Source organism: Hyla sarda, chromosome 2, assembly GCF_029499605.1.
Source record: "Hyla sarda isolate aHylSar1 chromosome 2, aHylSar1.hap1, whole genome shotgun sequence".
Classification (NCBI taxonomy): Eukaryota; Metazoa; Chordata; class Amphibia; order Anura; family Hylidae; genus Hyla; species Hyla sarda.
The window spans coordinates 57,559,844-57,631,932 of NC_079190.1; the positions used below are offsets into that span (position 1 = coordinate 57,559,844).

The 72,089-nt window shown below is 43.6% G+C and overlaps 1 protein-coding gene across 1 annotated transcript; it reads right to left on the bottom strand.

The window, feature by feature from the left end:
- Positions 1-6,345: 6,345 nt before the first annotated feature.
- HSPH1 (heat shock protein family H (Hsp110) member 1) lies at positions 6,346-42,674 on the bottom strand. The gene is made up of 18 exons (XM_056561869.1): positions 42,372-42,674; positions 30,282-30,339; positions 28,945-29,085; positions 28,723-28,845; positions 28,232-28,331; positions 27,132-27,265; positions 26,717-26,961; positions 25,823-26,051; positions 24,391-24,497; positions 22,734-22,867; positions 21,792-21,991; positions 21,125-21,238; positions 19,042-19,176; positions 18,235-18,360; positions 18,018-18,125; positions 15,603-15,722; positions 7,463-7,624; positions 6,346-7,334 (listed from the first exon to the last, which is right to left on the bottom strand). The coding sequence occupies exons 1-18, from the start codon at positions 42,476-42,478 to the stop codon at positions 7,140-7,142; spliced, it is 2,538 nt and encodes an 845-aa protein (XP_056417844.1). The 5' UTR covers positions 42,479-42,674; the 3' UTR covers positions 6,346-7,139.
- Between the last annotated feature and the right edge of the window lie 29,415 nt (positions 42,675-72,089).

Genomic DNA, 72,089 nt, shown 5'->3' on the forward strand with positions numbered 1-72,089 from the left:
TTTTCTTGTAAGCTGTTCGGGATGCAATGATTTCACCGCGGCGATCCCGAACAGCTCCCTGAGCTAACCGGCATGGTATTACTTTCACTTTAGTCTAAAGGGTTAATAGCGCGCGGCGCTGCGCACTATTAGCTACTGGTCCCGGCCATTGTTAGATGCGGCGTTATAGAACGGGAGCGGACTCATGACTTAGCGGTACGTCATGGGTCCTTAAGAGGTTAAAGGTGTACTCCCATGGAAATTTTTTTATTTTAATTTTTTTATTTTAATTAACTGGTGCCAGAAAGTTAAAACAGATTTGTAAATCACTTCTATTAAAAAGTCTTAATCCTTCCAGTACTTTTTAGGGGCTGTATGCTAGAGAGAAATTCAAAATAAGAAATGCATTTCCTCTGATGTCATGACCACAGTGCTCTATGCTGACCTCTGCTGTCCATTTTAGAACTGGCCAGAGCAGTATATGTTTGCTATGGGGATTTTTCTCCTGCTCTGGCCAGTTCTAAAATGGACAGCAGAGGTCAGCATAGAGCACTGTGGTCATGACATCAGAGGAAATGCATTTCTTTTTTGGATTTCTCTTTAGTATACAGACCCTAAAAAGTATTGGAAGGATTAAGATTTTTTTTTTTTATAGAAGTGATTTACAAATCTGTTTCACTTTCTGGCACCAGTTGATTTAAAAAAAAAAATAATAAAGTTTTCCACGGGAGTACCCCTTTAACCCCTTAAGGACCGAGCCCTTTTTCACCTTAACCGGAGCGTTTTTTGCAATTCTGACCACTGTCACTTTAAACATTTATAACTCTGGAATGCTTTTAGTTATCATTCTGATTCAGAGATTGTTTTTTCGTGACATATTCTACTTTAACTTAGTGGTAAAATTTTTTGGTAACTTGCATCCTTTCTTGGTGAAAAATCACCAAATTTGATGAAAAAAATGAAAATTTTGCATTTTTCTAACTTTGAAGCTCTCTGCTTGTAAGGAAAATGGATATTCAAAATATTTTTTTTTGGGTTCACATATACAATATGTCTACTTTATGTTTGCATCATAAAATTTATGAGTTTTTACTTTTGGAAGACACCAGAGGGCTTCAAAGTTCAACAGCAATTTTGAAATTTTTCACAAAATTTTCAAACTCGCTATTTTTCATGGACCAGTTCAGGTTTGAAGTGGATTTGAAGGGTCTTCATATTAGAAATACCCCATAAATGACCCCATTATAAAAACTACACCCCTCCAAAGTATTCAAAATGACATTCAGTAAGTGTATTAACCCTTTAGGCGTTTCACAGGAATAGTAGCAAAGTGAAGGAGAAAATTCAAAATCTTCATTTTTTACACTCGCATGTTCTTGTAGACCCAATTTTTGAATTTTTGCAAGGGGTAAAAAGGAGAAAATTTTTACTTGTATTTGAAACCCAATTTCTCTCGAGTAAGCACATACCTCATATGTCTATGTTAATTGTTCAGCGGGCGCAGTAGAGGGCTCAGAAGGGAAGGAGCGACAAATGGTTTTTGGGGGGCATGTCACCTTTAGGAAGCCCCTATGGTGCCAGGACAGCAAAAAAAAACACATGGCATACCATTTTGGAAACTAGACCCCTCGGGGAACGTAACAAGGGGTAAAGTGAACCTTAATACCCCACAGGTGTTTCACGACTTTTGCATATGTAAAAAAAAATCACTTTTTTTTACCTAAAATGCTTGGTTTCCCAAAAATTTTACATTTTTAAAAAGTGTAATAGCAGAAAATACCCCCCCCAAAATTTGAAACCCAATTTCTCCCGATTCAGAAAACACCCCATATGGGGGTGAAAAGTGCTCTGCTGGAGCACTACAGGTCTCAGAAGAGAAGGAGTCACATTTGGCTTTTTGAAAGCAAATTTTGCTCTGGGGGCATGCCGCATTTAGGAAGCCCCTATGGTGCCAGAACAGCAAAAAAAAAACACATGGCATACCATTTTGGAAACTAGACCCCTCGGGGAACATAAGGGGTTAAGTGAACCTTTATACCCCACAGGTGTTTCATGACTTTTGTATATGTAAAAAAAATTATTATTTTTTTCCTAAAATGCTTGTTTTCCCAAAAATTTGACATTTTTAAAAAGGGTAATAGCAGAAAATACCCCACAAAATTTGAAGCCCAATTTCTCCCGATTCAGAAAACACCCCATATGGGGGTGAAAAGTGCTTTGCTGGCGCACTACAGGTCTCAGAAGAGAAGGAGTCACATTTGGCTTTTTGAAAGCAAATTTTGCTCTGGGGGCACGCCGCATTTAGGAAGCCCCTATGGTGCCAGAACAGCAAAAAAAAAAAAAAAAACATGGCATACCATTTTGGAAATTAGACCCCTCGGGGAACGTAACAAGGGGTTAAGTGAACCTTTATACCCCACAGGTGTTTCACGACTTTTGCATATGTAAAAAAAAATCACTTTTTTTTACCTAAAATGCTTGTTTTCCCAAAAATTTTACATTTTTAAAAAGGGTAATAGCAGAAAATACCCCACAAAATTTGAAGCCCAATTTCTCCCGAGTACGGCGATACCCAATATGTGGCCCTAAACTGTTGCCTTGAAATACGACAGGGCTCCAAAGTGAGAGTGCCATGCGCATTTGAGGCCTAAATTAGGGATTGCATAGGGGTGGACATAGGGGTATTCTACGCCAGTGATTCCCAAACAGGGGGCCTCCAGCTGTTGTAAAACTCCCAGCATGCCTGGACAGTCAGTGGCTATCTGGCAATACTGGGAGTAGTTGTTTTGCAACCGCTGGAGGCTCCGTTTTGGAAACAGTGACGTACCAGACGTTTTTCATTTTTATTGGGGAGGGGGGCTGTGTAGGTGTATGTGTATATGTAGTGTTTTTTACTTTTTATTTTATTGTGTGTTAGTGTAGTGTTTTTAGGGTACAGTCGCACGGGCGGGGGGTTCACAGTAGTTTCTCGCTGGCAGCTTGAGCTGCAGCAGAAAATTTGCCGCAGCTCAAACTTGCAGCCGGATACTTACTGTAATCCTCCGCCCATGTGAGTGTACCCTGTACGTTCACATTGTGGGGGGGAAACATCCAGCTGTTGCAAAGCTACAACTCCCAGCATGTACGTTCTATCAGTGCATGCTGGGAGTTGTAGTTTTGCAACAGCTGGAGACACACAGGTTGTGAAACAACGAGTTTGGTAACAAACTCAGCGTTTTGCAACCAGTGTGCCTTCAGCTGTTGCAAAAGCTACAACCCCACAGCATGTACGGACAGCGGAAGGGCATGCTGGGTCTTGTAGTTGTGCAACAGCCGGAGGCATACATTGGCTGGGGATTGTAGTTATGCAACAGCTGGAGACACACTGGTTTACTACTTAACTCAGTGTGCCTTCAGCTGTTGCAAAACTACAACTCTCAGCAGTCACCGACAGCCAACGGGCATGCTGGGAGTTGTAGTTATGCAACCACCAGATGCACCACAACTCCCAGCATGCACTTTAGCTGTTTGTGCAAGCTGGGAGTTGTAGTTACACAACAGCTGAAGGTACACTTTTCCATAGAAAGAATGTGCCTCCAGCTGTTGCAAAACTACAAGTCCCAGCATGCCCATAAGGGCATGCTGGGAGTTGTGGTGGTCTGCCTCCTGCTGTTGCATAACTACAGCTCCCAGCATGCCCTTTTTGCATGCTGGGAGCTGTTGCTAAGCAACAGCAGGAGGCTGTCACTCACCTCCAACGATCCACACTGCAGGACTGTCCCTCGCCGCCGCCGTCGCTCCTGGGGCCCCGATCCCAACAAGGACGCCGGGGATCGGGGTCCCCAGCACCCGGGGTCTTCTGCCCGCACCCGCTCACGTCCTCCGGAAGAGGGGCGGAGCGGGTGCGGGAGTGACACCCGCAGCAGGCGCCCTGATTGGTCGGCCGGTAATCCGGCCGACGAATCAGGGCGATCGTGAGGTGGCACCAGTGCCACCTCACTCCTGCAGGCTCTGGCTGTTCGGGGCCGTCTCTGACGGCCCCGATCAGCCAGTAATTCCGGGTCATCGGGTCACTGGAGACCCGATTGACCCGGAATCCGCCGCAGATCGCTGGACTGAATTGTCCAGCCATCTGCGGCAATCGCCGGCATGGGGGGACATAATGACCCCCCTGGGCGATATGCCGGGATGCCTGCTGAACGATTTCAGCAGGCATCCAGCTCCGGCTCCCCTCCAGCTAGCGGTGGGGGCCGGAAATGCTCAGGGCGTATGGATACGCCCTCGGTCCTTAAGGACTTGGAAACGGGGGCGTATGGATACGCCCTATGTCCTTAAGGGGTTAAACATCCTTTTCTCCTCTTCAACATGAATACTACACTTTCCAGCAGCCATTGCAGCTCTGTTCTCACTGTGTCCAGCTCCTCACAGCCCCCACCCTCCTGCTCTGTAAGGATAGAGAGATACAGTGTCTGATGATGAGGCAGCACACAGCTCCCAGTTAAAGGGAACATGACTCATCAGTGCAGGGCAGAAACCACATGGTCTGTGTGTCTCAGGAAGGTAGGGGCTGCTTTTATAGAGGGACTTTGACACAGAGCATGGCTGGATGACATATTTTCCTAATTCCCTGCATGCAAGTGACAACTGGAAGAGGGAAAACTACTTAGACACTAGAATAGGTTAGTGAGAGGGAAAGGATATGGGATTACTTCCGCCGAGTACCCCTTTGACTGCCCGGGCATGCTGGGAGTGGTAGTTTTGCAACATCTGATGACACCCTGGTTGGGAAACATTGCAGTAAAAGTAATGCAGCTACAATAGACAGTCTACAGCCTCTTCTGTGCTTAAATCTGGCCATACATGTTAAGAGCCTGATGCTGCCTGAACCACAGGCAGCAGAAAGCATCAATAAAGAAGCTTATCACAATGATCTAAGATTCCCTTTGTATGGCTGCACTGTTTCAGAGTATAATCATAGTCCAATATACGGCGGAGATGTGGCTCTGAGCCATGTGGGTTGGTCCAGCACCCATGATTGACAGATTATAATATAAAATCTATAGATTTGTGGGACAGGGGCCACCCCATGACTCAGAGCCCAGTTCTTGGCTTAAGTTACAAATATGGTAACGTTATAACAGGTCACAAGCATTGGCAGGAAAGCATTTGCCAGACTTTTTTGGTGGCTATCTGCCAAAAAAAAAAAAAAAAAAAAAAAAAAAAAAAAAAAAAAAAACGACACCCCAACATCTGATGTTGAGAGATGTGAGGCCAACAAATGTATAAGAAATGTACAAAAGGGGGAGATCTATCAACATTTTTAGATGTGTGCAGCCACTTCACAGCCTTTTTTATTTGCTGTGTCTATGGCTAATGTGCGCCTTTTTTATTTAATTGCTGTGTTTTTGGTTAACGTGTGCCAAATTTATCAAAACGGCGCACAGACTTAAAATTTTTGCGCAAATGAAAATTTTCCTAAGAACGTGCTGTAGCTTCTGATATCGGCGATCTGGCCATACCTCCTGATATAGAAACAGATCTATTGGACGATGTAAAGAACGTTAGGAAAAAATATCGCCCTCTTATACCAGTTTTTTGGCATGCAAAAAGTAGCCAATTTTTGCACCACCCAAAAAAAGGTTTTATGCCACATATAAAAAAAAAAAAAAGCTTGATCTTCCTATAAACAACATTACTCTTATCCATGCGCTGTGTCTAGTGAATATATTTCCTAATGACGTGAAGAGGGTTGGGCTGTAATACCAGACGCAGGCCATAGACAAGAATGATGCAGTGAACGCCTGTAATAAAATCAGACTGACAAGGGGGGGGGGGAATGTTGTAACAAATTGAGGAATATTGTGGCATTAAATTCCAAACCATTTATTTTATTTTAATTTTTTTACTCAAATTTCCTTTAAAAAAAAAAAAAAAAAAAGGGCACGTGTTATACAGTAAATAAAAAGGAGTGGGCGGGGTGTTCTGGTTAGAAAACATCATACTGCTCATTAAATGATCATAGAACTTTATTAACCAAGTTCTCTGAAGGCTTCACAACAATAACAATACTATCAAGCACATCTTTCACTTTGCAGAGCTTTCTAAAATAGCCAAAAAATATTATTTGAAAATGCACTTAAAGGGGTACTCCGGTGGAAATTTTTTATTTTTAAATCAACTGGTGCCAGAAAGTTAAGATTTGTAAATTATTTCTATTAAAAAAAAAAATCTTAATCCTTCCAGTACTTATTAGCTGCTGAGCACTAGAGGAAATTCTTTTTGGAACACAGAGCTCTCTGCTGACATCATAAGCACAGTGCTCTCTGCTGACATCTGTCCATTTTAAGAACTGTCCAGAGTAGGAGAAAATCCCCATAGCAAACATATGCTGCTCTGGACAGTTCCTAAAATGGACAAAGATTTCAGCAGAGAGCACTGTGGTCATGATGTCAGCAGAGAGCTCTGTGTTCCAAAAAGAAAATAATTTACTCTGTAGTATTCAGCAGCTTATAAATACTGGAAGATTAAGATTTTTTAATAGAAGTAATTTACAAAATTTGTTTTACTTTCTGCCACCAGTTGAAAAAAAAAAAATTAGAATATATCTATGTTTTCCACCTAAGTACCCCTTTAAATCTCTGCAGTGCTTTAAAGAAAATCCTGCATTTTGCTTTAAACCTTAAAAAAAAAAATAAAAAAAATATTGGGAGTTTAAGAGTTTGTTGTAATGAATCAAAAGGCCATTCCCAGAAGACTGGCTCGATCTGTTCTTGGCATGCAGGAAAAGTAAACAGAACGACAATGTGCTCCCTCCAATCTTGCTCCACCAAACACTGCCTTCACTCAGTGCTTTGTAAAGTTCACCTGCTCATAAGCCCAATATGAAGTTCACAATTCCACAGGAATTTTTTTTTTTTTCTTCTTTTTTCCCTCCAAGTTAACAAGACATCTCTTAATCTAGTCATGTGCAGTAGAATATATAGTGAAAGAAAACTAATACATAACAATAAAAATTCAACATCTTTTATAAATAGTCCCTTAGACAGTGCTTGGTCATGGAGTACGGAAATAGGGGGGGAAAAAAAAAAAAAAAGTTTCAGGAGGTTACACGTGTTAAGGACGAAGAACCAGGAACAGATTCCAGCAAGTCCCTGGAACAGGAGATTTGGGGACAGAGCCCTTTAATCCAAGTCCATCTCAATAGTCTCCTTCTCATTTGGATGGCAGTCTCCGTTCTGCTGAGAAGTAGGTACAGAGTTTTTCTCATCTTTGAGGTCTCCATTGTGTTTCATACCATTTACTGGATTTTCAGGTTCTGGTGATTGAATCTTGGGTTTTGGTTGTGTTACTATGCGGTGGCAGCTGCTGTCCAATGCCTAAATAGAAGAAAACCACATATAGATTGCCATTTGTCCACATAAGACCCTGCCATGTAAGGGTCCACCTTATGTAACAGATCCCAAATATTGTAATCACTTAGTAATGTTATCAATGAAATACTTACAGACAGCTGCGCTTTAATCTCGTGGGCATATATAGCTGGGTTCTGATCTAATCGCTGCTTAGCTTGAAGATTCATGGCATTGTTCATCCATTCCATGGTTTCCTTGGTACATTTCTCTACTTTCTCCATGTCAGTAGCACTGATATGCTGATATGCCTCACTCTGAATACCAAGAAAAACAACAAATAGAAGCATGTAAGAATAGCCTAATAATAATTTTATTACTTTATATAGCGCTCACAGATTCTGCAGGGCTGTACACTAAAAAGTGGTCCCTGTCCCTATTGGGGCTCAAAATTTAAACCTATCAATGTTTTTTTTTTTTTTTTTTTTTTTTTGAAGTGTGGGAGGAAACCTGAGCACCTGGAGGACACCTACCCAAACACAAAGAGAACATACAAACTCTTTGCAGATGTTGTCCTTAGTGGGATTTGAACCCAGGAGCCCAGTGCTAACCACTAAGCCACCGTGCTGCACTCAGTGAATAAAAGCCAAGGTTTTAAAACGATTCCTAGATTTTTTATTTTTTTTTACCCCTCCACAACCAGGCCAATTTTCATTTTTGCGTTTCCCTCCTTGTCTTTTAAGAGTCATAACTTATTTTTCCAACTACAGAGCCATATACAGAGCTTATTTTATTTTAACACTTCATTTTACCTCAATATAAACAGAGAAACAAATAAATTTGTGGGATGAAACTTAAAAAAAAAAAAAAAAAAAGCTATTTTGCACAGTGCACTTTATAGTAAAACTGACATTAAGGTGGGAACATTTATCAAAACCTGTGCAGAGGAAAAAGGAGATTTTTGTTTACTAACCGTAAAATCTCTCTCGGAGGATCCATTGGGGGACACAGACTGTGGGTGTATGCTGCTGTCTCTAGGAGGTGTGACACTATGGTAATAAAAAAGTCGGCTCCTCCCAGCAGGATATACCCGCCTTCAGGCTCTGAGCTAATCAGTTTAAGTTCCAGAGCAATAGGAGGAGACCAACAGGTCAAAGAAAAACCCAAAACTGTCCGAGAACCAGAAGAAAAAAAAATAACTGAACACACCCTCGGACAGAGAACCAAAGGAAATCCCAAAAAGGGCGGGAGCTGTGTCCCCCAATGAATCCTCCGAGAAAGAGATTTTATGGTAAGTGTTAAAAAATCTCCTTTTCTCTATCGGCTCCATTGGGGGACACAGACCATGGGACGTACCAAAGCCGTCCCTTGGGTGGGCAGATAAGCAGTCAGGCAGACGGCCGATCCACTGCCGCCTGCAACACTTAACGACCCAGACTAGCATCAGCCGATGCGCAAGTATGCACTCGGTAAAACCTCGAGAAAGTGTATAAAGACGACCAGGTAGCCGCCCTGCAAATCTGCAAGGCCGAGGCTCTATTCTGGAGAGCCCAGGATGCCCCAACAGAACGAGTAGAATCTTCCCCTTACAGCGATAGGCTTCCGAAATGGTGGCCTTGGAAGCAGGTTGTCCCTTGGGACGACCTTCCGTAAGGACAAAAAGGAATCACACTGACAAAACAAAGAAGTGATGGAGAGATAAGACCGAATAGCCCGAACTACATCCAGCTTGCGTAGTAAGTGGTCCTTAGGATGAGAAGGAGCTGGACAAAAGGACGGGAGGACAATGTACTCATTGAGATGAAAGGCTGAGACCACCTTAGGCAAAAAGGAAGGATCTGGCCGGAAAACATCCTTGTCCTGGTGGATCACCAGAAACGGAGAACGGCAGGAAAGAGCTGCCAATTCAGACACCCTCCAGATGGAGGTGATAGCAACAAGAAACGCCTCTTTCCAAGAAAGGAGGTAGAGAGACACCTCTCTAAGGGGCCCAAAGGGTGCACCCTGGAGGGCACTCGGAACCAAATTCAAGTTCCAAGGAGGAGAGGGTGACCGATAAGGAGGAACAGCTTGCGCCACTCCTTGAAGGAAGGTCCGGACATGAGAATTAGAAGCCAGGGGCCGCTGGAAAAAAATAGCAAAGGCCGAAACCTGACCTTTAAGTGAACTGAGAGACAACCCCAGTTCCAACCCGACTGTAAAAAGGAGAGAAGACGGGGAACCGAGAAGGGAGAAGTCCTGAGCTTCACACCAACGAAAATAAGACCGCCAAGTACGGTGGTAAATTCTTGCGGAGGAGGGCTTACGAGCCCTGAGCATGGTGTGAATGACTTGGGGAGAGAACCCGCGGGCCCCCAAAACCGCGGTCTCAACCGCCACGCCGTCAAATGCAGCGACTGTAAATTGGGGTGGCAAAGAGGACCCTGAGACAGCAGGTCTGGACGGAGCGGAAGGCGCAGTGGAGCGTCGTCCAGAAGCCCGACTACGTCGGCATACCACGACCTTCGGGGCCAATCTGGAGCTACCAGAATGGAGAGGACGTCCTCTGCTTTGAGCTTTCTCAGCACCCTGGGAAGGAGAGGAAGGGGAGCAAACAGATAAGGTAGGGCAAACCCCACCCAAGAAATCACTAGGGCTTTCACGGCCAGAGCCAGGGTCCAGATTGTGTCGGGACGCGAAGAGGTCCACGTCCAGAATGCCCCAGAGTTGCGCGAAGACCTCTGGATGTAGAGACCACTCGCCGGGTCGGATGAGGACCGACTGAGGAAGTCCGCTTCCCAGTTGAGCACTCCCGGAATGTGAATCGCCGAAACCTTGCTTTCCGCCCAGGTGAGAATCTTGCTCACCTCTGCCATGGCTGCGAGTAGCCATGGCTACGAGTGCCGCCCTGTCGATTTATGTACGCCAAGGCCGCGGCGTTGTCGGACTGAACGCGGACAGGACGGGACTCCCAATGAAGAAGACAAAAGAAGAAGAATCGCCCGTAATTCCCATATGTTTATCGGAAGAAGGGTCTCCCGGGGAGACCAGAGTCCCTGAACCGTCCAATCCCTGAACACGCCGCCCCAGCCCGACAGGCTGGCATCCGTTGTAACAGTTTGCCAGTGAAGGGGAAGAAATGACCGCCCTTGGAGAAGAAGGGGGGAGCGGAGCCACCAGAGCAGAGACTGACGGACCTCGCGAGGGAGAACAATCTGTTCCATCGAGAGAGAATCGCCAGTTGAAGGGGGCGGTAATGAAACTGGGCAAAGGGTACGGCCTCCATAGTTGCCACCATCCGACCCAGGACTTCCATACAAGTGCGGACGGGGACTGAGACCTCGGTCCGAAGGGAGCGGACCCCCGACCAAAGCGCCAGACGTTTGTCCGACGGGAGACAAATTCGGGCAGAGGCTGTGTCGAAACGAAGTCCCCGGAAGGTTAAAGACTGGGTAGGACGAAGGACTGACTTGTCCTGGTTGACCATCCACCCGAAGCGATCCAGAGTGTGGAGGGTGACGTCCAGATTCTCCAGAGTCTGGGCTCTGGTAGGAGCCTTGATGAGAAGGTCGTCCAGATAGGGTATCACCGAGATTCCCCTCAACCGTAACATTTTCCAGGCCATTTCCGATGATGGCCTGGAAATATTGGCACATGGAGGTAGGCATCCTTGATGTCCACCGATGAAAGGAACTCCCTTACCGAACGGAGAGATTCCATTCGGAAGTGGCGGATAAGAAGGTGACGGTTGAGACGCTTGAGGTCTAGGATTGGTCGCACAGAACAGTCCTTCTTGGGGACCACAAAGAGATTTGAATAGAAACGATAACCCCCTGGAGAAGCAGAGACTGGAGAGCCGCTCGAAATTGCTTCGCCAGAGGAGAAGACCGGGGGGGCCCGGGATCGAAAAAAGCGATCCGTCGGTAAGGGAGGCGAATTCGATTCGGTAACCATTGGATACCACGTCCCTGTCCCAAGAGTCCTGAATGTGTGAGGTCCAGATGTCTCGAAAAAGCAAGAGACGACCTCCCACCTGAGAAGAAACCGCAGGTGGGGGCCTCACTTCATGCGGAAATGGGTTTGCGGTTGCCTGATTTGGGCGCAAAACGGCCAGACCGGTTGGAGTCCGACTTCCAAGACGGGCGTGCCCGGAACGAGGGAGCCTTCTTGTCCCGCGAGGGCGCCTGCCCGGACCCTTTGCTGGAGCCAGAGGTCCGAAAGGACCGAAAGGAAAAGGACTTCCTTTGGGACGTAGGGCGAGCCTTATTTTGAGGTAACAAGGAACTCTTACCTCCCATTGCCTCAGAGATGATCTCATCAAGGCGTTTGCCAAAAAGACGGCCACCCGTAAAGGGAAGCTTAGTGAGACATTTTGGAAGCGGCATCCGCATTCAAAGCTTTAAGCCACATAGAGTGGCGGAGGGCTGCTAGGTGACCCACAGCAAAGGCAGAACAACGGGCTGACTGCATGGAAGCTGCCCACAGGAAGTCCCCAGCTTTAGAGCATTGGAGAGCCAGAGCAGATAGATCCTCTGGGGGGGGATCCCGCTAAGAAATCCAGATGGAGCTTTTGGCACCACTCCGACAGAGCCTTGGAAACCCATGTCGAGGCGAAGATGGGAAGAAGAGAAGAGCCAGCTGCTTCAGGAGGCAAACATCGCTAAGGATTCTACCTTCTTGTCCGTGGGATCCTTGAAGGCAGCGGCATCTGCCAGTGGCAGTGTAGTCACCTTAGAGATCCGGGAGATTGGTGGATCCACTGAGGGAGGGGAAACCACCTTAGTGACAAAGTCCTTGTCAAATGGATAACGTTCTTGAATCGTCTTGACTCCCGGAAACCTCTTGTCTGGATGTTTCCATGCAGATTCCTGAATGTCGTCAAAGTCAGCGTGAGAGCTGAACCTTTGAGGTGCTGGCTTAGCACGATGAAAGGATACTCCTGGATTGACATCCAAAGATCCTGGGTCCTGTAAGTGAAAGGTGTCTCTTAGGGCTGTCACCAATGAGTTCATCGCTGCAATTGAGTCTGAGCGGTCCTCTGAGTCAGATGCCGGCTCGGAAGCCTTGTCCACCAGGAGAATGTGAATGAGTAGAGGCAGTCCTGGAGGGGGGGGGGGGCGAACATCACCGGGTACGCGGCTCTGGCGTGGCAGAGCGGCGACTCCGAGAACGTCCTCTGGAGGAGCGACATTTGTGCCCGGAAGACAGCACGAGGGGAACGCTCACGTCTATCTGAAGATTCAATGGAAGAGTCAGACGAGGCACCCCTAGTACGCTTGTGAGAATGTTAAGTATATGGAGATGAGGAGGGGGCCCTCTCAGAGGCCCTGCGCAGGGAAGACCCCTTCAAGGCGGACACCACTTCCCGGGAGGCCTCAGCCACCAAACGGGAGACTTGAGTCAAGTCAGCCACATACTGGGTGTCAGGGAAGAAACCCAGGCTGGTGGAGCAGCTGAACCCACCGGAAACGAAAGGGCATCAGGGGGTACCAGGGGTCTGGGGGAGCAGTGGAGCAGGCAGGGCAAGTCGGCTCAGTAGAGCCAGGCATTTTGGTACTACAGTGCTTACAGACAAAATAAGGCTGGGTTCACACTACGTTTTCTCCCATACGGGAGCGCATACGGCAGGGGGGAGCTAAAACCTTGCGCTCCCGTATGCCTTCGTATGCGCTCCCGTATGTAATTCATTTCAATGAGCCGGCCGGAGTGAAACGTTCGGTCCGGTCGGCTCATTGTTGCGCTTTTACGACCGGACCTCAAACCGTGGTTGACCACAGTTTTAGGTCCGGTTGTAAAAGCGCATACTGCGCAAAAATGAGCCGACCGAACGTTTCACTCCGGCCGGCTCATTGAAATGAATTACATACGGGAGCGCATACGAAGGCATACGGGAGCGCGAGGTTTTAGCTCCCCCCTGCCGTATGCGCTCCTGTATGGGAGAAAACGTAGTGTGAACCCAGCCTAAGTCACTGACGTTCCAGGTTTCTGTTTAGAGGGAGGAACAGCTCTGGGTACAGACATCATGAGAAAAAAAAAAAAAGACAGGAACTTTCTCACCCTAGTCTGTGTCCCCTGGCAGCTGCAGTGAGGAGAAGGGCTCCGTGCAGCTAGTGTGAGAAACAGGCCAGCCAATAGTAGAGGGGGGCATGCCTGCAGCAGAGGCACTAACTAATTGGCCCCCTTCTGACTGAAAATCACGCTCCCACGGCGCTGATTGGAGGCAATTTCGCGCCTCAGAATAGCTCCGACAGCCCTGTGGGCGGAGCTAAGAACAGGCCGAGAAGGAGCTATAATGGCACCAGCTCCTTGTCCCGAGCGCACATGTCAGTCACATATGCGCTCGGGGAAACAGAGCGGGCGGCTAATACGCCGGCAGAGACTGCCGGAGAAGCGAAAGTAAGCCGGCGCTGAAAGCCCGGTCCGTACCAGCGCCGCGGCTATGAGCCGCATATAAGGCGCTGCCGGCGCAGAGAACGCCCGGCCCATACCAGCGCAGCGGCTGTCAGCCGCGTATAAGGCGCTGTTCACAGTAAGTGCAAAACATAAGGTACATGCCCCCTCAGATGCCACTGCTCCCCAGAATAAAGTCCAGAATAAAAGTCCATCCCCAGTAAGCCAGCCTCATAATCTGAAAAGGTGGGCCAAAAACAGGGGGTCTCCAGCAGTTGCAAGTCTGCACCTGAGGAGAAAGAGGGAAAGTAGTTACCTCAGTCAGAAGAACTTACCTAATGGAGTCTTCAGTCAGCTTTAGTTACCTGCATCACGCCTGGCTGCTATGCGCGAGCGAGGCGAGCAGGGAAATAGGGGGACCCGGACCCATGAGGTACCAACCCAGGCGCTGACCGTTGGCGAGGGGGGGTGAACAGCGCATATACGCAATGTCTGTGCCCCCTTACTCGCAATGGGGAAACAGGGAACCGGAGTCCCCGAGTCCCCACCTGAAAACAGAAAAGAAAAAGGAATAAAAAAAACTAAAACACGTCCCTAACTAGGAAAACAAAAAAATAGGAAGACCTGGTCTGGAGAAATCCAGACCATGTCCACCTCCTTCAGACACTAAGCCTAAACTGATTAGCTCAGAGCCTGAAGGCGGGTATATCCTGCTGGGAGGAGCCGACTTTATTACCATAGTGTCACACCTCCTAGAGACAGCAGCATACACCCACGATCTGTGTCCCCCAATGGAGCCGATAGAGAAAGCTGACTATTTACCCATTGCAACCAGATTGCTTCTTTCATTTTAAACAAGGCCTCTGAAAAATAGAAGAAGCGCTCTGATTGGCTGCACCACTCTTCCTCTACACAGGTTTTGATAAATCTCCCCCATCATATTTATTCTTAAGTCAGTATGATTACAGTGAAACCCACTTTATATAGCTTTTGTTTACAATTTTTTAATGATATTTTATGTAAACAACAATTTAGAAGACTGGAGTTTAGTATTTTTCGTTTATTATGTGGATCAGTTATATTTTAATAGTTTAGACATTTCCACACACTGCGATACCACACATGGTTTAATTAATTTTGTTTACATTGTTTTATCTGAAAGACTGGAAAAGGGAGGGGAGGTGGGGATATAAGTTTTTATTGAGAGTTTTCATATTTTTAAAAACTTTATTTTCATTTTTTATTCCCAGGTGACTTTCATAAGCAATCAACAGATTGTTATACTGATCAATGCTATGCAATTACATTGATCAGTTAGATTGGTGCTCTGCTGGTACGGAGTTGTGCATAAAGGGGTACTCCGCCGCCCCAGCGTTCGGAACATTTTGTCGAACGCTTGGAGCAGGCGGTGGGGTTCATGATGTCATAGCCACGCCCCTCGTGATGTCACACTACGCCCCCTCAATGCAAGTCTATGGCTGCCAAGCCCCCCCCCCCCCATACTTGCGTTGAGAGGGCGTGGCCATGACGTCACAACCCCCGCTCCAAACGTTCTAAGCAAACACCAGATGCCACACAGAGATCAGTGATCCCAGCAGCGGGCCCCCCGCGATCGGACATCTTTTCCCCTATTCTTTGGATAGGGGATAAGATGCCTAGAGGCAGAGTAGCCCTCCCTTTAATGGGTTAAGAACTTCTGATATGGCATTGTGACAAAGTTCTTTTTTTTCCCCCTCATCATCAGTGGGGTAACGAGGGCAGAAACCCCCATGAGTTGCTTAATAAAAAAGTAGGAGGCACTTTGAGCACGGCTGTCCCTTAGTTTTAGTGGGAGCCTCAGCAAGCCACACACAGTTTAAAACGTCAAGAAATAAAAAAAAAAAAAAATACTACTACATTTAACCATCATGAAGTTTTGGCACGTACCTGATTCTTGTATTCATTTACAATCTTTGCGTAGTGCTGTAACCTTTGGCCAAGATCTTCAAAGAGTTTTGGCCGATCTTCTGCTTCTCTATACCGTTCATTGACTGGGTTACCATGTTTCTAAATGAGAATACAAATATAGACCCACATAAATACAAACAGTGCTGAACTAAGGACCAAGGAACAGGAAGCTAGTTACCTACTCAGGAGTTAGGCTCCGTTAACTCTAAGCCTCATGGCTTTTTATTTAGAATGAAAACCATTATAGTTTGACAGAAGTATGGTTATATGGATCCAAACTGATCTAATGATTTAGATGGGGGCTGCAGCACCCACCTGTACGGCTTCCACCTCACACCGGCAAGGCTGGAGGCTTCAGATCCCGACCACAATGGCGGAAGAGCGTGGCGTCACAACTCCGCCCAGTGTGACATCACGCCCCGCCCCCTCAAGTCTATGGGAGGGGGTGTGACAGACTTCCCATAGACTTGCATTGAGGGGGCAGGGCATGACATCACACGGGGCGGAGTTGTGACGTCACGCTCTTCCGCCATTGTGGTTGGGATCTGAAGCCTCCAGCGTTGCCGGTGTGAGGTGAAAGCCGTACAGGTGAGTGCTGCAGCCGAGATCCCAGGGTTCCCCAGCAGCGGGACCCCCGCGATCTGACATCTTATCCTCTATCCTTTGGATAGGGGATAAGATGTCTAGGGGTGCGGAGTACCCCTTTAACCCCTTAAGGACTCAGGGTTTTTCCACTTTCGTTTTTTCCTCCTTACCTTTTAAAAATCATAACCCTTTCAATTTTCCACCTAAAAATCCATATTATGGCTTATTTTTTGCGTCGCCAATTCTACTTTGCAGTGACATTAGTCATTTTACCCAAAAATGCACAGCGAAACGAAAAAAAAAAAAAATCAATCATTGTGCGACAAAAATCGAAAAAAAAAAAACGCCATTTTGTAACTTTTGGGGGCTTCCGTTTCTACGCAGTGCATATTTCTGTAAAAATTACACCTTATTATTCTGTAGGTCCAAACGGTTAAAATGATACCCTACTTATATAGGTTTGATTTTGTTGCACTTCTGGAAAAAATCATAACTACATGCAGGAAAATGTATACGTTTAAAAATGTCATCTTCTGACGCCTATAACTTTTTTATTTTTCCACGTACAGGGCGTTATGAGGACTAATTTTTTGCGTTCGGACATTTACACACGCGGCGATACCACATATGTTTATTTATTCATTTATTTTTTATGGGAAAAGGGGGGCGATTCAAACTTTTATTAGGGAAGGGGTTAAATGACCTATAACACTGCACACACTGATCTCCTATGCTGATCACTGGCGTGTATTAACACGCCTGTGATCAGCATTATCGGCGCTTGACTGCTCCTGCCTGGATCTCAGGCACGGAGCAGTCATTCGTCGATCGGACACCGAGGAGGCAGGTAAGGGCCCTCCCGATGTCCGATCAGCTGTTCGGGACGCCGCGATTTTACCGCGGCGGTCCTGAACAGCCCGACTGAGCAGCCGGGATACTTTCAGTTTCACTTTAGAAGCGGCGGTCAGCTTTGACCGCCGCTTCTAAAGGGTTAACACCGCACATCGCCGCGATCGGAAATGTGTTGTATTAGCTGCGGGTTCCGGCCGTTGATGAGCGCCGGGACCGAAGAGATATGATGCAGGATCGCGGCGCGATCCCGCTTCATATCGCGGGAGCCGGCGCAGGACGTAAATATACGGGTTAAGGGGTTAAAAGCACACACACTTGATCACTGTTAGATCCAGCATCTATGGGACTTCGACAATTGCCAAGATAATAGCACTGTTCAAAGGATCAGTAGGGTTCACAGAAGCCAGACCTCCACCAATCAGCTTGTTTCCCCATCCTGTGGATAGGGATAACACCTTTCTTTTTCTTACTTGCTAGCAGAGTTGGGTAAGGGAGTTCTGACAGTTATTTTCCTATTCAATTCTCTAAGCAAGACATTCATTAAAAAGGGTTATTCCGGCTTTATAAATCTTATCCCCTATTCAAAGGGATCCTGCTGCTGGGGACCCCCGTGATCTCTGTGCAGCCCCCAGCATTCTGTGCCGGGCGCTGCCTCGGGGACGTGACATCACAGCCACGCCCCCTCCATTCATGTCTATCACGCCGTCACGCCCCCTCCCATAGACATGAATGGAGGGGCGTGACTTCGCTAGGGAGCGTGGCTGTGATGTTAAGTTCCCGAGGCAGCGCCCCTCACAGAATGCCGGGGGCTGCACAGAGATCGGAGTCCCCAGCGGTGAGACCCCTGCGATCATACATCTCATCCTCTATCCTTTGGATAGGGTATGAGATTTATAAAGCCGGAATACCCCATTAAAACGTAACAGCATAGACTCTTTTGGGTTATGGTATGCATACCTTAAGCTCAGCCAGCTTCTCAACATACACCAGTTTGGACTGATCTTCCCCATCTTCATACAACCAGTCCTCAGTTTCTGTCAAAAGCTCCAAAAACCGACTCATATCCTGGGGAAAGTGCAAATCATTTATTCTACATCTGCCTTTGACGATACATTTTCCAGAATGACAACTCTATCCAATGGTAGGGAAGGGAGGCTTCTAGCAATCCACTTACCTCTTCACTGATGAATTTGCCATATGGCCCAGAAAGCTTGTCTCTGTATTCATAGACATATTCCTCTACAGCATTCTTTGCATCATTCCTCTCTTTTTCTAGCTTGTCCTGAAGAATCATCTTTCCCTGGAATTTGGAAAATAAAGATCTCTAAGGAAACAGGTGCAGACGCTAAGCGACAAAGCTGTTGTAAACAGGCTTACTGTATATCTGAAGCTGTAATTATTCCCGTCACTAGGGGATGAGACTAATAATTATAGCAGCGCATCCTTCAAGACAGTCTGAACTCTTCTCAAACAGAATAAACTGAAATTGAGAAACTGCCATGTGGACACAGGGCAATAGAAAGGGTGTGTTCTTTGTAAGGGTACGTTCACACATTCAGGCTCCTGTGCAGATTTGATGCGCAGGATTTGTAACTGCAGATTAGAAGCTGCGCTCAGTCATTTAGTTTACATTAAAATCTGCAGCAGAAAATCCTGTGCATCAAATCTGCGTACATGTGAACGTATCCTAGAGCTGCTTTCCCATTAGTGCATTGCATGCAAATTTTGGCTTCCACATTATGGATTCAATTCCTGGTTTAGGTCATCAGAAATGCAGTCAGGACGGATTTTGTGTCCATAACATGAAAGCAAAAATGTTCAAGGTGCTTGTGAAGAACAGTCCTTTCACGGGAGGGGGACACAGTCCATGTCCACGTACCCCAACAGCATTGCTTTAGCCTGTGTACTGGCCTCTACTACTGATGTGACCAAACAATTAAACCAGACCTGAGGAATAAGCCGCTCTTAACCCCCTACTTACCTCATTCTCAATGTACATATTGAGTAGGTCTTTCCCTAGCTGCCACACAAAGTTTGCTTCTATAGGCACTTCAGTGTTCTTTACTTTGATCTTTGGCTTCTTGGCCTCAGGAGGCTTATCACTTTTCTTTTCCACCTTTAAAAAAAAAAAAATCCATAAAAAAATAATCATCATCAAAATATATCATAGTCATATGATCTCACATGAATACATCAATAACCTGTGAGATCTGCAAATGGCTTTGTGAAGAAAAAAATTAATAAATTGATTTCTAGGACTGGTTCTAAAAGAAAACAATATGCTGCAAAAGGAGTGGAGTGCAGTAGGCTATAGGTGCAGCCCCCCCCAAAAAACAGATTTACTGATTTGTGCCTTAGGTGTTAAGACTAGGGATCGACCGATGTCGTTTTTTTTAGGGCCGATACCGATAATCGGTGGAGGTTAGGGCCGATAGCTTATACCGATATAAGTTATGGGCTATTTATCCCCCCTCGACACCGCTGCAGATCATTGATTTAAAGCGGGCGCTTTAAATCAATGCACTGCAGTGGCTTTTGCGGTGCCATAGACCGCCGCTGCCACCCGCTTCTCTCCCCCTACCTGTCAGGGTGGTCCGGGCCATCCATCCTTCCTGTAGTGTCCGGCGGCATTCCGGGTGGAGGGTGAACCGGGCTGTCCTTCTCCGGGGGTCATCTTCTCCACTCTGGGCAGGCTCCAGCCTAGTACGCTGCATAGATGCCGCTGCGCAGTGACGCCCGTGCGCAGCGACGCACCTGACGTCACGGCGTAGCGGCGTCTATGCAGCATACTTGGCCGGAGCCTGCCCGGAGTGGAGAAGATGACCCCTGGAGAAGGACAGCTCGGACTGGTTCACCCTCCACCCGGACACTACAGGAAGGAAGGATGGATAGCCCGGACCACCCCCATTACGGGTAAGTTTAATATTTTTTTTATTGACTCGGAGGGTGGGGGAGGGGCCTGACCGGTATAGCGGTATGGGCAAAAATCCATACCAGTATACCGCCCAGCACTACGGTGGGGGGTGGGTCGAGGGGGCGGTGCGGCGGGTGGGTCGGTCGATCCCTAGTTAAGACACTTTTCTGTCTCAAAGGGCATGGCTAGTCATAAAGGGTGCATGGCAGGCACGACGCTCATTTTGAAGTAAAGTAAACCAATAGCTGGTCTGTACTAAATACTCAAATACATAGTTGTGCCAGATTTAGCAAACAGACTGCAATTGTGCCAGATGTATCAGTGCCTCAGACTGTCTAGTTTTAGTCTGCACTGTCTAAGTAAATCTGGGCCACTGAGTTCTATTCAAATCGTATGGACCACAGCTGACACTCCAGTTAAGAAAGAAATCTATAACTTGTGCTACAAAGAGTCCCAGTGTAGTCAAGGGCTAAATGGCAAAGTTGCCCAAGAAGGCAGTAATGCCCTTTTATTCCTAAACAGAAACCTAGATGAGACATTTTAGGGACCTGATGCTTATTGGAGATCAAGTATGGTCTGATGATTTGGAATCCAGAGCCATTTGTACATATGTCATCTCCAAATCCTCCTCTGGGGCACACAAAGACTGAAAGCAATACAATACAAATACCTAAAAGAAATCTCTAATTCTAGAGAGGCCTGGTCAGCTTTCCTGACATCTCTGTTCTAGCAATATTTGTATTAGCCACAAAAAGAATAAACTGACAACTATGATCATTCTTTGTCAAGAGGGTGTGCCTCTACAGCAGTGTTTCAACCAGGGTGCCTCCAGCTGTTACAAAACTACAACTCCCAGCATGCCTTTGTCTGTCCGGGCATGCTGGGAGTTGTAGTTTTTTTAACAGCTGGAGGCACCCAGGTTGGGAAACACTGCTGTAGAGTCCGATACCGTCAGCACTGATTGGGCAGTGTCAGACTGTGTAAGGACACACCCCTAACTCTAAACAACTAAGGAACATCCCATGTAGACTTGATAGCTGGTAAAGCCACAGTATTATATGATTTTTGGAGACATGAGAGACTTCAGAAGAAAGCTGAAAGGCAAAAAGTATACAAAAAAAAAAAAATACAAAAAAAATAATAAACTCACTTTTTCAGTGTCAGCCATTTTGTGTTCCTCACTGGTGGACTCAGGAGGAGGATGCTCATCGGTTTGTACCTGGGGCGGTGGTCCAGCATCTGGTTGATCTTGCTGGACAGATTTCTGAAAGAAAAACCCAGGCACAAACAGATGAGGTTAACTGGATAGAGCAAAAATATGGCAGTGTTCATGCACTTTTTTTTTTTTAAAGCAGTTAAATAGAAACATTCACATATGCACCAGAAACACTAGAAGGGTCATTAAATACAGTAGAATCTCCCAATCGTGGACACTCACGGGGAAGAAGAAAAAATAAAAATAAAAAAGGGGGGGGGGGGGTGGATGATGTGCAGGAGCAGGAGACCACTGTTTAAACATTGGTCTTCTGTGCTGGCGCTACTGCAGGGATGGTGCAGTGGGGAGTCTTTGCCCCTCACTGGGGTATTGGCTGTACCCCAATGGCAGCCCTGGCGTTAGTGGGGAAGGCAAGTAGCGTTTTGTTCTTTCACAGCATTTGCCGGTTTTTCCTCAAGGCGTCAGGACAACCTTTTACAACATTTATGACAAAAACCAATAGAAAGAATGCTTCCCCCTTAGCAGGGATATCATTCACCCCCCCCCCTTTAAGATAAGCAAGTCTGAGAAACCCAGCATTCTTTTTCTAAGAACTACTTACATCCTCTTCCATAGATCCTTGGTTCTTGGCTTCCACTCCACTTTCCGCAGTTTGCTCCTCAGCTTCATCCACTTCCATTTTCTCTATCACAGAAGCCGTAGAAACGCTAAAGATACCGTGAGTGTTCACACGAACCTTCACCTTCACTTTAGCTTTTTCTCCGTCTTTAGATGGTGAAATATTCTGAACAAGAAACTGACCTGTAAGGAATGGAGAGTTTCAGAATATTTCCAGATAGAAAATATCACAAATGTATGCTTTTAGCAGTTCTGAACAACATGGTAAACTACACTGTAACCCCTACCAACAGTTCGCAGATCAAAACCTGTCAAATTTATGTAGAAACTAGAGATGAGCGAACTTACAGTAAATTTGATTCGCCAAACTTTTCGGCTCGGTAGTTGATGACTTTTCCTGCATAAATTAGTTCAGCTTTCAGGTGCTCCGGGGGGCTGGAAAAGGTGGATACAGTCCTAGGAGACTCATTCCTAGGACTGTATCCACCTTTTCCAGCCCACAGAAGCACCTGAAGGCTGAACTAATTTATTATGCAGGATAAGTCATCAACTGCCGAGCCGAGAAGTTCGTGACTAATCGAATTTACTGTAAGTTCGCTCATCTCTGGTAGAAACACTTTTCTCACACACATTTGGGGGGGGGGGGGGGGATTTATCAAAACTTGTGCAGAGGAAAAGCTGACCAGCTACTCATCAGATCGCTTCTTTCATAGGATTTTTTTTTTTTTTTAAATGAAAGAAGCGATCTGATTGGTTGTTTATGGGCATTTGGTTAACTTTTCCTCTACACTGGTTTTGATAAATCTCTCCCAAGATTTACAGCATGAAAAAGCTATATATCCATGCACGTTTCTTCATGCACACTTATAAACCAACCAAAATGAATAATCTCATAGTAGTCTGCAAAATCCCTGCAAGGCCTTACCTATTTTACCTTCAGGATAAGGGACCCTGGAAGGATCAGAATAAAACGCCTCAAGCTGGAAAGGATTCTTCCTATAGAAAGTGAGGACTTTAGAAAACGGAGCTGCATGGTTCTTGTTGAAGACTTCATGGAAACTGGAAAAGGATTTAGTTCCATTAATTGGCGAGTTGTCCATGTACAGAATTGTCACAGAAATACAAAAAAAAGATTACTTCTACTATAATTTTTTACCCCAGACAAGTTTACAGTCACTTACTGTGGATTTACCAACCAAGTCTGCTGGACGTTTATTCCGAGCATCTACTACTCTTTCAGTAAAATAAGATTCTCATGTTGCTTATGATCTCTCCCCCTCCCCACCGCAACTTCAGCTCATGTCCCATTGGTTCTTGAGTTTAGCTCGTTTTTCAACCTTACTGCACACTGTGTATTCCACGGCCTTAGCTACCAAACCTTCTCCTATATTACTTACAAACACATAAAGAAGAAGAGGACCCAGAGAGGATACTTGTGGCCACTACTTGTATCCAGACTTGAAACTCTGGTTATGTTACAAATTTACATTTGGATAGTGATTAAATATTTCTAATAAAAAAAAAACTTCCAACTGCACCAATCTACATCAGACAGGACATTTACTGGGCTGATTTTTAGTTCTAAAACCAACCTATAAACCATAATTATACTACCGTGCCCATTTATCTGCATTCATGTACACAGAATACTCTGCAATAAATAGTATAACCCATAGAAGCAACGTTGGGCTACATATAGTCTAAACATGGTGCCAGGTTATGTGAACCACCCCCTTATATGCACCTCACCCAGCTCCCCATCTCACCATCTACAATGTCTATAAGAAACACCATTATGCAGTACAGAGATGGTGGGGGGGGGGGGGGTGTTCAGATTAAAGCCCACTGCATGTGTGCACAACTTTATATATCATTTTACATATTTGCACATTAACCTTTAGGAGAACGTACTTTAAGATTACTACCCAAGAAAGATTTTCTCACAATAATGCTCTAAGCCCAGTGGTCTCCAACCTGCGGGTCTCCAGATGTTGCAAAACTACAACTCCCAGCATGCTGGGAATTGTAGTTTTGCAACATCTGGAGGTCCGCGGGTTGGAGATCACTGCTCTAGCCTATGCATTACATCAGTGGTGAGTAGAGATGAGCGAACTTACAGTAAATTCAATTCGTCACGAACTTCTCGGCTCGGCAGTTGATGGCATCCTGCGTAAATTAGTTCAGCCTTCAGGTGCTCCGGTGGGCTGGGAAAGGTGGATACATTCCTAGGAAAGAGTCTCCTAGGACTGTATCCACCTTTTCCAGCCCACGGGAGCACCTGAAAGCTGAAAGGAAAAGTAATCGACTGCCGAGCTGAGAAGTTCGTGACGAATCGAATTTACTGTAAGTTCGCTCATCTCTAATGGTGAGGATCAGGCTCCTTATTATTGTAGTTCAGCTGTCCGTGCTGCTGTTTAAGACAATGCCGAAGGGATCTCTGCGATTGGTAGGTATCCCAGAGGTTATTAACAATCAGAACTAAACCTTCACCAGGAGAGAAGTGCTGCCCCCCACTACCTACTACTGATAACCTTCTATGATGGGAAAACCTCATTATTTAGGATATTATGATATTTACTTACCCTTCTGCTTCATCTGCTTCCGTACTCCACTTCAGAGAAATGGGATAGGGTACTACATCTGTGACTGAAAATTCTCTAACTTTGAAGGCTGGTGAGAGGATAGCGCACTGCAGAAAAATGTGAAATAAATAAACATTACCCAATTAATTCTGTGGAAATGATGACCAATGAATTCTACAGGATTTTGATCACCTGTGTGATCTGGTCTTTAAGGCTTCTCTGTTAATTTCTATTTATCCACCATTTCTTTGTTCTAGTGGATTAACTCTCAGACTATATTGAAGGATTCCCCCCCCCTACCACTACAGACTTATTTCTATAGCAACACTCAACAGGTTGAACAAGATCAGGATAATTTAAGTGCGCCTTTTCCAACAGCGATTCATTCAAGAGGTGTATGGAGCACTTCTATTCCTATTCCATTCTACTCGGCTTTAAGCTGCAGAGGCCTGTGACACAAGCTTTACATGTCTCTACTTGGCTCTAAGATATTTAGCTATTCTTATACAATTGTATATTTGCATTTCCCTTCAGTGATGATAAAATGTGGACTTTTACAACTAACTTAACCCATTGGAGGTTTGATGATTTAAAGGGGTACTCTGGCCATAGGATCTCTACCCAAAGGGGACCCTGCAATCTCTCATGCAGCACCCACCTGTGTGAGCTCCACGCAGCGCTGGAGGCTCCGAGTCTGAAGCCTCACGACTACGGGGCCGCAGTATCGTGACGACACAACTCCGCCCCTTTGACATCACGCCCCTTCCCATAGACTTGCATTGAGGGGGCGGGTCGTGATGTCGCGATACTCCAGACCTGTAGTCGCGAGGCCTCAGACTCTGAGCCTCCAGCGCTGCGTGGAGCTCACACAGGTGGGTGCTGCATGAGAGATTGTGGGGGACCCCCGCGATCAGACACCTTATCCCCTATCCTTTGGATAGGGGATAATATGTCTTAGGGCTGGAGTACCCCTTTAAGAAAAGGTGTCTACATTGTTCAAGTGCATGCCCTAACAACCAGCCAAACCAGACATGCTCTATCCATAACATAGAAGATAAGGGTCTGATGGAGGGCAGTCCGACTGCTGTGACAGTTCCCTTGGAATAATAAGACTACTATGAAAAGCGCCAGTAGATTACTAACCAGCCTACAACAATATAAAAAGTTTTCTACAGAAACTGGCAGAAATCAAAGACTACGTTTTTAGTTTAGGACTAGAGATGAGCGAACTTCCAGTAATTCGATTCGTCACGAACTTCTTGGCTCGGCAGTTGCTGACTTTAGCTTTTAGGTGCTCCGGTGGGCTGGAGACTCTCCTAGGCACCTGAAAGCTGAACTCATTTACGCAGGCAACTGCTGAGCCAAGAAGTTTGCGACGAATCGAATTACTGTAAATTCGCTCATCTCTATTTAGGACTATGCGCTACGTTACCTGAAGTGCACAGCCTCTTGCGACAGCTTCATCTGCATTTAAAGTGGTGCTAACATCCTTTCCAAAAAACTTAGCAATGCGTTCCTTTACGGCTGGAATACGTGTCGCACCACCAATGACTTCTACTGCACTGATCTCTTCTACCCGCAGTTGGATCTGTTCCATTAAAGAGTGCAGGGGGGCATCGATTCTTTGTAAGAGGTCTGCACATAATGCTTCAAACTCTGACCTGTAAGATTACACAAGATCCATCATATACCCAAAACAAAAGCATGAACATGTGCTTTCTAGGAAACAAAGTGCATCACTTATCTAGAAATACATGATATTTTGGACTGACAGTTTATTTTTTGAGCCAAAATTTTAAACATAAATGGTCTGATTTGCTAATAGCAACCAATCACAGATCAGCTTTCCTTTCTCAAATTGTTCTGGTAAAATGAACTGTGATAATTTACTATGGGAAAAGACAGTTTTGGTCTCCAACAGATAGGGCTGAGCCATTGTTTTGTACTGCAACCAGCTGCTATAAACCTAGTAAGTTAATGTAACAAGAACGTTGGGTTATCCTAAAGTCTCTGCAGCCTGTATATTTGTTACAATATCTTTTGCAACACATGTGCTGCCTGGACAAATGAAGGAAAAATCTGTCTTGAGGTATTGGATTATATAAGTTAGAATGAAGTACTTCAATATAGGAATTGTGGGGGAGATTTGCTGAGTTGCCCATAGAAACCAATCAGATCGCTTCTTTCATTTTTGAAAAGGCTTCTGAAAAATGAAAGAAGCGATCTGATTGGTTGTTATAGGCAACACAGTAACTTTTCCTCTGGACAGGTTTTGATAGATCTCCCCCAGTATCTCCAAACTGAAGGCATCTAAAAAAACGCTCACCTGCTCATGCGTCCTGACACGTCAATATCATTCATGAAACATTCAATATTCAGTGGCAGTTCAGTGCTGTTGCTGCTCATAAGCTTCTTCAGCTTCTCACATTCCTGATAGAGCCGCAGAAGTGCTCGAATTTTAGACTTCACCTCCAACTTATATTTGGCTTTGAACTCAGCGCAGAAGTGTTCAACCAATTTTTCATCAAAGTTCCTTCCTCCCAGATACGGGTCAAAGGCAGTGCCCAAAACCTAGGCACAAGAAAACATTGTATTAAACAGTCATGGATAAAACGGGCTGTGTAATACACATGCTGGGAAGCCGTAGAACACCCCATAAAGCCCTCATCGATAATATCATTGATAATTGTCTAGGTGCAAAGTTAGAAACAGCAAAGCATTTTAGTTATTGACTACCGTACCTTTAACTTTCCCTTGTTGAAGGCACATGCAGAGATCTGGAAAGATGAATGTCCCATATCAGCAAAAACCACAATCTTGGGTTTCTCCTCCAAAGCTGGGAGATCTTGCTTATAAATACCATAGTTCAAGGAGACTTTAAAAAAAAATTAATAAATAAATAAAATTAAAATCTAGGTGTATAGGTGTAAACCAGATGATGGATCCTTATGTTGTTGCCAAATAGAAAACGCTGTAAATTCAGCAAGGAAATTCATCACTGAATTCTTAGATCCGCGCTACCCAGAATCAGGGTTAATTTTGTTAGGCCGAATACGGATTCACAGTGGAAATTCCACTATGGAACTTCTGTAGTGTGCACAGAGTAGCAGAGTTCCATTGAGGCCAATGAGATTCTGCAATTCTGCATAGCTATGTGGCCATAAACAGCTACGTCCTGCATATGGAAGAGACAGCATATGGTTTAATGGTGTTTTGCATAAACAGCCTAGCAGAGCAAGCTACGGCATTTCAGCAAGCTCCAGTTTAAAGGAGTACTCCGGCACGCACTTTTCTCATTTTATCCTGTCCGGGCTGCAAAATAAAAGAAAACACTTTCTCTTACCTGCCAACGAGCCCCCAGAGCTCCAGTACACTCCGGTACAGGTGTTCGGTCCCCGGGCTGTATTCTTCTTACTTCCTGTTAGCCCGGCACGTCACACTGAGCTTCAGCCTATCACTGGATGCAGCGGTGTCCCGCCTTGGCCAGTGATAGGCTGAAGCTCCGTGTGACGTGCCGGGCTAACAGGAAGAAGAATACAGTCCGGGGACCGAACACCTATACCGGAGCTCCGGGGGCTTGTTGGCAGGTAAGAGAAAGTGTTTTCTTTTATTTTGCAGCCCGGAGGGGATAAAATGAAAAAAAGTGCGCGCCGGACTACTCCTTTAAGTCAATGGGAGTTACACAAACTGATCAAAGTCCAAAAAATTTAAAAATAAAAAAAAGGGGCTGGTCACAGAGGTAAGATAAGATACTCCACAAGTGTCACAGATGAGAATACCCCATTAACCTGCTTTAAAGACACTGGAAGAATGCAAAACGATACTCACAAAAGGGACATACCTGCGGTCATATCATTCATCAGTTTAAGACAGTTCAAGCCAACTATCTGTGCTGAATCCAAGACAGACCTTCTCTCAGCATCGGTGAAGAATGAGGGAACCTACCAAAATGTAGAACATAATCTATGCAGCAATCAACTCAGACTTTAACACTAGAATATCATAGTTTGCAATGTGACAGCTAAAAAAGACTAATGCTCTTTCTTACCCTAGAGAAGTGTTTACTCTGTGTCTCTCCAGTTGTTGCAAAACTACAACTCCCATCATACAGATTGCAGAAGCCTCTGAGAATGATGGCATCCGTAGTTTTGCAGCAAATGGAGATCCATGGATTGGGACGTTACGCAACACTATAACCCACTGAATACGGACATGAAATAACAGTTCTATTACTTATACTGGTCAGTGAAGAATGTATGTGCTATATCCACAGGACAGAAGGATCCTGCACCTCGTAATACATTGATCGCTAGACAATATTTTGACACTTACAGATATGACGCAGTCAGTCACTGGCTTCTTCAAGTTGCTTTCAGCAGTCTCCTTGAGTTTTGTCAAAAGCATTGCTGTTATCTGTTCTACACTGAATGTGTGTGGCTCATCCATGTACATCACCTGAAAATAACAAAAAGGTCAAAACACGGTCACCACAGAAAGAGAAAACCACAAAAACAAGTAGTATACAGATCATAGAAATCTCAATGAGAAACATACCCGTAATCCAACACCTCCGTTGCGTGTCTGGACCAGTTCATAAGACAAATTATTTTTCTCCTTCTGGACATAAGGATCATTAAATGCCCGACCATGGAGCTTCTTAAAGCTGGATACTGTGTTGGTTGGATTGGTAACTAGCTACAAGAGAATAAATATGAATTACTCTGTTTTTAAAATACAATCATTTCTGACAGTACAACAAAAGCAAAGGAAAAATGGCTGCCTTTAAAAAGGTGTATTCCAGTTTTCTGTTTATTGTTAGGATACAACATCAGCGTCAGATCTCTAAAAGTCTGACTCCAGGCATCCACAGCAATCACGACTGAGGGGCTCACAGTGATCAGGTAAGCTCTACAGCTTGTCTGACCGCTAGGACCCCTGCGACCTCCCATATGGTCCTCTGTCGACCACCACACAAAGCTGTGGACAACACCCCCTCTATGCATTTCAATGGGAGAGTCGATGCAGTGGTTTACACCGCTATTCATTAGGAGAGCCAGGTCACCACTCAGGAGACTTCCCTAACCCGGAGTACCCCTTATATATTTAACCCCTTAAGGACTCAGCGTTTTTCCGTTTCTTGCATTTTCATTTTTTCCTCATCACCTTCTAAAAATCATAACTTTCAATTTTTGACATAAAATTCCATATGATGGCTTATTTTTTGCGCCACCAATTCTGTGAGTCATTTTACCAAAAAATCCATGCAAAAAAACGGAAAAAAAAAAATTCATTGTGCGACAAAATTGAAGAATTTTTTTTTAAATTTTGTAAATTTTTCGGTAAAAATGGCACCTTATCTTTATTCTGTAGGTTCATATGGTTAAAGTGATATCCTACTTATGTAGGTTTGATTTTGTCGCACTTCTGTAACAAAATCATAACTACATGCAGGAAAATGTATACGTTAAAAATTCTCATCTTCTGAACCCTAAAAAAAAAAAAAAAAATTCTCCCCGCTTACGGGCTGGAATAAGGGCTAATTTTTTGGAGCCATAATCTTTTTTTTTTTTTTTATTTCTTTTTTTTTAATTGGTACCATTTTTGTTTTTATTGGACTTTTTGATCGCTTTTATTCATTCTCATTTTAGACAAAGTTAACAACGATCAACACAGTTTATCGCCGCGTCGAAACGGTTAATAGCACGCGGTACAACGATTGGTGCCACACGCCATTAGCCCAGGGTCCCAGCTATCATAGCCGCCGGGACCTACCCGGTATGATGCAGAGTCACCGCGTGACCCCATTTTAAATACTGGGCCCGGGCGCAGGGCATACAAATACGCCCTACGTCCTTAATAGGTTAAATGATTAGTTGTAGAGAATACTGTACCTGATTCTTAGCTGCAACACCAATTGTTCTGTTCTTTGTTCCAAAGGAGACCACGGACCTGAAAAATAGACAAAATACTATTCAGCTAAAAGAGGGATAATCTATTTTCCTAAACCAGCTTATCACATGCAAAACTACCTACGTAGTATATCATTTGCTCCTGTTTTTTTCTATGTAAGAAAGACCAAGAGACAACTGTTTGTTAGGATAAGCGAGCATCTCTATTCCCTCCTCACAGGCGTAGGAGCACCGCGATTCGTCTCCCATATGGTTGAATACCATGGAGGAGACACTACGGGCTGAAATGGAGTACTCCGCCCCTGGACATCTTATCCCCTAGCCAAAGGATAGAGGATAAGATGTCTGACCACAGGGATCCCGCAGCTGGGACCCCCGCAATCTCTGTGCAGCACCCAGCGTTTGTTTAGAACGTTTGGTGTGGTGAGAAAAGGGGTCGTGACCTCATGGCCACACCCATCATGACGTCATGCCACGTCACGACTTCTTGCCACCCACACCCAGAGTTCAGAACAAAAAGTTCCAAAAGCTGGGGCAGCGAAGTACCCCTTTAAAGTTTGCCGGCCTGGAGACAATAGAGAGTGTCCCTGTAGGACACTGATGGCAAACCTATGGCACATGTGCCACAGACACTCCGGGCTTGTTGGTAGTGCACGCGGCCATAGTTCGCCATCAGCCCATTTAGGACATCCCTGTGTCCTGAAAGATCTTTTCAGATCACAAGGATGTCCCAGTTACCTTTCTGCAGCCCGTGTTAACTTCAAAAACGCAGGGGCCGCTGGGAGGTAGCACACGCAGGGACGTCACTGATTCACCGTGCGTGCGCCCATAGCAACAGCAGAGCAGCGAGGAGGAGGATGCGCGTGCATTGTAAGTTACCTGTATGTATGTCATCTTCATTGGTCCGACCACCGCTCCTCCCAGGACCTACTGCTATGGCCTGTAGGCCATTGCAGTAGATTGTGACCCCGGACTGGAGGAGTGATGGACGGAGCACTGAAGTGAGGCAGTACACAGGCTTACAGCCTCCAGCCATACACTGTATATGGCTGAAGGCTGTATGTCTGTGGGGGAAGCTATACTGCCAATCTAATGTGGGGAACTATAAACTATTAAAGTTTGGATCATTGAACTCTGTGTTCTTATTTTAAAACAAAAAGATGTTAATTAGTTATGTCAACTGTGAGTTTTTTTTCTAAACTTATACCTCAGTATTGTGATTTAATTTCTGTGCTGGCACTTTAAAGGGAAAAAAAGGTTGGCGTGCATTACGGTTTGGGCACTCAGACTCAAAAAGGTTCGCCATCAATGCTATAGGAGAAGATTGCCACGTTCATCTTCTAAGGCCCCTTTCACACTGCTGGTATGCTCTGGCAAATTCTGCCATCAAACTCCCTCTTTTTATGTTTTTTTTTAGGGATCGACCGATATTGTTTTTTTTAGGGCCGATACCGATAATCGGTGCAGGTTAGGGCCGATAGCCGATAACTTATACCGATATTCCGGTATAAGTTATCGGCTATTTAACCCCCTGCGACACCGCTGCAGATCATTGATTTAAAGCGGGCGCTTTAAATCAATGATCTGCAGTGGCTTTTTCGGGGCCATAGGCCGCCGCCGCCACCACCCGCTTCTCTCCCCTACCTGTCAGGGTGCTCCGGGCCATCCATCCATCGTTCCTGTAGTGTCCGGGGGCGTTCCGGGTGGTCCGGTCCGGGCTGTCCTTCTCCGGCGGGCCTCTTCTCCACTCCGGGCAGGCTCCGGCCTAGTACGCTGCATAGACGTCGCTGCGCAGTGACGCCCGTGCGCAGCGACGCACCTGACGTCACGGCGTAGCGGTGTCTATGCAGCGTACTAGGCCGGAACCTGCCCGGAGTGGAGAAGAAGACCGTGGGAGAAGAAGGACAGCTCGGACCGGACCACCCTCCACCCAGAACGCCCCCGGACACTACATGAAGGAAGGGTGGCCTGGACCACCCCCATTACGGGTAAGTAAAATTTTTTATTCACTCGGAGGGTGGGGGAGGGGCCCAACCGGTATAGCGGTATGGGAAAAAATCCATACCGGTATACCGCCTAGCATCACGGTGGGGGGTGCGACGCGGTGCGTCGGAGGTGCGGTGGGTCGAGGGGGTGGCGGTCGCGGTGCGGGCGGTGCATTATCGGCTTATCGGCAACATAATTGCCGATACCGATAATGCCCAAAATCGTGATTATCGGCCATACCGATAATCGGTCGATCCCTAGTTTTTTTTTGCATTTTGCCGAAGCATACCGGCAAATAAGGGATCCCGATGGACCAGATTGTATTCAATAGCCACTGTAAATTTTGTAGAGAAAAAAAAACGGAGAAAGAGGGTGCAAGCACAAATTTTTCTCCGGCTTTTCTCGGTCCTAAAATAACGGGCTTCACATTGCCGGAGACAGCCAGCAGTGTGAATGTAGCCTAAGAAGAGAAGCCCTGGGGATCATGAAGTGAAACGTCACAGGCCCCCTAGGTTTGAATGAGAAAAACAAACAAACAAACAATCTCTCCTCTTTCCTGTAATAGTCACTGAGGTCATCTTAAGTGGTTTTAAATGCTTTCATTTTATTTTTTGCACACAATGTATGTTTGACCCCATCACCTATCTTTCTTATGTGTACAAATACAAGCATACCACCACAGGTTAACCCAGCATCGTCCAGAAGAAGAGTCATTCCAGACACAAAACTAGTAGCCGCCAGTGGTATGCTTCCGCATTTAGCTTCCCCCTTGAACACTTGTTTCTCCTACTCATCCTGAATGCACTTGAATAAAGAAACTCTTCAAGAAATCATGGGTGAGTGAATGAGTGAAACTATATATCTCTCTCTATCTATCCATCCAAGAATAAGTTGGCCAGCACTATTAATTCCAAACTATTGTAAAAACCTGGCTTGCAGGTGCAGGCTGCTGGGCTAAATATACAGCAACAGGAGAATACAGCAGCACACTGCTAGCACAAAGATATAGATGAAACAGGAGTATATAGATAGAACATGAAAAGCTATACAGCTGTAATGCAATAAATGAAGATATGAAACTATGAAATTATGAGGTACTTAGCTTGCAAATTCGGCGCCAAATAGTGTGGACCGTCCCATATTTTATTATTTATATAATATATATATATATATATATATATATATATATATATATTATATATATATATATATATATATATATATACACACACACACACACACACACACACACATACATACATACACACACACACACACACTTTGATTATGATACAGTTAGCTCCCCCGTGTCACTTCAGGACTGCTGTGTCTACCCCTGCTTTATATATATATATAGAAGTAGTCACTACACTTATTTAGGCCGAGCCTGGGTCCATATACTTATCTCTACATTGGAATGTTTGTTTCTTATACCATCTGCCATAGTTACACACTATGGTTTAAGCTGCCTAGCAAGAGGAGCATCACCGCAGCAATTTCCCCAATATGATGCTGTTCCAGTCCCACTCCTTGCCTACATGACTGATGACTGTCCACGTCCCACGTCTTCTGTTGTGTAAACCAGAAGTCACTAACCTTATGCATCTCTATAGGATACTTGATATGAGACTCAAAGAAATGCAGAGATAGTGGGGACATTTATCATCGATGCTTTTGGTAGTTCTGTAGGCATTTTATGCTTTAGTTTTGCTTATGTATGGCACATTTATCATACTATCATAATCACCAATTTGCAGCTAAAAAATAAATAAATAAATAAATGTGTTATATGCATGTTTATTACTTTTTTTCACCACTTCTATCTATATACTTCAGTGTACTAACGTTATTTATTTATTTATTTTTTTTGACTTCTCATTTGAGATCCGCTTATCCTGTGGATTACTTTACATTTTGAGGAGTATGGTGACCAGTGTTTTTTTGTTTAATGTTTATAAAATGGTTAACGAGGGCTTTTGGGGGGGGGGGGGGGTGAGGGAGTTTTATGGAACAAACTTTTTTAAACGTGTTGTGTTTTTTTAAAATGTATTTACTTTACAGGTTTAGTAGTGGAAGCCGACTTATAGAGGGAGTCCATTACTAAGCCGGGCTTAGTGTTAGCCAAAAAAAAACAGCTAACGCTAACCCCCAATTATTAGCCTGGTACCCACCACCACTGGGGTGCTGGGAAGAGCCAATACCAACAGGCCCAAAGTGTCAAAAATGGCGCTCCTGGGCCTAGGCAGTAACAGGCTGGTGTAGGCCAGTCCTCACCCACACTGGTAACCTCAGGCTGTTTCTGCTTGGTTGGTATTTGGCTGAGAATAAAAATAGGGGAAACTTTATGCTTTTTTTGCATAAATAATTATATATATGAAAAACAAATAAAAAAAAAGCAGCACAGGGTCCCCCCTATTTTTATTTTCAGCCAAATACCAACCAAGCAGCAACAGACTGACATTATTTTACCAGGGTGGGTGAGGACCATTGTTACTTGCCCTCCCCAGCCTGTTACCACCTAGGCACGCCATTTTTGACGCTCCGGGCCTGTTGGTACCGGCTCTTTCCAGCACCCCTGTGGCGATGGGTACCGGGGTAATAATTGGGGGGTTAGCGCTAGCTGTAATTGGGGCTAACTCTAAGCCCCGGCTTAGTAATGAATTGCTTCTAAAAGATGGCTTTCACTACTAAGCCTGTAAAGTAAAATAAAAAAAAATACCCAACAAGCCCGCGCTAACCATTTTATTAACATTAAACAAAGGGAGAAGAAAAAAAAAAAAAAAAAAAAAAAAAAGGCTGATCATCGACGCAGTCCACCGAATACCAAGTGGTCCACAGGATACATGGATCTGAAATGAGGGGGGAGGAGGGGACACCCCCTCCCATAGGCTTGCATTGAGGGGGCGGAGCGTGACGTCACTATGGCTCCGTCCCCGTGATCTGCAGTAATCAGACCTTGAGCGAGCACGCTCCGGGGGCTGATTTAAACGGGGTGCGGCGTGGAAGATCATGAGGGTCCCCAGCGGCGGGACCCCAGGGATCAGGCATCTTATCCCCTATCCTTGGCATAGGGGATAAGAGGTCTTCGCGCCGGAGTACCCCTTTAAAGGAGTATTTTTATCTACTGTACTATAGGGTTAAGGTCTGTAATCACAGGTGGACTATTTTAGGATCTGTGTACAGGTGTTTAAGGTTGTATTAGGCCCCCCCTTTACATTTATCGCTTTCATTTGAATGGGACCATTCCCAATCATCCGGCGTCTCAGTTTAGACTCCGGATGATTCGACTCACGGACCGGCACAGACAGGGGAACGCATCTTGCTACGTTCCCCCGTCCATGCCGCATTCCTGTCAGGCGGCTTCAGATGTCTGACCCGGTGTTTGTTTATGGAGCGCCGGAGGCATCGCCAGACAGAACTGAGAGCCTATATTGAAAGCAACAGCTATTGCCACCGGCACTCCATTTAAAAAACTTGGCCATCAGCTGCCATTCATGAGCAACGTCCCTGTGCGTCGTCGTCAAGGCAACGCCATTATTCCGGGGCCGGGCCCGAAGCATGGAGAAGAGGCACCCCGGTGAAGATGTACAGCCCGTAACAACTATCCTTCCCCACCGGACGGTCCCTGCAGCACAGATGGGCCGGACCAGCTCACCCTAACGTCCCGCCTAGCGGAGGTGAGTACAAAACTAGAGGGGGGAGGGGGGGTCTGGATAACGACGAAGGCACGGGCAGTGGTCTTCAACCTGCGGACCTCCAGATGTTTCAAAACTACAACTCCCAGGATGCCCGGACAGCCGATGGCTGTCCGGGCTTGCTGGGAGTTGTAGTTTTGAAACATCTGGAAGTCCGCAGGTTCAAGACCACTGAGGGCGGAGAGTTCACTCGAGTATAAGCCGAAGGGGGTTGTTTTCAGCACGAAAAATCTTGCTGAAAAACTCGGCTTATACTCTAGTATATACAGTATACTGCCAACCTAATGTGTGTGTGGGGGGGGGGGGGGGGGGGGGGGGACTAAACTATCAATAAAATAAAAAAATTTAAATTAAAAGTTTGGATAATTGAACTGTTTTCTTTTCAAACAAAAAGATGTTAATTATGGCAAATGTATGAGCTGCGTTATCTAAACTTAGACCTCAGTATTCTGATCTATTCTGATGCTGTGCTGACACTTTGAGGGAAAATAATAAAAAAAGTTGGCGTGTATTACGGTTTAGGCACTCAGGCTCAAAAAGGTTCGACATCACTGCTATAGAAGATAGGTCTGATTTGACATGGATAGATAGAATAGGTAGAGTATAGACATAGTATAGTTACCCCTTCATATATCTCTATGGTATAGCAGGAGATACAGCATTCGGGTATGACCAGCTCTACCATAGAGATACATGAAGGGGCGTGTCAGCTGCCACTTTGTGTGGGGGTCAACACGCTCCCTTCTTGGGGACTGCTGGGGTGCCCCAATGGTCGGACAGCCCCCCAATCCCCCAGGTTCTAAAACCTATCCCCTATCCTTTTACAGCACCAGAGTCTTTTTTTTTTATAGATTAGTTGGTGACCGATTCACCACCAGACTGCAAGCAGGACCCTCAGTCCTTTAGTTTAAAGGGATACTCACAAACGCTGGAGAAGGCACCGGGAGCTTGTGACATCATAGCCCAGCCCCCCTCAATGCAAGTCTATGGGAGGGGTGTGACGGCTCCCACAGACTTGCATTGAGGGGACGGGGCTATGGCGTCACGAGCTCCCGGCGCCGACTTCAGCATTCGGAACAGTTTGTCCCAAACGCTGAGCATCGGAGTACTCCTTTAATATTTAGGGCATAATATTGTAGCATTTGATACTTGTCTTTTGTGCCCAGGAATTAGTTGGTGCAATAATAATAATAATAATAATAATAATAATAATAATAATAATAATAATAATAATATTGACCCAAGCACTATTCCTATAACCTCACTATAGACATATAAGGCTACTACCTACAGCAGTGTTTCCCAACCAAGGTGCCTCCAGCTGTTGCAAAACTGCAACTCCCAGCATGCTCTGACAGCCTTTGGCTGTCAGAGCATGCTGGGAGTTGTAGTTTTGCAACAGCTGGAGGCACCCTGGTTGGGAAACACTGACCTACAGTAACACATTATTATTACATCCTGGGAACCAAACCCTGACACAGCATCACAAAAGTAATAAAACCAGAGACACATCCTGGAGGAGGAGGAGGAGGATTCTAGAAGATTCCGGACACTTCCATTCATCTTATTGTCACAATAATGTGACGTCACGGAAGCCAAACCTCATGTCAAAAGATAAGGTGTCCAAGCTGATGCAAAACTACAACTCTGCAGTGCGGGCATGATGGGAGTTGCAGTTTTGCAACATCAGTAGGGCTGCAGCCTGGATGCCATGTGGATCAGTGATATACAGGGACTGGACAGGAAGATGACGCTGGAAACATACTGGACCAGGGATGGCATAAATGTAACACAATGCTAGTTCTAACCTATTACAGTAATTCCCTAGAACGTGACTTATATAGGGTACACCACCTTACAGACAAAGGGTTAACCAGGCGACATCACATCTCTAGTAGTGATAGGACAACATTTCATTGATGCCTGACCCATGTATAAGCGTTTTCCCGAAGAGTGTGCCTCCAGCTGTTGAAAAACTACAACTCCTGGCATGCTGGAGGCACACAGCATTACAGTCCAGAATACACATATCACATGGCTAGGTTATAATTTCTACACCTGATCAAATATACATGTATTACAGCCCAGCACACATATCACATGGCTATGTTATAATATACACTAGGGATCGACCGATATTGGATTTTTTAGGGCCGATACCGATAATTTACACCGATATTCCGGTATAAGTTATCGGCTATTTTCCCCCACCCCTGCGGATCAATGATTTAAAGCGGGCACTTTAAATCAATGCACTGCAGTGGCTTTTGCGGGGCCAGAGACCACCGCCGCCGCCACCAGCTTCTCTCCCCCTGCCGGTCCTGGGGTCCTCCTGAGTCCAACCCCCCCCCCCCCCCCCAACTGCCTACTGCCTATCCTCTGGCCAGAAACCGCCGGCGCCCGCTTCTCTCCCCTGCCGGTCCTGAGTTCAACCCCCACCGCTGCCCCATCTCCTCCCCCATCCCCGATTTTATAATTACATGTTCCCGGGGTCCGTGCTATTTCTTGCTACGGCTGCGTCCTGAGCTGTCACTGTGCGCACTGACGGGTAAGTCGCATTGAGGACGTCACTCGTCATTGCGCAGCAACAGCGCAGGAGCCAGAAGTAGCACGGACCTCGGGAACAGGTTATTATAAGACGGGGATGGGGGAGGCAATGGGGCTAGGGCATTATCGGCAAGGTAATTGCCGATACCAATAATGTCCAAAATCGTGAATACACACACACACCTGATCCATTATACATGTATTACACTCCAGTATACACATATCACATGACTATAATACACACACCTGATCCATTATACATGTATTACACTCCAGTATACACATATCACATGACTATAATACACACACCTGATCCATTATACATGTATTACACTCCAGTACACACCTATCACATAACTATAATACACACACCTGACCCATTATACATGTATTACACTCCAGTACACACATATCACATGACTATAATACACACACACACACACCTGATCCATTATACATGTATTACACACATATCACATGACTATAATACACACACCTGATCCATTATACATATATTACAGTCCAGTACACACATATCACATGGCTATAATACACACACCTGATCCATTATACATGTATTACACTCCAGTATACACATATCACATGACTATAATACACACACCTGATCCATTATACATGTATTACACTCCAGTACACACATATCACATAACTATAATACACACACCTGACCCATTATACATGTATTACACTCCAGTACACACATATCACATAACTATAATACACACACCTGACCCATTATACATGTATTACACTCCAGTACACACATATCACATAACTATAATACACACACCTGACCCATTATACATGTATTACACTCCAGTACACACATATCACATAACTATAATACACACACCTGAACCATTATACATGTATTACACTCCAGTACACACATATCACATGACTATAATACACACACACACACACCTGATCCATTATACATGTATTACACTCCAGTACACACATATCACATGACTATAATACACACACCTGATCCATTATACATATATTACAGTCCAGTACACACATATCACATGGCTATAATACACACACCTGATCCATTATATATTACACTCCAGTACACACATATCACATGACTATAATACACACACACACACACACACACCTGATCCATTATACATGTATTACACTCCAGTACACACATATCACATGACTATAATACACACACCTGATCCATTATACATATATTACACTCCAGTATACACATATCACATGACTATAATACACACACCTGATCCATTATACATGTATTACACTCCAGTACACACATATCACATAACTATAATACACACACCTGACCCATTATACATGTATTACACTCCAGTACACACATATCACATAACTATAATACACACACCTGACCCATTATACATGTATTACACTCCAGTACACACATATCACATAACTATAATACACACACCTGACCCATTATACATGTATTACACTCCAGTACACACATATCACATGACTATAATACACACACACACACACCTGATCCATTATACATGTATTACACTCCAGTACACACATATCACATGACTATAATACACACACCTGATCCATTATACATATATTACAGTCCAGTACACACATATCACATGGCTATAATACACACACCTGATCCATTATATATTACAGTCCAGTATACACATATCACATGGCTATAATACACACACCTGATCCATTATATATTACAGTCCAGTATACACATATCACATGGCTATAATACACACACCTGATCCATTATACATGTTTTACACTCCAGTATACACATATCACATGACTATAATACACACACCTGAACCATTATACATGTATTACACTCCAGTACACACATATCACATGACTATAATACACACACACACACACCTGATCCATTATACATGTATTACACTCCAGTACACACATATCACATGACTATAATACACACACCTGATCCATTATACATATATTACAGTCCAGTACACACATCACATGGCTATAATACACACACCTGATCCATTATACATGTATTACACTCCAGTACACACATATCACATAACTATAATACACACACCTGACCCATTATACATGTATTACACTCCAGTACACACATATCACATAACTATAATACACACACCTGACCCATTATACATGTATTACACTCCAGTACACACATATCACATAACTATAATACACACACCTGAACCATTATACATGTATTACACTCCAGTACACACATATCACATGACTATAATACACACACACACACACCTGATCCATTATACATGTATTACACTCCAGTACACACATATCACATGACTATAATACACACACCTGATCCATTATACATATATTACAGTCCAGTACACACATATCACATGGCTATAATACACACACCTGATCCATTATATATTACAGTCCAGTATACACATATCACATGGCTATAATACACGCACCTGATCCATTATACATGTATTACACTCCAGTACACACATATCACATGACTATAATACACACACACACACACACACACACACACCTGATCCATTATACATGTATTACACTCCAGTACACACATATCACATGACTATAATACACACACCTGATCCATTATATATTACACTCCAGTACACACACATCACATGGCTATAATACACACACCTGATCCATTATACATGTATTACACTCCAGTACACACATATCACATAACTATAATACACACACCTGACCCATTATACATGTATTACACTCCAGTACACACATATCACATAACTATAATACACACACCTGACCCATTATACATGTATTACACTCCAGTACACACATATCACATAACTATAATACACACACCTGAACCATTATACATGTATTACACTCCAGTACACACATATCACATGACTATAATACACACACACACACACCTGATCCATTATACATGTATTACACTCCAGTACACACATATCACATGACTATAATACACACACCTGATCCATTATACATATATTACAGTCCAGTACACACATATCACATGGCTATAATACACACACCTGATCCATTATATATTACAGTCCAGTATACACATATCACATGGCTATAATACACGCACCTGATCCATTATACATGTATTACACTCCAGTACACACATATCACATGACTATAATACACACACACACACACACACACACACACCTGATCCATTATACATGTATTACACTCCAGTACACACATATCACATGACTATAATACACACACCTGATCCATTATATATTACACTCCAGTACACACATATCACATGGCTATAATACACACACCTGATCCATTATACATATTACAGTCCAGTATACACATATCACATGGCTATAATACACACACCTGATCCATTATATATTACAGTCCAGTCTACACATATCACATGGCTATAATACACGCACCTGATCCATTATACATGTATTACACTCCAGTACACACATATCACATGACTATAATACACACACACACACACACCTGATCCATTATACATGTATTACACTCCAGTACACACATATCACATGACTATAATACACACACCTGATCCATTATATATTACACTCCAGTACACACATATCACATGGCTATAATACACACACCTGATCCATTATACATATTACAGTCCAGTATACACATATCACATGGCTATAATACACACACCTGATCCATTATATATTACAGTCCAGTCTACACATATCACATGGCTATAATACACACACCTGACCCATTATATATTACAGTCCAGTACACACATATCGCATGCTTTTGTCACAATACACCATTGGTCTGTACTCACGGGGTGCATCTGTCGCTGAACTCATTGGCTACCGTCTCGATGCCACCAGCTCGGGCGATGGCGATATGACAATTCTGGAGGCCGAGGTCGAAGCCGACCACAGACATGGTGCTATATGAGGAGCTTTAGGACGCTGTGTGTGGAGAAGGCTGCGGCTGCTGTACAGGGAGCTGCGTGCTGTGCTGCGGGGGAGGAGGAGGCGCTGCTTCATATATAGATCCTGTGGAAGAACATTCCAGAAGCCGAAGCCTCACACTACTCGCCGGCTACACACGCCGCTTCCGCGTTCTGGACGCTTCTAGAGAAAACGTTCTGTCTGGGAGCCAATAGGAAGGCAGCAAGAGGCGTGACGTGTTTAGTTGCTAGGACGACCTGAACGCTGCGGTTACTAAGCAGATGTGCAGATAGAAGGCTGGGTCAGGCTGGGTACCGCTTTTTTTTTTTTTTGAGTATCTTTATTTATTTATTTATTGCCGCAAAAAAAAAAAAATGTCCCCTTATTTTTCACTCCTAAGTTGCAGTGTGGCAGAGTTTTTTTGTTTTTTTTCTTTTAAAAAATAATGGAAGGTAGTAATGTTGTTTAGGTTTAACCCCTTTAAGGACACGCTGTGTAAATGTATGCCACTGCAGCGCCTTACATTTACGGAGCTGCACTCACTTCATGCACGGTGGGTCGCTGTGGCTATCAGCAGCCACGGACCCACCGGTAATGGCGGACATCAGCGATCGCACTGATGTCCACCATTAACCCCTCAGATGTGATCAATACAGATCACGGCACTTAAAATCGCTGATCTGATCGCACGCGACACTGCCACGGGGATCAAATCAGCCGAGATGGCGGACAGAGGTCCCCTCACCTGCCGTCTGCCAGGGTCTTCTTCTTTTCTGATCTGCCTTCCAGCAGACCAGAGCAGAAGATCACTGATCATACTGATCAGTGCTATACGTATGCACAACACTGAAGAGTATTAGCAAGCTGATGATTGCTTTAAATAGTCCACTATGGGGAAAAAAGTGTAAAATAAATGTAAAAAAAGTTTTAAAAAATTAGAAAAAGCCCCTCCCCCAATAAAGATTTAAATCACCCCTTTTAATAAAAAAAAAAAATGCGTAAAAAAATGATAAATAATAATCATATTTGGTATTGCCGCATGCGTAAATGTCCGAACTATAAAAATATAACGTTAATGATCCCCACTGGTGAACGTCGTAAACTAAAAAAATAGTCTGAAATTTCTGCTTTTTGGTCACATCACATTGCGAAAAAAAATTCATTAAGGCTAGGATTACGCTTGTTTTTTTTTGGCTGTGAATAAAAATACAGGGCACACTATGCGTTTTGACGTTACCAGGGTGGGGGAGGACCATTGTTACTGGCCCTCCCCAGCCTAAGTAACGCCAGCCTGTTACCGCCTAGTCCCAGGAGCACCATTTTTGACGCTCCGGGCCTGTTGGTACCGGCTCTTCCCGGCACCTCTGTGGCGGTGGGTACCGGGGTAATAATTGGAGGTTAGTGCTAGCTGTTTTGGGGCCTAACGCTAAGCCCTGGCTTAGTAATGGATTCCGTTGACAGACAGCCTCCACTACTAAGCCTGAAAATTCAATAAAAACACTCCCCCGCAGCTCTCGTTAACCCTTTTATTAAAAATAAAAAAAATCTCTGCCTGACTGACTCATGTGCGTGTCACAGCTGATTGTCGGAGTGGCCTCTCCAGTGTGTGTCCGGTGAGATCACCGTGGTTCACCCTGCTACCCCAGCCCCGATCTCTGCGCTTATCACTGGGACACAGTTTTTTACATCCCTGCTGGCTCCCTGACTCTGCTCTCTCAGCCCCGAGCTCAGGCTAATGCTTCCCTAGCTCTCTCAGCACCATTCTCCACCAATGTCTCCCTAGCTCTCTCAGCCCCGTTCTCTGTTAAAGGGGTACTCCCATGGAAAACTTTTTTTTTTTAAATCAACTGGTGCCAGAAAGTTAAACAAAGTTTTTAAATTACTTCTATTAAAAAATCTTAATCCTTTTAGTACTTTTTAGGGGCTGTATACTAAAGAGAAATCAAAAAAAGAAATGCATTTCCTCTGATGTCATGACCACAGTGCTCTCTGCTGACCTCTGCTGTCCATTTTAGGAACTGTCCAGAGCAGGAGAAAATCCCCGTAGCAAACATATGCTGCTCTGGCCAGTTCCTAAAATAGACAGCAGAGGTCAGCAGAGAGCACTGTGGTCATGACATCAGAGGAAATGCATTTCTTTTTTGGATTTCTCTTTAGTATACAGCCCCTAAAAATTACTGGAAGGATTTTTAATAGAAGTGATTTACAAATCTGTTTAACTTTCTGGCACCAGTTGATTAAAAAAAAAAAGTTTTCCACGGGAGTACCCCTTTAATGTGTCGTCTTCTTCATCTCCACTCTCCCCTGGCTTGGGGATGTAGACATCTGTGTACCTGCTGTGACAGAGAGCCGACAGGGGAAAAGTGAGGTCAATCCCCGCTGAGAGTACGGTCCATCCCCGCTCTCAATCCCCACTCAGAGCGCTCTCAATTCCCATCCTCAATCCCTGCTCAAAGCGGGGTCCGTACCTGTTCGCAATCCCCTCTCTGAGGGGCAGACTGACAACACTCCCGGACCAAAAAAAGTAAGAGCCCCTGCGATGCTCTGCTGCTGGTCACAGTTCTGTCCCTATTCTACCCAAATCCCTCCACCAGCCCTACACACAAATTAAACTAAATTTTATATATAAGAAACACTTTAACCGAGCGTGTTTCTGTTTTTGCACTTTCTTTTTTTCCTCCTTACCTTTTAAAAATCATAACCCTTTCAAATTAGCACCTAAAAATCCATATGATGGCTTATTTTTTGTGCCACCAATTCTACTTTGTAATGACATCAGTAATTTTACCCAAAAATCTATGGCGAAACGGAAAGAAAATCATTGTGCGACAAAATTGAAGAAAAATGCCATTTTGTAACTTTTGGGGGCTTCTGTTTCTTCGAAGTAAATTTTTATGTAAAAATTACACCTTATCTTTATTCTGTAGGCCCATGATACCTATTTATATAGGTTTGATTTTGTCGTACTTCTGGAAAAAATCATAACTACATGCAGGAAAATGTATACGTTTAGAATTGTCATCTTCTGACCCCTATAACTTTTTAATTTTTCCGCGGATGGGGTGGTATGAGGGCTCTTTGTTTGCGCCGTGATCTGAAGTTTTTAGAGGTATACCATTTATGTAATGATCAGACTTTTAGATCGCTTTTTATTAATTTTTTCATGATATAAAAACTGACCAATAATACGCTATTTTGAACTATTTTGGATTTTTTTTTGCGCGTACGCTATTGACTGTGCAGTTTAATTAACAATATATTTTTTATAATTCGGACATTTCCGCACGCGGCGATATCACATATGTTTATTTTTATTTACACTGTTTTTTTTTTTTTTTAAATGGGAAAAGGGGGGTGATTCAGAATTTTATTAGGGGTTAAATGATCTTTATTAACTTTTTTTCACTTTTTTTTGCAGTGTTATAGCTCCCATTTTGCAGTGTTATAGCTCCCACTGATCTTTTACATTGATATTTATTATCCTATAGGATAACATAGATCAATGATTCTGCCGCTTGACTGCTCATGCCTGGATGCCTGGATCTCAGGCACTGAGCAGTCATTCGGCGATCTGACACCAGGAGGCAGGTAAGGGGACCCTTCTCGTTTCCTGCAGCTGTTCGGGATGCCGCGATTTCGCTGTTTAGTTTCACTTTAGACGCAGCGATCAACTTTGAACACTGTGTCTAAAGGGTTAATAGCGCACGGCACCGTGGCACGCCGTGGCCCCTGGATTGTAGTAAGGAAGAGGACTCAGGATGTACCGGGGTTAATTTATTGATAGTCCCTCACATTAGCTTTAGGCGGCAGAATTCCCCCACAGTGGGAGTAGGCAGTAGAGTTTCCCCACAGTTGTTGTAGGCAGCAGAGTTCCCCCACAGTAGGTGTAGGCAGCAGAGGTCCCCCACAGTGGGTGTAAGCAGCAGAGTTCCCCCACAGTAGGTGTAGGCAGCATGGTCCCCCAACAGTATGTGTAGGCAGCAGGGTCCCCCCACACAATATATGTAGGCAGCAGGGTCCCCCCTTAGTTGGTGCAGGCAGCAGAGTTAGAGTCCACCCAGTAGGTGTAGACAGCAAAGTCTGAGTCCCCCCCCCAGTAGGTGTGGACAGCAAAATTTGAGTCCCCCCCCAGTAGTTGTAGGCAGCAGAGTGAGAGTCCCCCCCCCCCCCCAGTAGATGTAGGCAGCAGAGTTAGAGTCCCCCCCCCAGTAGGTGCAGGTAGAAGAGTTATATCCCCCCCCAAGTAGGTGTAGACAACAGAGTTAGAGTCCCCCCCAGTAGGTGTAGGCAGCAGAGTTAGAGCCCCCCCCCAGTAGGTGTAGGGCAGCAGAGTTAGAGTCCCCCCCAGTAGGTGCAGGCAGCAGAGTTAGAGTCTTCCCCTAGTAGGTGAGGACATCAGAGTTAGATCCCCCCCCCAGTAGGTGTAGGCAGCAGAGTTAGAGTCCCCCCCAGTAGGTGTAGACAGCAGGGTTAGAGTCCCCCCAGTATGTGTAGGCAGCAGAGTTAGAGTCCGCCCCCCTCCAGTAGGTGTAGGCAGCAGAGTTAGAGTCCCCCCCAGTAGGTGTAGACAGCAGAGTTAGAGTCCCCTCCAGTATGTGTAGGCAACAGAGTTAGAGTCCCCCCCCCCCAGTAGGTGTAGGCAGCAGAGTTAGAGTCCCCCCCAGTAGGTGTAGGCAGCAGAGTTAGTCTCCCCCCCAGTAGGTGTAGGCAGCAGAGTTAGAGTTCCCCCCAGTAGGTGCAGGCAGCAACGTTAGAGTCCCCACCTCCCCCAAGTAGGTGTAGGCAGCAGAGTTTTTCCCTTCCACAATTCCCAGGTTGAAAAAAGAAATATATGCTCACCTGATGTCCCATGCAGCGATCTTCTCCTGAGTGATGTCATCGGTCGCCTGCGCTGCATGGGAGCGGAGGTCACGTCTGCTCTGTGTAGGTTGCAGATACGACTCATACAGAGGGGATGCCTTCTTCTGTATGTGCGTGTACCGCACATACAGGAGAAGGCAGCGCTGTCTGCTGGGGATCCGGAGCGGCAGCTGCGGGGCCCATGGACCATGTCCGATTGGACCAGCCGGTCAGTCCGCCCCTGGTTTTACCAGCTCTCGCTTCCCTGACTTTCTCCCTGCTCTCTGAGATGTAGAACTAGACGTATTTTCATGTGAGTATGGGGATGAGAAACAGGGGGGTAAAAAATTAGGGGAACCACTATAAGGGGAATTGGCTATATGAATTTCATATAGACATTCCCCTCATTTCATATAGCCGCCACCCAAGAGCCATTCTCCTCCCATGTTTAACTGTTCCCCCCTCCTAAGAGTTGTCCCCCCCTTTCTAAGAGTCGTCCCACCCCCTCCTATGAGATGTTCCCCCCCTTCCATAGCCGCTCCCCCTTATCTCCTATAGCCGTTCCCACTCATGTCCTATGGCTGTTCCCCCCACCTATAGCCGTTCCCCCTTATCTCCTATAGCCGTCCCCCCATCTCCTATAGCCTTTTCCCCTCATTTCCTATAGCCTTTTCCCCCTCTCCTATAGCTGTTCCCCCTCCTATAGCCGTTCCCCCTCATCTCCAATAGCCATCTCCCCCCTCCTATAGCCGTTTCCCCTCATCTCCGATAGCTGTCTCCTTCTTCCTATAGCCATCCCCCCTCATCTCCTATAGCTGTTCCCCCTCCTATAGCCGTTCCCCCTCATCTCCGATAGCTGTCTCCTTCCTCCTATAGCCATCCCCCCTCATCTCCTATAGCCGTTCCCCCTCATCTCCGATAACCGTCTCCTCCCTCCTATAGCTGTCTCCTTCCTCCTATAGCTGTTCCTCCTATTATGAAATGAGGGTAATGACTGTATGAATTGGGGGATTGGACATGAAATGGGGTACTCCGGTGGAAAACAATTTTTTTTTAATTCTGGTGCCAGAAAGTTAAATAGATTTGTAAATTACTTCTATTTAAAAATCCTAATCCTTTCAGTACTTATCAGCTGCTCTATGCTCCACAGGAAGTTGTATTTCTTTCTGGAATTCTTTTCAGTCTGACCACAGTGCTCTCTGCTGACACCTCTGTCCATTTCAAGAACTGTCCAGCATACAAGAAAACCTCTCCTGCTCTGCACAGTTCCTGATACGGACAGAGGTGTCAGCAGAGAGCACTGTGGTCAGACAGAAAAGAACTCCAAAAAGAAATACAACTTCCTGTGGAGCATACAGCAGCTGATAAGTACTGGAAGGATTAAGATTTTTAAATAGAAGTAATTTACAAATCTGTTTAAAGGAATACTGTCAGCTTGCTCCCCCTGCACTAACCAGTGGTACTGGCTGGTAGTGCGGGGGACGCTGATCAGTTTGATGCCTACCGCGCCCGGATCCGCCCCACCGTTCGGCCAAAATCTTCATTTTTGTGTATGCTAATTAGGTGCTAACTGGCACAGGCCAGGGTTTCCGGCACTCTGACGTCAGTGCCGCTCGTCCGCAGCGCCGCCCAGCTCATCAATATTCCTCCCCTCCCTCCGCCTCTCCCTCTTCTCCCCGCTCTGTAATGAAGAGGGAGAGACGGAGGGAGGGGAGGAATATTGATGAGCTGGCCAGCACTGCGGGCGAGCAGTGCTGACGTCAGATGCCAGTAACCCCGCCTGTGCCAGTTAGCACCTAATTAGCATATACAGAAAATCAAATATTTCAGACGAACGGCGGGACTGATCCGGGCACGGTAGGCATCTAACTAATCAGCGTACCCTGCACTACCAGCCAGTACCCCTGGTTAGTACGGGGGGAGAAAGCTGACAGTTTTCCTTTAACCTTCTGGCACCAGTTGATTTTAAAAAGTTTGTTTTCCACTGGAGTACCCCTTTAAATGGGGGGATTTCACAATTTGTTTATTATATCACTATCACATATCAAAATCGCAATATTTACCTCCATAATCACAATTTCACATTTTGTTCAAATCGTTCAGCCCTACCAAGCAGGTAATAATGTTGGTTAGGTATAGGTGACCAAGCAGGTAGTAATGTTGGTTAGGTATAGGTGACCAAGTAGATAGTAATGTTGGTTAGGTATAGGTGACCAAGTAGGTAGTAATGTTGGTTAGGTATAGGTGACCAAGTAGGTAGTAATGTTGGTTAGGTATAGGTGACCAAGTAGGTAGTAATGTTGCTTAGGTATAGGAAGCCAGGTAGGTAATAATGTTGCTTAGCTATAAGTAGCCTAACAGGTAGTAATGTTGCTTAGGTATAGGTAGCCAGGTAGGTAGTTATGTTGATTAAGAATAGGTGGCCAGACAGAAAGCCTCGATATCATTATGGGTATCATTTTAAAGGAGTTCTGTAGTGAACAATAACTTATCCCCTAGCAAAAGGATAGGGGATAATTTATAGATTGCAGGGTGTCCAAGCGCTGAGACCCCCCGTGATCTCCTAAACGGGGCCCCTGTAGTCTGCTGGAAGGGGCGTGACAACCACCGCACAAAGCGCCGGCCAACACACACCCTCCATGTATCTCATAGAGATACATGGAGGGGGTGTGCCGGCCACAGCTTCCTTCAGGGGTAGGGACGGCCGCTTCTAGCAGACTGCCAGGGCCCTTTTCAGGAGATCACGGGGCTCCCAGCGCTCGGACCCCCCGTGGTCTATAACTTATCCCCTATCCTTTGGACTGGGGATAAGTTATTATTCGCTGCAATACTCTATTAATCATATTGACTAAAGAGAACATATCAGTTTTACTGAAGAGTTGCCAAAATTGTGGTTTGCTTTTCAATTTCCCTATAAAATAAAAATGTTTTGGTTGCGCCATACCTTTTTATAGTAAAATAAAAGTGTCAATACAAAGTACAATTGGTCTTGCAAGAAACAAACCGTCATTTAGGTCTGGGGATGGAAAAATAAAAAAGATATGGCTTTTAAAAATAAAGCTGGCTGTGTCCTTGAAAGAGTACTGTGGTGCTGTATAACTTATCCCCTATCAAAAGCATAGGAGATAAGTATCTGACTGCAAGGGGTCCGACTGTTGGGACCTCCCAACAATTTTCTGTATGGCAACCCTGCTGTCCCAAGATGCAGAGCGTGTGGACCCCCCCCCCCCCCCCACCCCACAGGTGTCTGACAGATTTTTGGAACAGTGATCCGTGAAAATGAAAAATGTAATTTTTCATTTCCTCAGCCCACTGTTCCAAAGATCTGTCAAATGCCAGTGGGGTGTAATTGCTCACTGCACCCCTTATTAAATTCTGTAAGGAATGTAGTTTCCAAAATGGGGTCACATGTGTGCACATGGCCCCCGACTTCTATTCCAACCAAATTCTCTCTCCAAAAGCTCAATGGCGCTCCTTCTCTTCTGAGCATTGTAGTGTGCCAGCAGAGCACTTGACGTCCACAAATGGGGTATTTCCATGCTCAGAAGAGATGGGGTTACAAATTTTGGGAGACATTTTCTCCTATTACCTCTTGTAAAATTGTAAAATTTGGGGAAAAAACTGCATTTTAGTGAAAAAAGAAAAATTCCTTTACACATCTAACTTTAACGAAAAGTTGTCAAAACACCTGTGGGGTGTTAAGGCTCACTGGACCCCTTGTTACGTTCCTTGAGGGGTTTTCCATGTTTTATTTTTATTTTTTTTGCTGTTCTGGCACCATAGGGGCTTCCTAAATGTGACATGCCCCCCAAAAACCATTTCAGAAAAACTCACTATCCAAAATCCCATTGTCGCTCCTTCCCTTCTGGGCCCTCTAGTGCACCCACAGAGCACTTTACACTCACATATGAGGTATTTCCTTACTCGAGAGAAATTGGGTTACAAATTTTAGGGTGATTTCTCTCCTTTTACCCCTTGTAAAAATTCAAAAACTGGGTCTACAAGAACTTGCAAGTGTAAAAAATGAAGATTTTGAATTTTCTCCTTCACTATGCTGCTATTCCTGTGAAACACCTAAAGGGTTAACAAACTTTCTGAATGTCATTTTGAATACTTTAAGGGGTTCAGTTTTTTTTTTTTTTTTTTTTAATAATGGGGTCATTCATGGGGTATTTCTAATATGAAGGACCCTCAAATCCACTTCCAAACTGAACTGGTCCCTGAAAAATTCAGATTTTGAAAATTTAGTGAAAAATTGGAAAATTGCTGCTGAACTTTAAAGCCCTCTGATGTCTTCCAAAAGTAAAAACATGTCAACTTTATGATATATTGTATATGGGAATCAATAAATAATTTATTTAGAATGCCCATTTTACATATCGTCCACCATGACAGCCCACATGAGAGATGGTCCCATAGGACCTAATAGTAACAGGAAACAGAAAGGGTTAAAAGCCCCTCCCCCCCTGGCACCTTCCCCAGTGTTTTCCTGTTCCTATTAGGTCCAGGACAGAGCAAAGCCTCATGGGGCTCCTATTTTTTGGGTTAAACTTTTTTTATTTTTGTTTTTTAATTTTTTCCCTGGGCTAGGGGACCGGGGCTATTGCTGCTTCCCTCCCCTATGAAAGCCCTATGGTCGCGGGGGTCCTCTTTCTCCTGCCTCCGGGAGTACAGGTGACGGCGCTCCTGAGGGGGTTAATGTACCTGTACAGGAGGGGAGGCCTCCTTTCTTTAGTGCAGCCTTCCCTCGTCTGGTCCCAGGATCCCTGTGCTTCGCGCGCAGGCTTCCCACATCTCTGGGGCTGCATGTCACTGGGAGTACCGGAGCTCTGTATGCGGCGGGCGTGCTGTAGCAGAGTTCCGGTGGCACTTCCTGGCCGGCTGCGTCCATGTGCAGCAGCTTGCATGGTCCCCCAGGAACCGGGCAAGAAACTTTGGTTCCGGGCAGTACGGAGATGCAGCGGACCGGAATTGACGTCACGGGGCGCCAACATTTAAACTGCAGAGCCTAAAGGTAGGGAACCAGTGTCTCCACTGTGCCTGTGCTGTGTTTCTATTCTAACCATGGACTCTCAGGATTCCTCCAGAGCTGATTCTGCGGAGCAGCCTGTTCCTTTGGTCTCTGTAAGTAATATCTTTCCTGCTTATGGATATTGGGCTGCAAAGATATGTTTCCTCTTTTACTTAGTGGGTCCCTTCTCTCTTTCAGGGAGATAAGGAACCCTCTCAGAAACCTAAAAAGAAATGTGTTATGTGCCTAGCTAAAATTCCAGAGAAAGGAAAATCCTTATGTAAAAAATGCATTTCTAAAGTGGTACAAGAGGAAAAGTTGAGATCTTCTGAGGATTAGAGGTCGCTTATACGCCAAGAAATTCAGGCTTCTTTAGCGAATTTTAATCCTCTTCAAAATCCTGGTGTTTTTGAAACGCAATCTGGTTCTCATTTAATGGCTCCTTTGGATGTTAATACTTATCCAAAATTACCGTCTGCCTTCTCTCATGCAATTGGTACTGCCGCCTTTCTTCCACCTAGTAACTACCCCTTAGTTCCATCTCAATATGCTCCTCCTGCTAAAAAAGCAAAAATTATGGATATATCTGATTCAGAGGAGGATGATCTTGTCTCCAGATCAGATATTAAAGGGGTGGAAGAGGGCGAAGTGTCTTCCGTTCCTCCTAAGGAAAATGTAAAATATTTTTTCTCAGCAGAGGATGCTGATATTTTGGTCAAGGCAGTCAGAGGTGTGATGGGGTTGGAAGAGGTTGATAAACCTACGTCCATCCAGGATCAAATGTTTGGCGGGTTAAAACCGGCAAAAAAAAATTTGGTTTTTCCTATCCATGAAAATCTGAAAAGTCTGATTCTGGATGAATGGCAGGACCCTGAAAGGAAATTACAAATTTCCAGGGAAATAAAAAATAGATTGCCTTTTGAAGGAAAAGACATCGAATTATGGAATGACATTCCTAAAATAGACTGCCAATTATCAAAAGTGGTAAAGAAAACATCTCTTCCTTTTGAGGATTCATGCCAACTCAAAGACCCCATGGATCGAAAAATGGATGGTCTATTACGAAAAACCTGGCAAGCATCTACCGCTATTTTGAATCCAAACATAGCAGCTACTAGTGTAGCTAGAGCTCTTTTTATCTGGCTTTCTCAGTTAGAAGAATACATTGAGAATAAAACGCCTAGAGAGGACTTATTGGCTTCTGTACCCATGTTAAAAATGGCGGCAGGTTTTTTGGCAGATGCTTCAGCTGAATCTGTGAGAATGGCAGCTAAGTCCGCTGCCTTATGAAATTCATCCAGAAGAGCTTTATGGCTAAAGTTTTGGAAAGGGGATCCCACCTCCAAGAATAAACTTTGTGCCATACCTTGTATAGGGAAATCTATATTTGGGCCTTTTTTGGAAGATATTTTAGGAAAGGCCGCGGATGATAAAGTTTTTCCAGAAGAAAAAAGCTAAAAAACCTGCAAAAACGTTTTTCCGTCCCCAAGGAAGGTCAAATTATAGAGGGAAAGTAAAAACGGGTAGGGGGAGCTACCCCAAAGGGGGGAAAGGTAAAGATTTCCTCCTCAATCCCTCTCAACCTGCCAAAAAGCAAAAACCGCTGGTTGGTGGGAGGAAGACTCAAGCATTTTGTACCTCAGTGGCAATCTGTAACAACAAACCCTTGGATCCTAAACCTGTTGTCGGTAGGATACAAGATAGAGTTTTCCTCCCTCCCACCTCAAAATTTTTTTGTCTCAAATCAACCTTCCCCTCTCCTGCAAGAGAGAATGCTGGAGGGGGTAAGAAATCTTCTGCATTTGGGAGCTATCACTCAAGTTCCGACATCGGAGTGGAGTCAGGGTCACTACTCTTCCCTCTTTCTGGTCCCGAAGCCCAATGGGTCGTTCAGAACGATAATAAATGTAAAATATCTGAACAAATTCATTTCCTACAAAAGATTCAAATTGGAATCAATAAAAACAGTGATTCTTATTATAGCTCCCAATGCAGTAATGATTACCCTAGACCCTAGAAGTATCTCCGGTTTGCGGTCAAGATAGGGGATCAAATCTTCCATTACCAATTTGTGTGTCTTCCTTTCGGAATCTCATCAGCTCTGAGGTTATTCACAAAGATAATGGTGGAGGTAGTAGCATATCTTCGTCTACAAAATATAATTTTGATCCCTTATTTAGACGACCTGCTGATGACAGCCTCCTCCTATCTCAATTGGATCTGGTAATACAGCATCTCCAGAACTTAGGCTGGATTGTCAATCTAGAAAAATCAGATCTTCTTCCATCCCACAGAAAGATCTTTTTAGGCATGCAACTTTTCTACCTCCAGCAAAAATAGAGACTATCCAGTCAAACATAAGAAAATGTCAAAAATCAAAACTGGTGTCTATAAGAGAAGCAATGTCAGTGTTGGGGTCTATGACCTCCACGATTCCTGCGGTCAAATGGGCTCAATTCCACTCAAGACAGCTTCAGGCTCAGACTCTTTCTGTATGGAACAGATCTCAACTGACGCTAGACTAAAAATTCACATTAACCCCTGGGGTAGTGAGCTCTCTAAATTGGTGGTTGGTAGCCACAAACCTAAAGAAAGGGGTCCTTTGGCTGTCAGATCCAGTCCTTGTGACTACTGATGCAAGTGCCTGGGGATGGGGTGCTCATGTACAGGGACTGTACTTCCAAGGTCGCTGGCCTCCTCATCTAAACAAGTTTTCCTCAAATTACAAGGAACTAAGAGCTGTGTGGGAGACCTTTGTGTCAGCCAAAACTCTCTTTCTCAATCAAGATATTAAAATTCAGACAATTCAACAACAGTAGCTTTTCAGCGACATCAGGGGGGCACAAGGCACAAAGCTCTTCAAGCTAATGCTGCCGGAATCCTTGCTTGGTCGGAAAGAAATGTCTCCTCGATTACGGCCGTTCATCTGAAGGGATCCTGCAATCAGATAGCGGACTTTTTAAGTCGGAGGACCCTGGATCCTGGGGAATGGTCCCTAAATCCTTCTGTGTTCCATCTACTGGTTCTCAAGCAGTGGCGGATCCAGGGGGGGGGGGGGGCAACGGGGCAATTGACCCCCCCCCCCCGAGATTGCTGCCCCTCCCGATACTATATTAGTGATGAGCGGGAGCTGTCAGCGCCGGCTGCTCTGTCCCCTCACCTGCAACGTGTGAACCACCGGGGACACCATTCTCTGCAAGACACCATTCTCTGCAGGACACCATTCTCTGCAGGCCGCGCGGGCAGCCTGTCAGTGCTGAAAATGCTCCGGTCTCAGCATCATTCAGTCTGCAGCCATTACACTGTGCAGGGGCTGGGAAGAGATGAGCTCCTCCCCCTCTCACCCCTCTGTATTTCCTGCAGGCCGGGCTCAGTTTACTGCCCTCCACCACAGGCCCGGACACCCACCCAATGCCTCCAGACCCCCCTTGCCCACCCTGATGCTGCCCTTCATGGTAAGTAACTTTGGGGGAGGAGGAGGATGGGGGGGGGGGGGGTCAGGCTTGGGAGACAGGTAAAGGGGAACACTTATCAGTGTTTCCCAGCAGAGGCCTCTAACTGTATTAAAACTACAACTCCCAGCATGTATTTGGCTTTGTGGGCATCCTGGGAGTTGTAGTTTTACAACAGCTGGAGGCACCCTGGTTGGGGAACACTGATCTATCTGTCTTTCTATCTCCTATCTATCTCTCATATCTATGTATGTATGTATCTATCTATCTCATATCTATCTATCTATCATCTATCTATCTATCTCATATCTATATATCATCTATCTATCTATCTCATATCAATCTATCTATCTCCTATCTATCTATTATCTATCTATCTAATATCTATCTATCTATCTATCTATCTCATATCTATCTAATATCTATCTATCTATCTCATATCTATCTATCTCCTATCTATCTCTCATATTCATCTATCTATCTCATATCTATCTATCTCTCATATCTATCTATCTATCTATCTATCTATCTATCTATCTAAAAGCCAAAAAAGTATTGCAGCACTACTCAGCCTCAATGTGTGGGTGCCAGCGTCCAAAAAACTTCTTGACCAAAAGTCCTCAGTTTAAATAGGATCCAACAATAACGCAGCACTCCAAAGAACGGTGAAAAAAGTGTTGATTTATTCCTGTCACATCAGTACAAGCAATGTTTCTGCTCCTATGGAGCCATTTTCAAGCTTAGTGTCACACATCAGTAGGGGGTTTAAATACCCATGTGCATTAAACATCATACAAATTTCAATTAAGTGCTCATTACATAAAAACATTAAAATTTTATAAACAGTGTGTACATACATCTTCCATTGTGTATATATCATAGATCTTCAGTGCATATTTCATATATTAAAGTGCAAATTAGTGCATATTAGTGCATATAAGTGTTTTAAAACATAGCAGCGCTCGAAATTGAATGCTCCACTAACATTATGTTGATACATAGCAGCTGTATGATATAATTATACATATATAATATAATGAAATGGGGAGTTTGACTCTTACCCGCTCTGTACTTGTTTAATGGCGTCCAGTGGCGTGGGTGAAAACACCACTGCGCCTGTGCAGGAAGCGGTCCCAGTCCAGAGCTGTCGCGCGAACAAGTCACGTGACTAACCCTGGGTCATGTGATCACTTCCGCATACTACTGCACTGAAAGCGTCGCCCGTTGTCCTGGTTACCATCTGTGCTGATCAGCCCTGGTGTAAAGCAGAAAACAGGCGCAGCGGATGTTATAAAGATATATGCCAGACCTGAATACAAGTTATTCCATAAAGGCTTGTGATGTATACTTATTATTAACCGAATCTATATAAATAGTGCATGAAGGTCAGTTCGTTAACCAACAAGGGTATTGGATAAAGAAAATAAAGAATATATATATAAAAAAATTAATAAATAAAAAAAAATACAAAAAATAAATAAATAAAAAAATAAATAAAAATTTAAAAATTAAATTTTTATAATAAAAAAATACATAAAGAAAGATAAATAAATAAAAAAAATGAAAATTTTTTTTTATAAATAAATATCACTCCTTATTTATAAGGATCCCTTCTTTTTTAGGACAATTTTATACCCAGACACACCTTACATTTACATCTCAGAACCGCTCCTCTTATGTAGGACTTTCATCCCTCAGAGTCATCTCTGATCTCCAAAGGGATGTCTGTCACCGGGGGACAGTGACATTGGGATTGTAGGGTCCCAACATATCTCCGTCTACCCACCTACATCTTGATTGGAGCTTCTCTGCTATCATAGCAGCATCAGTCACACTCAATGTGGTCTGGGTTGTCCATTGATGGTATATGAATAAAAAAGAAATAATAAAAAGACAAAGTATAAAAAAAGGAAATAAAAAAGGAAAGAGATTTGGAAAAAATAAAGAAATAAAGAAAATCAATGTGTGTTGAGACAGAGTCACCCACCAACTGTATAGGGGGACTCTCTCTCAATTACACATCAAACTGTTGGAGAGGGGAACCAACATGCATGCACACTGAACCAATTCAAATTCTATAATACCATATTATATTCAAGAAAGGCACATATTCTAAGCATAACTCTTGAAGTTTATTGATCTCTAGAATAACGCCATACAGATGATCTACACAGAGCAGGTAATGTCTTCTCCTTGATGTTTCATCTTGAATTAAATCTATAAGAATAGACAAACAGAAAAAATTGTAAAAATAATATCCACATTATACATAGTACCTTATCCAATACTGTGTGTAACCGCCTTAGGATTCAGAGTCAAAACTCTATGTGGCACCTCTGGTTATGCACTCTCTGCCATATTCTAAATAATGTTAAAATCTACATTTAAGCCCTTTGGTCTTAGTGAATCCAACTTATGAATCCACCACATTTCTCTCCTTTTCAATAATGCCAGTCTATCACCCCCTCTTGTTGGTGCTGGTACAAAGTCAATCGCCATAAATTTCAAGTCCTTCTCGGAATGTTTACACTCAATAAAATGTTTAGAAACTGGTAAATCAACTTTACCTTTCCTTATGCTATACCTGTGATTGTTAATTCTAACTTTTAAGCTCCATGTGGTCTGTCCCACGTATAACTTCTTGCATGGGCACATAAGAATATATATGACCCATGTAGAGTCACACGTGAGGAAATACCTACATGTATGTACTTGTTGGGTTACTGGATGTATAAATGTAGATCCTTTCATCATCTGATTACAATTTATACAGGACAGGCAAGGGTATGATCCCATCCTCCTAGGGGTCAAAAATGTCTGCCCTGTTTTTTTCTCCGGTATGACTTCTGTTTTAACCAATTTGTCCTTGATGTTCTGACCTCTCCTATAGGACATGAGTGGACCAACTGAAAATTCATCAATCTCCTTGAAGCTGTTTCTCAATATAAACCAATGTTTATTCAATATTTTTGCAATCTGTCCACTCATGTCATGATAGGTAGAGGTAAAGGGAATACGTTTGTTCTCAATTCTTGGTTTTTTCAACAATGTAGATTCTCTATCTAGAGTCTCCACCGTCTGTCTATGCTGATCCACCACCCTCCTCGGGTATCCTCTCACCAGGAAATTATTTGTCATGGTTTCAAGAGATTGTTTTAGAGCATCTTCATTATCCACCACCCTTCTTGCCCTCAGCATTTGGCTGTAGGGCAATGATTTTATCATACTCCTAGGGTGGTGGCTATTGAAGTGTAGCAGTGTATTTTTGTCTGTTGGCTTTGTATATAGTTGTGTTGTCAATTTGCCATTTTCTTTCCTCACCAATACATCTAAAAAGCTCACTTCAGAGGTAGAATGTGTCATCGTAAAGTTAATATTTGGGTCCATATTGTTCACAAATTCGTGGAATAGCTGTAACTCTTCCACTGACCCTTCCCATAGGAGGAAGATGTCGTCAATGAACCGCCACCATCCCTGACAATGTCTGAAATGGTGGGATTCATAGACGACACCCTCCTCCAGGGTAGCCACAAATAGGTTCGCATACATTGGCGCCACATTCGTCCCCATGGCGGTTCCGGTTAACTGTAAATAATATTTATTATCAAAAACAAAATAATTGTTATTCAAAATAAGGTTCAAAAGTTGTAAAAGAAAATCCTGAACCGCCATGGGGAAGTCTGAGGTCGCCAATGTCTTTTTTACTGCCATCAAGCCCCTTTCATTGCAAATAGAGGTGTATAAACTTGATATATCCAAGGAAACCAAGATTGTGTGATCTGTAATTTGTATAGGTTTAATTTTTGACAAAAAGTCATTGGTATCCTGGATATATGAAGCTGTCCGGAAAACAAAAGGTCTCAAGACCCTGTCCAAAAAAATGGATGCTTTACTCAATACAGCATCCCGACCCGATACTATCGGTCTCCCAGGGGGATCGCACAGGGACTTATGGATCTTTGGTAAGATATATAACCTCGGTGTAATAGGGTATCTAATTATCAAAAATTATTTCAGGTCTTTATCAATGAGTCCATCTGCGAATGCCCCCTCTACTATATTGGTAAGTCTGCCCATGATCTCTCTCATGGGATCCCCTTTCAGCTCTCTGTATGTCTGTACATCCGCCAGTTGTCTATAAATCTCTTTTTTGTAGTCAACAGTATTCATAACCACGACCCCACCACCCTTATCCGCTGGTTTGATGGTGAGGTCGTGGTTAGAAGCCAGTCCATCCAGTGCTTGCTTCTCTGCCAAAGATAAATTATACTTTCTGATACCACTATTTTCATCTTTTAATTTCTGAATGTCTTGTTTAACTAAGGACATAAATGTCTCTAAGGGATGAGAAACAATCACTGGATTGAATGTGCTGGTATTGTACAATTCAAAATCTTTCAATTTCAACATCTGTCTCATAGGATCAATAGATGTGGTTAAGTTACCTCTATCTTGTGTGTTAAACCAAATATTCAATTTCAATCTTCTAAAGAATGTTTGTAAATCACACTCTAAACTAAACCAATCCATTTTAGTAGTAGGACAATATGAGAGACCCTTTGATAATACAGACAATTCAGTATCTGACAGATCATATGATGATATATTTACCACAGTTCTATTTATGTCTTTTTCTTGGGACCCTGGTTCCTGTTGTTTCCTTGTCTCTGGGGGCGGTGGCTTTGTGATCTTGTTTTTCCGGTTTCTTCTTCTGCCACCTCTTCTGGTTGGCTTCCTGTGGGGGTACTCCGGTTCCCCCCTTGACCTAAAAAACCTTTATCAAAGAATGCAGAAGTGTTAGATCCATCTGTTGGCATTTTAGGTTTTACTCCTTTACGATTTATATCCTGTCGTGTATAATTAAACGCATTTTGATTCCAATTATATACTCGATCCTTTGAGTAGTCACTTAAATCTTTAAACCACTTCTTCTTTTTAGTTTCCATAATATCAGTCCTGAATTTATCGAGGAAGGTTTTAGTTTTCTCCTTATATATCCCAAGATCATCTGAAGACAGCATAGAGGTTAAATCAGTCTCTAGAGATTCCAGTTTACCTTTCACTACCAACAGTTCTTGTTGTAAAAAGTCCAAGTTCAATAAGATGATATCAAGGGCATATCTATCTGATATCTCCTCAAATCTCTTCTTAAACATTGGATTCTCAGTATGTACAGAAGGTCTCAATCGTGATCTCATTCCACGTGGTATACGTTTACATTTGTAATATTCCCCCAATGTAATAAGGTGTAAATCCAAGACAATGTATCTCCTAGACTCGTTTTCATAGTTACGTTTAACATCATTGATAGTTGGTGTGGCCAAAAAAGCTGCATCCCCATTCAGTCCACCCAGAATTCTGTTCACCTCCTCCTCAGCATATGATGAGACAGGTGAAGCTTCGAGACTTTCATCCATTATGTGTGTGCAAGCAATAGCATCAAAGTATACAAAAGCCAAAAAAGTATTGCAGCACTACTCAGCCTCAATGTGTGGGTGCCAGCGTCCAAAAAACTTCTTGACCAAAAGTCCTCAGTTTAAATAGGATCCAACAATAACGCAGCACTCCAAAGAACGGTGAAAAAAGTGTTGATTTATTCCTGTCACATCAGTACAAGCAATGTTTCTGCTCCTATGGAGCCATTTTCAAGCTTAGTGTCACACATCAGTAGGGGGTTTAAATACCCATGTGCATTAAACATCATACAAATTTCAATTAAGTGCTCAGTACATAAAAACATTAAACATTTTTAAACAGTGTGTACATACATCTTCCATTGTGCATATATCATAGATCTTCAGTGCATATTTCATATATTAAAGTGCAAATTAGTGCATATTAGTGCATATAAGTGTTTTAAAACATAGCAGCGCTCGAAATTGAATGCTCCACTAACATTATGTTGATACATAGCAGCTGTATGATATAATTATACATATATAATATAATGAAATGGGGAGTTTGACTCTTACCCGCTCTGTACTTGTTTAATGGCGTCCAGTGGCGTGGGTGAAAACACCACTGCGCCTGTGCAGGAAGCGGTCCCAGTCCAGAGCTGTCGCGCAAACAAGTCACGTGACTAACCCTGGGTCATGTGATCACTTCCGCATACTACTGCACTGAAAGCGTCGCCCGTTGTCCTGGTTACCACCTGTGCTGATCAGCCCTGGTGTAAAGCAGAAAACAGGCGCAGCGGATGTTATAAAGATATATGCCAGACCTGAATACAAGTTGTTCCATAAAGGCTTGTGATGTATACTTATTATTAACCGAATCTATATAAATAGTGCATGAAGGTCAGTTCGTTAACCAACAAGGGTATTGGATAAAGAAAATAAAGAATATATATATAAAAAAATTAATAAATAAAAAAAATACAAAAAAATAAAAATAAAAAAATAAAAAAATAAATAAAAATTTAAAAATTTAATTTTTATAATAAAAAAATACATAAAGAAAAATAAATAAATAAAAAAATTAAAAAAAATTTTTTATAAATAAATATCACTCCTTATTTATAAGGATCCCTTCTTTTTTAGGACAATTTTATACCCAGACACACCTTACATTTACATCTCAGAACCGCTCCTCTTATGTAGGACTTTCATCCCTCAGAGTCATCTCTGATCTCCAAAGGGATGTCTGTCACCGGGGGACAGTGACATTGGGATTGTAGGGTCCCAACATGTCTCCGTCTACCCACCTACATCTTGATTGGAGCTTCTCTGCTATCATAGCAGCATCAGTCACACTCAATGTGGTCTGGGTTGTCCATTGATGGTATATGAATAAAAAAGAAATAATAAAAAGACAAAGTATAAAAAAAGGAAATAAAAAAGGAAAGAGATTTGGAAAAAATAAAGAAATAAAGAAAATAAATGTGTGTTGAGACAGAGTCACCCACCAACTGTATAGGGGGACTCTCTCTCAATTACACATCAAACTGTTGGAGAGGGGAACCGATATGCATGCACACTGAACCAATTCAAATTCTATAATACCATATTATATTCAAGAAAGGCACATATTCTAAGCATAACTCTTGAAGTTTATTGATCTCTAGAATAACGCCATACAGATGATCTACACAGAGCAGGTAATGTCTTCTCCTTGATGTTTCATCTTGAATTAAATCTAATTCAATTCAGGACTGATATTATGGAAACTAAAAAGAAGAAGTGGTTTAGAGATTTAAGTGACTACTCAAAGGATCGAGTATATAATTGGAATCAAAATGCGTTTAATTATACACGACAGGATATAAATCGTAAAGGAGTAAAACCTAAAATGCCAACAGATGGATCTAACACTTCTGCATTCTTTGATAAAGGTTTTTTAGGTCAAGGGGGGAACCGGAGTACCCCCACAGGAAGCCAACCAGAAGAGGTGGCAGAAGAAGAAACCGGAAAAACAAGATCACAAAGCCACCGCCCCCAGAGACAAGGAAACAACAGGAACCAGGGTCCCAAGAAAAAGACATAAATAGAACTGTGGTAAATATATCATCATATGATCTGTCAGATACTGAATTGTCTGTATTATCAAAGGGTCTCTCATATTGTCCTACTACTAAAATGGATTGGTTTAGTTTAGAGTGTGATTTACAAACATTCTTTAGAAGATTGAAATTGAAAATTTGGTTTAACACACAAGATAGAGGTAACTTAACCACATCTATTGATCCTATGAGACAGATGTTGAAATTGAAAGATTTTGAATTGTACAATACCAGCACATTCAATCCAGTGATTGTTTCTCATCCCTTAGAGACATTTATGTCCTTAGTTAAACAAGACATTCAGAAATTAAAAGATGAAGATAGTGGTATCAGAAAGTATAATTTATCTTTGGCAGAGAAGGAAGCACTGGATGGACTGGCTTCTAACCACGACCTCACCATCAAACCAGCGGATAAGGGTGGTGGGGTCGTGGTTATGAATACTGTTGACTACAAAAAAGAGATTTATAGACAACTGGCGGATGTACAGACATACAGAGAGCTGAAAGGGGATCCCATGAGAGAGATCATGGGCAGACTTACCAATATAGTAGAGGGGGCATTCACAGATGGACTCATTGATAAAGACCTGAAATAATTTTTGATAATTAGATACCCTATTACACCGAGGTTATATATCTTACCAAAGATCCATAAGTCCCTGTGCGATCCCCCTGGGAGACCGATAGTATCGGGTCGGGATGCTGTATTGAGTAAAGCATCCATTTTTTTGGACAGGGTCTTGAGACCTTTTGTTTTCCGGACAGCTTCATATATCCAGGATACCAATGACTTTTTGTCAAAAATTAAACCTATACAAATTACAGATCACACAATCTTGGTTTCCTTGGATATATCAAGTTTATACACCTCTATTTGCAATGAAAGGGGCTTGATGGCAGTAAAAAAGACATTGGCGACCTCAGACTTCCCCATGGCGGTTCAGGATTTTCTTTTACAACTTTTGAACCTTATTTTGAATAACAATTATTTTGTTTTTGTTAATAAATATTATTTACAGTTAACCGGAACCGCCATGGGGACGAATGTGGCGCCAATGTATGCGAACCTATTTGTGGCTACCCTGGAGGAGGGTGTCGTCTATGAATCCCACCATTTCAGACATTGTCTGGGATGGTGGCGGTTCATTGACGACATCTTCCTCCTATGGGAAGGGTCAGTGGAAGAGTTACAGCTATTCCACGAATTTTTGAACAATATGGACCCAAATATTAACTTTACGATGACACATTCTACCTCTGAAGGGAGCTTTTTAGATGTATTGGTGAGGAAAGAAAATGGCAAATTGACAACACAACTATATACAAAGCCAACAGACAAAAATACACTGCTACACTTCAATAGCCACCACCCTAGGAGTATGATAAAATCATTGCCCTACAGCCAAATGCTGAGGGCAAGAAGGGTGGTGGATAATTAAGATGCTCTAAAACAATCTCTTGCAACCATGACAAATAATTTCCTGGTGAGAGGATACCCGAGGAGGGTGGTGGATCAGCATAGACAGACGGTGGAGACTCTAGATAGAGAATCTACATTGTTGAAAAAACCAAGAATTGAGAACAAACGTATTCCCTTTACCTCTACCTATCATGACATGAGTGGACAGATTGCAAAAATATTGAATAAACATTGGTTTATATTGAGAAACAGCTTCAAGGAGATTGATGAATTTTCAGTTGGTCCACTCATGTCCTATAGGAGAGGTCAGAACATCAAGGACAAATTGGTTAAAACAGAAGTCATACCGGAGAAAAAAACAGGGCAGACATTTTTGACCCCTAGGAGGATGGGATCATACCCTTGCCTGTCCTGTATAAATTGTAATCAGATGATGAAAGGATCTACATTTATACATCCAGTAACCCAACAAGTACATACATGTAGGTATTTCCTCACGTGTGACTCTACATGGGTCATATATATTCTTATGTGCCCATGCAAGAAGTTATACGTGGGACAGACCACATGGAGCTTAAAAGTTAGAATTAACAATCACAGGTATAGCATAAGGAAAGGTAAAGTTGATTTACCAGTTTCTAAACATGTTATTGAGTGTAAACATTCCGAGAAGGACTTGAAATTTATGGCGATTGACTTTGTACCAGCACCAACAAGAGGGGGTGATAGACTGGCATTATTGAAAAGGAGAGAAATGTGGTGGATTCATAAGTTGGATTCACTAAGACCAAAGGGCTTAAATGTAGATTTTAACATTATTTAGAATATGGCAGCGAGTGCATAACCAGAGGTGCCACATAGAGTTTTGACTCTGAATCCTAAGGCGGTTACACACAGTATTGGATAGGGTACTATGTATAATGTGGATATTATTTTTACAATTTTTTCTGTTTGTCTATTCTTATAGATTTAATTCAAGATGAAACATCAAGGAGAAGACATTACCTGCTCTGTGTAGATCATCTGTATGGCGTTATTCTAGAGATCAATAAACTTCAAGAGTTATGCTTAGAATATGTGCCTTTCTTGAATATAATATGGTATTATAGAATTTGAATTGGTTCAGTGTGCATGCATGTCGGTTCCCCTCTCCAACAGTTTGATGTGTAATTGAGAGAGAGTCCCCCTATACAGTTGGTGGGTGACTCTGTCTCAACACACATTTATTTTCTTTATTTCTTTATTTTTTCCAAATCTCTTTCCTTTTTTATTTCCTTTTTTTATACTTTGTCTTTTTATTATTTCTTTTTTATTCATATACCATCAATGGACAACCCAGACCACATTGAGTGTGACTGATGCTGCTATGATAGCAGAGAAGCTCCAATCAAGATGTAGGTGGGTAGACGGAGACATGTTGGGACCCTACAATCCCAATGTCACTGTCCCCCAGTGACAGACATCCCTTTGGAGATCAGAGATGACTCTGAGGGATGAAAGTCCTACATAAGAGGAGCGGTTCTGAGATGTAAATGTAAGATGTGTCTGGGTATAAAATTGTCCTAAAAAAGAAGGGATCCTTATAAATAAGGAGTGATATTTATTTATAAAAATTTTTTTTTCATTTTTTTATTTATTTATCTTTCTTTATGTATTTTTTATTATAAAAATTTAATTTTTAAATTTTTATTTATTTTTTTATTTATTTATTTATTTATTTTTTATTTTTTGTATTTTTTTTATTTATTAATTTTTTTATATATATACTCTTTATTTTCTTTATCCAATACCCTTGTTGGTTAACGAACTGACCTTCATGCACTATTTATATAGATTCGGTTAATAATAAGTATACATCACAAGCCTTTATGGAATAACTTGTATTCAGGTCTGGCATATATCTTTATAACATCCGCTGCGCCTGTTTTCTGCTTTACACCAGGGCTGATCAGCACAGGTGGTAACCAGGACAACGGGCGACGCTTTCAGTGCAGTAGTATGCGGAAGTGATCACATGACCCAGGGTTAGTCACGTGACTTGTTCGCGCGACAGCTCTGGACTGGGACCGCTTCCTGCACAGGCGCAGTGGTGTTTTCACCCACGCCACTGGACGCCATTAAACAAGTACAGAGCGGGTAAGAGTCAAACTCCCCATTTCATTATATTATATATGTATAATTATATCATACAGCTGCTATGTATCAACATAATGTTAGTGGAGCATTCAATTTCGAGCGCTGCTATGTTTTAAAACACTTATATGCACTAATATGCACTAATTTGCACTTTAATATATGAAATATGCACTGAAGATCTATGATATATACACAATGGAAGATGTATGTACACACTGTTTATAAAATTTTAATGTTTTTATGTAATGAGCACTTAATTGAAATTTGTATGATGTTTAATGCACATGGGTATTTAAACCCCCTACTGATGTGTGACACTAAGCTTGAAAATGGCTCCATAGGAGCAGAAACGTTGCTTGTACTGATGTGACAGGAATAAATCAACACTTTTTTTCACCGTTCTTTGGAGTGCTGCGTTATTGTTGGATCCTATCTATCTATCTATCTATATATCTCATATCTATCTATATATCTCATATCTATCTATCTCATATCTATCTATATATCTCATATCTATCTATCTATCTATCTATCTATCTATCTATCTCATATCTATACATAGTTAGTACGGTCGAAAAAAGACATATGTCCATCAAGTTCAACCAGGGAATTAAGGGGTAGGGGTGTGGCGCGATATTGGGGAAGGGATGGGATTTTATATTTCTTCATAAGCATTAATGTTATTTTGTTCCAGGAATGTATCTAATAACAGTTCTCATGGTAAAGAAGGCGTGTCGCCCCTTGAGACTAAACTTTTTCTTCTCCAGACGGAGGGAGTGCCCCCTCGTCCTTTGGGGGGGTTTAACCTGGAACAGTTTTTCTCCATATTTTTTGTATGGGCCATTAATATACTTATATACGTTTATCATATCCCCCCTTAAACGTCTCTTCTCAAGACTAAACAATTGTAACTCCTTTAATCGCTCCTCATAGCTAAGACGTTCCATGCCCCATATTAGTTTAGTCGCGCGTCTCTGCACCCTTTCCAGCTCCACAGTGTCCCTTTTATGTACAGGCGACCAAAACTGAACAGCATATTCCAGGTGAGGCCGTACCAATGCTTTATAAAGGGGGAGTATTATGTCCCTGTCCCTTGAGTCCATGCCTCTTTTGATACATGACAATATCCTGCCGGCTTTGGAAGCAGCAGCCTGACATTGCATGCTATTCTGTAGTCTGTGATCTGCAAGTACACCCAGATCCTTCTCTACCAGTGATTCTGCCAGTTTAATCCCCCCTAAGACATACGACGCATGCAGGTTATTAGTACCCAGATGCATAACTTTACATTTATCCACATTGAACCTCATTTGCCAAGTGGATGCCCAGACACTTAGTCTATCCAAGTCATCTTGTAACTTATGCACATCCTCTATAGGCTGTACCGTGCTACAAAGCTTGGTGTCATCTGCAAAGATAGAAACAGAGCTGTTAATACCATCCTCTATATCATTGATAAATAATTTAAACAACAGCGGGGCCAGTACTGAACCTTGGGGTACACCACTAATTACCGGGGACCAATCAGTGTACGAATCATTGACCACCACTCTCTGGGTACGATCCATGAGCCAGTGTTCAATCCAGTTACAAACTAAAATTTCCAAACCCAAAGACCTTAACTTACCTGTCAGACATCTATGAGGGACAGTATCAAATGCTTTAGCAAAATCCAGAAACACTATATCCACAGCCATTCCTCTGTCAAGGCTTCTACTCACCTCTTCATAAAAGCAAATTAGATTGGTTTGACAACTTCTATCCTTAGTAAACCCATGCTGGTTATCACTTATAATACAATTATCCCCTATGTATTCCTGTATGTAATCCCTTATCAGTCCCTCAAACAATTTACCCACAATGCACGTTAAACTTACCGGTCTATAGTTTCCTGGGGAAGACCTAGAGCCCTTTTTGAAGATTGGCACCACATTCGCCTTGCGCCAGTCCCTTGGCACAATACCAAACACCAGAGAATCTCTAAATATCATGAACAGGGGTACAGATATTACTGAACTTACCTCTCTAATAACTCTTGGGTGCAATCCATCTGGCCCTGGAGATTTGCTTACATTTATATTACTTAACTTACCTTGTACCATCTCTACATTAAGCCAGTTCAGTACATTACATGATATGTTACCAGCACTGACCTGGCCAATGTCAGCTCCTTTTTCCATAGTGTATACAGAACTAAAGAACCCATTCAGTAGCTCTGCTTTCTCTTTCTATATATCTATATCATATCTAACCCACTGCTGCCAGCATCTATTTTTCATTTACTTGCAGCCTATTTAGACGCCGAGACAGGGGATAAGTTATAGATTGTGGGGGATCCGAGCGCTAGGACCCCCTACAATCTCCCGAACAGGGCCCCTGCAGTCTGCTGGAAGGGGGTGCTGAACCCTACACGGAGCTTCCTGCGGGGGACATTGGAATGGCCACTTCCGGCAGACTGACAGGGCCCCGTTATGTGCCCCTCACTTATAATGCCCCCCTGTCATGTGCCCCTCACTTATAATGCCCCCCTGTCATGTGCCCCTCACTTATAATGCTCCCCTGTCATGTGCCCCTCACTTATAATGCCCCCTGTCATGTGCCCCTCACTTATAATGCTCCCCTGTCATGTGCCCCTCACTTATAATGCCCCCCTGTCATGTGCCCCTCACTTATAATGCTCCCCTGTCATGTGGCCCTCACTTATAATGCTCCCCTGTCATGTGCCCCTCACTTATGATGCCCCCCTCTCATGTGCCCCTCACTTATAATGCCCCCCTGTCATGTGCCCCTCACTTATAATGCCCCCCTGTCATGTGCCGCTAACAAATAATGTGCTCTGATTTATAATGCCCTCCTTTTATGTGCCCCTTACTTAAAATGCCCCCTGAGGGTACAGGACAGGGGGTCATTATATGTTAGGGAACATAACGGGGCATTATAAGTCGAAGCACATTATATATTAGCGGCACAAGACAGGAGGGCATTATAAGTGAGGGGCACATGACAGGGGGGCATTATAAGTGAGGGGCACATGACAGGGAGGCATTATAAGTGAGGTGCACATGAAGGGGGCATTATAAGCTGGGGGCACATGACAGTGGGCATTAAATGTGAGGGGCACATGACAGTGGGCATTAAATGTAAGGGGCACATGACAGGGTGGCATTATAAGTGAGAGGCACATAACAGGCCCTCACTTATAATGCCCCCCTGTCTTGGGCCCCTCACTTATAATGGCCCCGTCTTGGGCCCCTCACTTATAATGCCCCCCTGTCTTGGGCCGCTAACATATAATGTACTTCAACTTATAATGCCCCTGTTATGTGCCCCTTAATTATAATGCACCCTGAAGGGGCAGGACAGGAGGCATTATATGTGAGGGGAACATTACAGGGGCATTATATGTGAGGGGCACATGGTAGGGGGGCATTATAAGGGAGGAACCCCCTGTCATGTGCCCCTCACATATAATGCCCCCCTGTCATGTGCCCCTAACATATAATGTGTCCTGTCTTATAATGCACCCTGTTATGTTCCCCTCACTTATAATCCCCCTGAGGGAGCAGGATTGGGGGGCATTATATGTGAGGGGAACATTGCAGGGGCATTATATGTGAGGGGCACAGCACAGGGGTCATTATATAGCAGGGGCACAGGACAGAGGGCATTATTATTATGAGGGGGAACAGGACAGGTCATAGTTATATGGGGGGCACAGGATGGGGCATTACTACTATATATGAGGGGCACAGAGTATAAGGAATTTCTGGGGTAGTACGGTTTTCATTAGCCCCAATACATCCCAGTATTGTATTCAGAGGGATATTTAGAGCGTACAGTATGTGGTAGTATTATATTCAGAGGGTACAGTGTGTGGCAGTATTATATTCAGAGGGATATTTACAGCGTACAGTGTGTGGTAGTATTATATTCAGAGGGTACAGTGTGTGGCAGTATTATATTCAATGAGTACAATGTGTGGCAGTATTATATTCAGTTGGTACAGTGTGTGGCAGTATTATATTCAGAGGTTACAGTGTGTGGCAGTATTATATTCAGAGGGATATTTACAGCGTACAGTGTGTGGTAGTATTATATTCAGAGGGTACAGTGTGTGGCAGTATTATATTCAATGGGTGAAATGTGTGGCAGTATTATATTCAGTTGGTACAGTGTGTGGCAGTATTATATTCAGAGGGTACAGTGTGTGGCAGTATTGTATTCAAAGGGTAAAGTGAGTTGTAGTATATTCGGAGGGTACAGTGTGTCAGAATTATATTCAAAGGATATGGTGTTTTGCAGTATTATAATAATACTTTTTTCATATAGAGGATCAGAATCCGCTGACACAGTGAAAAGCCGTCTGGGCGTCAAGTTATGCAGCGAGAATATTTAGCTGGACCCGGTGGTATGTACCATCTGAATTAGATAAGGAAAGACTATAGAGAAGACGTCACCTGTAGTCACTGATATCATTGTGTATTGTCCTCACTATAGAGAAGACGTCACCTGTAATCACTGATATTGTGTATTGTCCTCACTATAGAGAAGACATCACATGTAGTCACTGATATCATTGTGTATTCTCCACACTATAGAGAAGACACCACCTGTTATCACTGATATCATTGTGTATTGTCCTCACTATAGCGAAGACGTCACCTGTTATCACTGATATCATTGTGTATTCCCCTCACTATAGAGAAGACGTCACCTGTAATCACTGATATCATTGTGTATTGTCCTCACTATAGAGAAGACGTCACCTGTTATCACTGATATCATTGTGTATTGTCCTCACTATAGAGAAGATGTCACCTGTTATCACTGATATCATTGTGTATTGTCCTCACTATAGCGAAGACGTCACCTGTTATCACTGATATTATTGTGTATTCTCCTCACTATAGAGAAGACGTCACCTGTAGTCACTGATATCATTGTGTATTCCCCTCACTATAGAGAAGACGTCACCTGTAATCACTGATATCATTGTGTATTCTCCTCACTATAGAGAAGACGTCACCTGTTATCACTGATATCATTGTGTATTCTCCTCACTACAGAGAAGACGTCACCTGTAGTCACTGATATCATTGTGTATTCCCCTCACTATAGAGAAGACGTCACCTGTAATCACTGATATCATTGTGTATTGTCCTCACTATAGAGAAGACGTCACATGTAGTCACTGATATCATTGTGTATTCTCCACACTATAGAGAAGACGTCACCTGTTATCACT

Excerpts from the sequence above, each read along its gene's own strand:
- HSPH1 (XM_056561869.1), bottom strand. The coding sequence starts at position 42,478 with ATGTCTGTGGTCGGCTTCGACCTCGGCCTCCAGAATTGTCATATCGCC. Across the intron at positions 28,332-28,722 it reads TGACTGACTGCGTCATATCT|GTTCCCTCATTCTTCACCGA; the intron begins GTAAGTGTCAAA and ends ACATTTTGGTAG. Across the intron at positions 21,239-21,791 it reads AAGGATCTATGGAAGAGGAT|AAATCTGTCCAGCAAGATCA; the intron begins GTAAGTAGTTCT and ends TTTTTCTTTCAG.